We start from the raw sequence: 61,250 nt of genomic DNA on the forward strand, positions 1-61,250 counted from the left end.
TTTGCTGTGGTGCAGTGTCTGTAGGCCATGTTATAGATAACAAATATTAAAAAGATGCCAACTTTCATTTGTCTTGATTTCTAGGTTTTTAGGGGATTTCTTTGTTGTACAACACAAGCTCATTTCTTATATCGTTATGAAACACAGAACTAGCGCTCATACAAGGTGTTTTTCTTCACAGCAACTTCAAAAAGGACTCAGATTTCACCTTTTCTGAAACACATAACTGCTTTCAGCACAATTCCACATGAATTTCTGTTCCCTTCAGGTAACGGCATAGTTCCTCCCACCCATGCAGAGCAAAAATGGTTTGCAAGTATTTGAAAGTTAATTCCTATTACAGTGATAACCATGCATGTAAAATATATAAATCAGGTTAAATACAATTTCATCAAGAGCTTTCCTAAAGGGCTCTAGTTTAGTTATAAGCAGTGCTGCAATTTCTACAAAAATATATTTCTTATAAAAAGCTCTATGAAAAATGCCCACATTTTTTCGAGAGTTAAGCCTAGAAATTAAAGCTAGACTTGATACTAAATACTTAGGTAAATTGCCTGCTCTGGGTAGTATTTTTAAATTGCTTATTACTTTATCAGACTTGACCTTTTTAGATTATGTTTTCCTGGTCTGTTCTCCATCAGTGAAGCAGTAAAGGAAAAAAACCATGTTTTTGCAGTTTGCAAAATGCAGACAGAACATAAAGACTTTACGAGGAAGAAAAATAAATGTTCACAGTGTGAAACAAGTTGTTGTCACCTCTCTGTGAACAGCCCCTGTGTCCCAGCGTTACTGGATACACTTGAAATTTGGCAAGGACAGATAATCTCAAGCCCTTTCAGACACGGAGTGAAAAATCAATGCCTGAATGATTTGCGTCCATAAAAAGGGGGACCAGTATGTGCCCACTGTTCAACATTTTAGACCACGTGAAAAAAGGAACACATTGCCTTGTACCAAAAATGTGCTGAGAGAAGACAGGCCTTTTAACTAGGAACAGGGCATTACTCTTTGTAAGACAGCAGAGAAATCTGAAACAAACAGCTTTTTGAGCTAAGCACTCAGAAAGTTCTGGACTCTGAGAAATGAACTCTTGCAAAGAGTCAAGTCCACGCTGCAAGAGCCATTCTGAGGAGCTGAACGGCTGTAAATCCATACAGGGAACACTGGCACTGCCTTGCGGTTAAAGCATGAAAGACCATTTCTGGTCATGACAGATATATACGTGAATTTCGCATGTGGCAACTACATATGTATTTGTAAAGAAAATGCCATCTAAAAGGTAAAAATATTAACTGAAGTCCACTGAGCAATTTTCTTTTAAAGTTTAGCTAATCCAGTCATAAACTAGATTGAAAATTCTGCTGACACATGATAGAGCCAGTTGCAGAAATGTGAAGTTTGCATCCTCCCCAGAGCTCTCTCTGCCTATGCATCTTTCATCCCCATTTCACCTGCCCATTTGGGTATAGAATTTGGAGAAAAAAAGGAAAATTAAGTCGTTTCCATTTTTGTTTATTTCACTATATCTGGAAAAACATATTTCAACACCAACAAAAGGAATTTCCTCAAGAGAAATTGCATTCCTTTGGGCCTGAGTACCTTTCTCCTCTTCCACCTCCCTACCCCTCCTCTTGCTTCCTACCCTCACACCACACTGCCAACCTGATATTTGGACTTCACATTTTGCGTACATGTCACTGCGCCTCTATATCTACCCATTGAATAAGAAGACATTTTAGTGAAAAATTAATTCACTTCGAAGAAAATAAATGAGAAAAAGAAGTCAGGACTAGGAAAGGGGCAATAACCTGAACAAAACATGGGAGGTCGGAAGAGCAAAGTGGTAACAGGGATCACTGCAATTAAATGGTGTCTATCAGAGCACAAGGAAAGAAAACGCTCAGTCCTATCCTGTCCATGAGTGGTGCAAAGACAAGCACAATTTTTGGTCCCAAAGGCCACTCAAGCCAGGAACATTACCAACCTGCAACAAAGAGCATGGCAGACGGACAGACTCCACCACAGAGATGCATTTGGTCTTACATAGAGCTTTAAACAGGCCTATTTGCAACAGCTAGCTCCACGGAACTAAGAAAGCACCCAGCGAGGGAGAAAGGAGGGCTGCAGACACATGGATAAATGGCCAGTATCCATTTTATTTACAACAAGTACAGTGTACAGCTTCCACAGAACATGATTTTGAATTGATACAAAACTGCATGACACATCTCAGCAAAAAGGGGACACACAAAGAGAAAAACTGAAATATAGCTTTGCAGTCAGGAAAAACAAACAAACAAACAAAACAAAACCCCTCAATTAATTATTAATTTTGATTTTTATTAATCTTAAATTAATTTTAATCTGCAGAAAAGGTATACTGTTTCCACCAAGACGGGTACCTTCATGTAAAATGAATCTTTATGAGAACGACACACTGTTACTTCTTATATCAACAAAAGTGGGCAAGATGGAACTCAGGATGCATGTGTAAACCACTGGCAACTACAGTGAAAGGCAGTTTATTGGTGCCCTGTTCCCACTAGGACTCCACCGTTGGGTATAGTTTGCAAAACGCCCACCTTTTCAGCTTGAAAATATCTCTTCCACAATGCAACGAAACAGTAAACTTGCAAAGCAGACCTGGGCTGAGCCTGGTTTTCCAGCAGATACTGGTTTATTTTGTGTGAAAGGTTGAGCCGAGCGTGGCGGGAGGCTGGGAGCCCCCCCAGGCAAGAGGCAGTGGGGACCCACCAGCTTTGCCACACTGAGGAGGTTCCCTCTGGCGCTTCTTGCACCTCATTTAAAACACCCCAGCTCGCTCTCTGCCTCTGCTCCCGGTAAGTGGGTAGATACTGATCTCAATTACAGAGGCGTAACGCCAGTGATCTCACCTGGGACATGAGAACCCTACAGCCCTGCTGCTAATGAAATCCCCTGACCAAGCACCAGCTGCTAATTTCCCTTTGTGTTCGAAGAAACCAGCCTGCAGACCGTAAGTGCTGCTTTATCACACCAAAGCCAGAAAGGCTTCTCCCAGGCTGCTGGTTCTGCCGGCATCTCAACATATTTGGAAGAAATAAGCCTGTCAGTTTTGCAAGTGGATTAAGCTAAAGAAGAAAAATAAGGCAGATTTATTCTGTAACAAATATATCCAGATATGAAGCTATTTTAAAATAATTATTGTCCTTTTAAATATATTTCTCCTTAATCTGAAATAACTTCCGTGTACAGAGACATATTCACACACAGTCAATACTGCAAAGAATTTCAGGCAATTCTGTAATTTTTAAAAATAATCATTTTCAAGGGACTCTTAAAGAGGGCTGTCAAGATATCTCTGCAACTGCCAAGACCACAGAGAAATAAATCAGACCACTTAATGACCACTTCCATTTCAATGACCAGCTCCTGCCAGCAAAAATCTCAACTCTGGAGTAAGCATGGGGGTAACTGAATTAGCCAATTAAAACACAAGCATTAAACTTTCTTCCTTGCAGAAATGTACTGTGTGAACACAAACAATGCAAATCTCTGAAGAGCTCCCCTTAAAAATTGCTTGCTTTGGTTTTCTGCAATCTTTACAATACAGCCCACTTGAAAAAAAAATTTTTAAAAAGTATTAAAAGTTTATTAAAAGCAAATTGCATCAAATTTTTACAAAGTTCCATCTACTACTCTATTAATCCAGCATCTGCATTGTGGAACATTATGAGTCATGTGGACATTAAAAAATAATATCTTCATATTAATCTCTTCAGTAAACCCTCTTTTTAAGACATTGAAGACCAAAGGCAGAATTTAGATTGTCTCCATCAGTCTCCAGTCTTTATCAGGCCAGAAAGATGAGCAATGCTGAAGGCATCTGAAGAGCTTTGCAAGAGGCTCCTGATGAGAGGTCACCCGAGAGGCGCCACGCTGGGCCCTGCCTGCACCTCCTGAACAGGGCACTCAACACAGAGACTTCAGTGGCATTTGTGTTTAAGAGGCCCATGCAGACAAATCCTAACAGTTATTTTTTTCCTTCCTCTTATAACTGAATAATTTATATGCAAATATTATGCCTGAAGGTAACTGGAAGAATCACAGATAAAATATTTCAAAAAAAAAAGAAAGAAAGAAAAAAAAAACACAATGAAAATTTAGTTTGATGACAGAATAACGAGTGCCAAGTTTGGAGCTGTTGCTGTCTAGCAACACTGAGTGAGAAAAAGAGGGCAAGCTGTAATTGTCAGTCCTCATGTAATGCCACAGGACAAGGCACAACTGAGGTTTTCTAGTCAGCTGAAGAATTCATACAGGTCAGTCTGCTACCAAATTACTGAGTAGTTTTTCCTGTTCCAAAAACCTCCAGCTCTTTTTCCCTGATTTCCACTGTGGCAGTGCTAAGATTATAGCCATTAAGGTCTTTTCCAAAGCAGATGTAGAAAAATAATTCATTTCCTACTCTGAGAGTCAATCAGCAGGCTGCTGGGGAATCTACGCAGCTTTGAGCAATAGTCTTTTGTGGGAGCCTTACAGTATCATCTCCGTAAACTTCTGGTTTGGCAGAAGATAAGTCACAGGGGTCCAGGCTCAAAAAAATCATTCCAGGACTATCGTGCCAGAAGACAATTTAAGGTGTTCAAGTCCCAAGGAATAAACCAGACAATCTTCTTTTTTTTTTCTTGTAGACACCAGCTTCCACCAGCAGAAAAGTTGTGGGTGCTAAGCCTGTCCTAAGCCTGTGAAGATGATCTTTCAAATGCAAATGGTTTTCCCAAATTTGCACACCAAAATCTCTTCTGCCTCTGCTGCTTCCTACCACTTTCCTAACGAACATCAATATGCAATCAAGATTGAAGGCTTTTAAGGCTGGAAACCAGGTAGGTGGCAACCAGCCTGACTAGTCCTTCCGTGAAAAGGTATCTTGCTGCTTTCAGCAGTTGCAAGTCATCAGACTTTCCGCTCACGAACAACTGTCATGCACACATGCAGATTCACTGGCATACAACCAACAGCTCCAATGCACCTTGAATCGATGGACAGACACATTGTGGAAGGGTGATTTATTTGTCCAGGAAGAGCATCTGTTTCCAAGCACAACTGGAATTTTGCATCAGCTGGGCGACCAGTCTCCTAGTTTTTGTCTTACTTTACTTCTGCAGAAGAAGTGAAAGGCGGGAATCACAAGGAAACGGAGGTACCAGAGACAGGCTGGCTCTGGAGTTACTCATGGGAAGGGAAAAGTGTTGAAGAACCAGAACAGCAGGAGAAACCAAACCATGGAAATGTGTTCCTTACCCTACAAATGCATAGTATCTTAAGGTGCTATTAATGGAACAACAGCAGCCAGATGGCCGTAAGACTGTCAGCAGCCAGGAGAAGACCTGTTACAATTGAAGAAGCCTCCCACACAGCCACCGATAGGGAAGATGGATTGTTAACAACCGCTCTCAGAACCACAGCAAAACCCCTGGCTTCCATAAGATCCAAGTTTCTTGTTTAACCATTACACGAGGTACACACAGGTCCTAAAACACTGCATGCCAGGTCCTAAAAGGCTGCATGTCCATGAACCAACAAACAATATCTCACACTTACCCATGCTGAAAACTCATAACAGCTCCATGTCCTGTATTTCAGGCTGGGATATCCTACATGAGCCCACATATGTAGCTCATGCCCTGTGAGGCAGACATTTCCACATTTGGCAGCGCCCCAACACACGTGCAATGTGGGCAGCTGCTGGACCAGCAGCAGCAATTTGCCTGGGCTGCCGGGAGATCTGGGAACCCAACCCATGCCATAACTCAAGCCAAGGCAGCAGGCTTCCACCAAGCTGCAGGAATGGCCCAAGTGAAGCAAGGCAGCAAATGACACAAAAGCAGGGGGAGTCAGCAGCTACACCAAAGCAGTATGGTCACCCAGCTGATGAGCTAATGTGTATCTTCATCCTTTCCCAACCATGTCAACACGAGAACAAGCAATATCTCTTCAGAGTTAGCAGCAAACATCTGCTGGGCCAGACTAATGAAATTTTTTTTAATTGCCAAAGAAAACAACCAAAAAATAGAAAATTTTAAGCCTGCTGTAAGGTTAGAGAATTTGGTTAGCTTTTTGACAAGCATGTCAGCTTTCTTATAGGGACAAAGTGATAACATTCGCAGGCAAGATGACAAGCCCTTCACAGAAGCTGGAGATACAAGTTCCCCAAATCAATTCCAGTACTCATCCCCAGATATCTCATTTAACACATGGGAAAGCTGTACTACAAAGGATTAATAAGCAGAATAGCTCCTCCTCCCTCTTATTTTTCATCTCATTAACACATTGAGGAGCCTTGGGAGGTATTATATAGCAACAAGTATTACTGCAGTTCAGTATCTCAAGATCGGAGCACCAGTATCCACAGTAAGACCTAACTATAGTAAAAGAAATCCATGTATTAGAAATATGTAAGATCAGTTGGTGCAGTAGTAAGAAAAGAGTTATGGCATCAGCATTACAGGACTGAAATAAATATATATATATATATTTTTTGCTAGAGAAAAGTAGCAATACCCTAAATAAGGCAGCTTTTCAGAGCAACAGCTTTTGGTGCTCAAAAATCCAAGCCCTGAGATACAGGATCTCTCTAGCAACAGCTGGAAGGGGGATGAAGAGCTGCACTAAAGATTTCATTTGCATGACACACCTATCTACATTTCTTCTAGTGATTCTTGGAAAGACAGGATAAATGCAGATAAAGGGAAAAGTGTGCATGGAAGGCAGGGTGTGGAAAGGGGAGGAGGAGGAAGTATTAGACTCTCAAAGACACAAGAAAAAGGGGTTTTTTTGTCAAGAAGAGGTCATTTTCCAGTGCTCCAACACCCTTTCCCCTCTCTTCACCTTCCCCTCTACTTCCAAGTCTTTAGCTGAAAGGGATGCATCTCTAAGCTAATTAATATGCCCCAATGATAAATCTCTCTATCCTCAAGGCAAAAAAAGGCCCAGCAAGGAGACCTGCACAGACCACTTGGCCTATGGCTCCTTACGGACGCAAATCAACCATGGTTTGGTCCAGGGAAGATGGTGTAAGTCAAGGCACTATAACCACGGATGGATAGAAAGGTAAGCTACGACTATTGCCAAAGTCATCTGAAAAGTATTTCCTCTGCACTTGAACATGTATTTCCAGTGCCCTGTTTTCTAGAGATGTGACTAGTGTCTGCAACTGAAGAAGTCCTGCTGAGTTACAAGAGCCACGGGAGGCGGCATTTTCACACATCATCTGACTACAGTCTGAGTGCTTTTGGTTTATTTGTCAAACAGGACCCTCACTAACATTGATCCTGGACTTTGTGATGCTGCTAGATTTGCCAGAAGGCCTGCACAGAGAAAAAGAAAATTGCAGTTTTCAAAAACAATATAGACGGTAATTTTCCAAACTGATATAAGCTGTCTTTTCTCTGACTCTGAAGAACATTTTCCTCCAATCAATCCTGTACAGACCTTCTGCATTAGGCTCATTGATCACATGAATGTTGCCTCCTCCAGAAGGAAGAGGCTGAGAATGGAGAAAACTAAAGAGGATGGTTAATCTTGGAAGTTTTCTTGCAGTTTCTAAATTGAGTTTCTCTAAGACAATGGGAAACAAAGCTGCATTGAAAAACGGTTTGATGAAGCACATATATGATCTTTTTACAATACAAGTTCAGGCTGATTTTTACAGGGAGATATTATGAAATTTGATCCCAATGAATATGGAAGTGCCCTAAGGTAAAAAAAAAGCAAAAGTAGAAGGGAGGGTGCAGTTCCCGAGTCCTAAATCTGGCCACGTTTGCCGTTCTCAGGTACTTTGTTCCTTTAGCCAAAACTCTTCTAAAGATAAGAGATTTGAATCTAATTTTTATGACTGCCAAATGGATAAATTGAACACACCATTATACAAATCAAACAGTTGGAAAATACCACAGTGCACTATTAAAATCTGCTAAAAATTCATCAGGAATCCAGGTTTGCCCACAACCCGCTCTGGAAGCAAAGTTCCCAACTGAATGTGTAGGAATGGGAGAACACTCGATCCCTGGGAAGGCACAGAGGAAGACAAAGAAGAGATAGAGAAAGAAATGAGAGATGGAGAAGTTGCCTTAGATCTACAGATATAAATTATACTAGTGAAATCACGACTCTGCAAGTTCCAGGTTGGCATCAAGCAACTTCTGCCATCACAAGCTAGTCCTTATCTCAAACATCCTTGTTATTCCTGGCTTGAGCCAGGTTTTTGCTGGAGAAACACTGGTCTCAAGTAACAAGGATATTTCAGATAAAGGCTGATAGCACATATTGACAAACTTGTGCAATAATATTTGGCACAGGACTACCCACTGGTGTTACACCACACATGGTGTATTTTGCTCCACTGTGCAATCATTTTGTCTTGGGGACAGACGCCAACTAGGGATTCGGATGAGGCCACAAAATGCCACCATTCCCTGGAAGAGAAGAGAGAGAGAGCTTTGCTGCTCTCTGTTGCTGTACAGTCAGATACAAGAGGCATGTGGGACATCACCACACTCCGACAGGACCAGCAGCTGAAGGGCAGTGTTAATTTGGCTCAGCCGAGGCCATCAATAGGTGAGCAGCCCCGGCTTTGCTCACAAAAGGTACATCACAAAAATCTAATGTGGGGTTTTGTGAAACAAGGGCAAGATGGTTGTTGCAATCATGTGAAGAAATCCCAATAATTCCTTACAGTATACTGCACAGCCACACCCTACATGTGAAAGACTAATGGATTTGTTAAAAATACCAGCAGAAGAAATGTGAAACTAGCTCCAAGAAGAAAGTAACCATTCCCTACATATGCATATATTTAAAGGATCCATTTATCCATACATATCATTTCTTACATGGGAAAATACTATCACAAGAATAGAAAAGGACAGATTTCCATTTGCCATGTATTCTCTGCCCCGCTTATCTTTCATTCCTCTTATATATTTACCTATTAAATCTTTCTCTTTGGCTTTCTTCTCTTTCATTGCAGTCACAGTAAAGACAGGGAAGTTATATACAGGTGTATCTTTAAATCAAGAAAAAGTATCTGGTTATCTTTTGAACAGATTTACTGATACTTACTCCCATACTCCCTCCCTCTGGGCAAATGTAACTGTGCAATACCTCAGGCAATGTCATTTTATGTAAAACTCCCCGGTGCTCTTCAAGTCATGTCATCTTGTAATTATCTTTTTTTCCTGTTGTGAAATAAGAGATGAAAAAGAGGAGCTCATCTCAGGAGATTTAAATAGGGGTAATGGAAATAGCTCTGCATAGTCTTGTACCTCCAGAAAGAATTTTCCCATACTGCAAAAGTTAAGAGACATTAGAAATCTTTTTCATTCTGCATCAGGAGAACTGAAGACTGTCCAGGCTTCAGCCTTTTACAAAAAGCTAACAAGTAGATGCAGCTCCATCTCAGAATGGTTTGTATCCCTTGAGATGTAAGAAACCATCTCAAGTCCTTGCTCTCAGTCATACGCCAACCATTAAAAGTCTTCACGATCTAACAGTGTAAAGATCCAGCTTCACCAAACATCTGCCATTTGAAGACACTCTTCCTTCCTCAAAAAGTCCCCAGTAAATGTAACATTTCTCCATACCATTCTCAAAGATCCAGTGATCAGTTTTAAGAAGCCATAAATAGAAAACAAAGCAAAATGTATGTAATGCCAGAAAATGCCTTCTCTTGGAAAGACCATGTCCCAGCTATCTCAAAAAACTTGACAAACACAGTTCTCTCCAGGAAATGTGGCACAGAATTCCTAAGGGTTTTTGAAATTTCATGTCTAACTGTGAAAAATTAGCATTTAGGTTATAGTTTTTACCTAAAATACAGGGTGATGACAGTGATTTTGAAATGCTAAAGAAAAAAAATTGGCTAAGAGTGACATGTCTGTTACTCCATTATGAACTGAGAAAATGTCACAACTGGCTGCAATGTAGAAACCTCATTTTAGAAAACTGTAAATGCTGGGCTGGTTGTTTCACAACAGAGACATCTGGGAGAAGGGGAGGAACAAACCAACCAAACAAACAAACACCCCCAAACAAACAAACAAAAAAACAATGCCACCAACATGTACCAACCAAAACAGCTGCTACTCTTGATTTAATTGCAAATAATGCAGAAATTGACCCAAGCAGGCAAGCCCCCACACCTTGCATGGAAGAAAGGTTCTGCTATAAACCTTCAAGTCCAGAGAATATTTACAGTACCCAAAGTTCAGAAAATGCTGAAACTCAGATATTCATGAGCATTTTCATATGCAGAAACTGAAGCAAAGAGTAATAGTTTTACTTGTGGTCAGACTGGAAAGATTGATCTACCTACTTATGGTCAAACTGGAAATCCAAACCAAAAGTGAAATATTGGTAGCTGCTTTTTAGCATCTCACCACGGAAATCAAAAAGCTAACAGTAAACGATTTATACTTTGCAATATGACCTATACTTTTCAAAAGACCAAGTATTTCATTTTTAATTTTCAAGACTGTATTGATAGTAATATCATATTCCTAGACCGTACATGATACTGTATCACAACCCCCGATATCATTTTTAGTGAATTCCAACACCTCTTATTCTGACTACATGCTATTAAAAGATTGAATTAATCATTCCATCACTTCTTGCTCAGAGTGCAGACGGAGAGATACAGCTGGGCAACTAACACATCAGAAAAGTAGATTGTCTAAACATTCCCTTTCTACATTAGATTCAGGGTTGGGGGGGCGGGAGGAAAGTGGCAAGATCATTAAGAGTAGTTTAAACTGCATCTCCTCTCTTCCCAGAGAAAGAGAATGTAATTTCCATATCCCAATCAAGCTTAAGAGCATCCAGCTGAAGGTCACATTCAGATCTGCCTGTTCCAGCTGACAAAATGCTCTGCTGCCACTTAAACAGTCCCCTTTGCTTCCCATGGCTTCAGCGTGACAGTATTTCCATCACACGTAAATAAGTAAGCAGAAGTCATGAGTTGGTATACAGAACTTAAAAGGTAATTGAAAGTTGCTGGAGTATTTCACTTCAGAAAACTGTGCAATCACTTATGAACTCAAGTGCTTGTTATCATATACAAAACTTGAGTAATTAGAATCAGGAAGTAGAAGGCAATGAGAGATTATTGGGAAAAATCTAGTTAAATGAAAGTGTAGCACATAAACCAATCGGTACTTAAAGCTATCATGAGATACCTTCAATTAATTAAAATACAAAATGTTAAAAAGCATATTTCCATATTATTAAAATCTTCAGAAGCAACTAATGATCAGAAGCCATTACAACATTGACATTAGTGTGAGATAACCCTCAGGTGTTACTGGCTTAATAAAAAAGATGGAAAACAGCCTCAGCATCCCTTCCTCTCCCTCTCCACTCTACTTCCACATCCTTCAAACAAGGTCATGGCTAATAAATCCATTTCCTCAGCCAGCCAGTGCCTGGGCAAGAGTCCGGATGGTGGCAAAGGTTGCCTGCAGACCACCGCTGTCCACAGATCATCGCTTACATGGGTGCCCATTTGCCCCTCAGTGTAGGCACCTAAAGCCTTGGCTCACCTGGCGTGCGTGGGACAAGATCATGTTGATGGATGCAGATACTCATGGGGCTGCACAGCCCTGGAGGGAGCTCCCCACTGTGGGGTGGTGCCTGAGCCTGATGCCCCGGCTGCCCAGGGCTCTGAGCTGCCACATGTCACCTCCCAGGGCCACCACCTGGCCTCCAGAAGCACAAATTCATCATGGAATATAACCTTCTGGTTTTATTTTTATTTTATTTTATTTAAGAGACCTCTTATTTTAGATGGTAGTTTTAGTGAAGCCCCCTGAGCCTCTGGATAGAGCTTCTTTGTGTACACAAAACCGCTTAAAAATCAGTTCTAACTTGGAATGAAGAAGTACAAAGGGCATGCAAAAGTATTGTCTTCAAGACAGCTACATATGTTTTCCAAAGATGGAATTGTATTCATTTTTCTCCCCTATGATAACAGGAGCAGGTCAGGGGTTTCAAATGGAGTATGAAAGTCCACGTACAGAAAGGTCTCAACTGTACTATGTATAATTTCCTAACTATCTCACGACAGTCCTTTTCTAGGAAAAGACTGATTTCTTTTCAGATTGGTCTTTCTTAACACATACTGAAGTGATCCCATACTCACACACAATCTTTTAATTTCATCTTGCTTGTTCCTCATGAAATATGTACCAAAGTTTTCACGAGGAAGGTAGCTGCTTTGAAATACCGAGAGCTAGTTGTTTTGAAATATTGTTTTTAAAAACTAGATGTTTTTATTCCTCAGTGAAAAACTTATTTTTGCATGAAATTTTATAGGCCATTAATCTAAGGCAGAGTCACGGGACTCAGGGAATCAGTTAACTTAAAAGAGAAGCTACTGTGCATGCACTATAATTGCTCTTCATCAAAATCATTAAAGATTTTTAATATGCAGAGTTACCACACAGATTGAAAGCTCTCGAAGTTTGCCTTCGTATAAGAGACAATCATTCCACAGTAGCTTTATCTGCTATTAATATTTCAATTAGAGCAGGGGTGTCAAATTCATTTTCACCAGGGGCCACATCAGCCTGGCGGTTGCCTTCAAAGGGCTGAATTTAATTTTAGGACTGTATAAATGTAACTACTCCTACATCTATACATTCCTAAAATTACATTTGGCCCTTTGAAGGCAACTCCGAGGCTGATGTGGCCCCCAGTGAAAATGAGTTCAACACCCCTGAAACAGAGTATCACCACACTCCTCTGAAGAAACACAACTGCTCACAAAACAAGTCAGGAGTACAGGAATATGATAAAAATGTCCTATTTTTATTCTTACATTTAACTACCTCCCATATATAGCTGTTCATTTTTTTAAAGGAAAAGCTCATTTTATACAGAGAGGAGTGTCTTTGTTGACCAACACCTCCCAAGCATGCTACCTCCAAGAAAGGAGGTGAAGGCTGCAGGGACTACACCAGCCAATCTGCATGGTCAGGCAAGACCTTGTTCCCCAACTATTTCATCTCACCAGCTGTTCAAACAGGCCCATATGTGCACCCTGACAGTCCTTCTAAGGACATTAGACAGAAATACCAGCGACTTTCAGGCACCAGCATTGGCAAGAGCAGATTTCACTCCACTTTCTGTTCCACCTGACCAGCAGATCTAGTTCAAATCATGTGGCCATGCAACAGCCCATTTGGTGTGAAATACTTTCAAGGCAAGATTCCTTATTCTTTTTTTTTTTTTTTGAGGAAAAGATGCTTTCTTTATTATGAGAGGTCTCATAGTCTCATTTTCATCACACCAAGCTGATAATCAACTTCCAGGGCAGCTGACATACCTGGAGTCACGTCTTAAAGGATGGACCTCACCAAGCTGATGGATGGCAGTTACCTGTCTACAGCCCTTATATTCCACCTCACATTAAACAGCAAAAAGTTACACCTACTTTTAACTTCTGTTTGATGCTAAGTAATGAAAATCATTTGAATAAAGCTTTTCTCTTCTTTTTTTTTGAGAAGCATAAAGGAATTTTGTATTTAAACATATCAAGTGGGGGCAGGGGAAAGAGCTCGAGGAATAAAAAGCCTGACAGCTTGCACTGGCTTGCTCAGCAGCTCTCTGCTGTTTCCAGTATTTCTCTCTTTAGGGCTTTTTCCACACACATGCAAGCCCTGCATTTCAAACACACACCTTACACTGTACGCTGACTTCTTGGTGATTTGAAATACGTGACCCTAAAATGCAGTTGCTATTCCAGACTGCAGCCTTACACCTCCATCAGCCCCCCGTAACACACAGTCCAAACAGGCAGCCCACTCACCCCTGGTCTCCAAGGGGTCTTTGCGAGGACTTAGGATCTCCCTCAGAAGAAACTGCTGGTGATACAGAAGGCAAAAGGCATGCAGCTCTTTGCAGGGAGAGCAAAGCAAGCCTCGCCCCTCTCTGCAAGCAATACTAGCAGCTGCTAGAGTCCTCATATCAACTTTTATTTTATTTTATTTGAAGCTTTGCAGCTTTTCATACAGAAAATCTGGCAGCGCAGAGCATTACACCACCTTCATTTCGGCAACAGTACCACCCCCCTCCCAAGGCACGCTACAGCATCTGGCTAACGTGTCTGTGTCCTGGTGCAGCTCGTGGCCAGCACCGCTGTACCAGCAAAAGCCCACGCTCTGCTTCAGACGCGGTTGCTGGCATTCCCTGTTTTGCCTGGAGAAAGACATTGTTTTACTGAATAAGCTGTTCTCCTGCGAGCATTTCTCTACTAATGGATGTAGTACCTTTAAAAGAGAGTGCTCTGCCAAGCACAGCAGTACACCAGTATCTATCCCGTGCTGGCAAAGACAAGTGTTCAGGTGAAAAAGCAGTAGGTACAGCTAAACTGGAGGCAGACAGGAGCAATATTAATCTGAAGAGGGGCACCCAGAACAACTCGCCAGGATCTCATCACCTACACTCTTGTGACGGCACAGACGTTTCTCCAGGGAGCACAGGTATTTTGCCAGCCTTATGTTTTCCCAGTCCTTTTGCTTTTGCACAAGCTGGGGACAAGTAGGAAGAGGTCTCAACATCTCCCCTCCAAAGAGCCATGGGCCAAGGCAGAGGAGCACACTGCAAACCCATTTTGACACAGACCCTGATACATTTGCAAGCAACGGGTCATGCAACAGAGATGCTGTTGGCAGAAGGGCCACGCTGGCCACATGCTGCCTGGTGAGCAACCATGGTGGCTCCCACAGGTCCCGGCCTCAGTCCCTGTCACCACAGCCCTCAGTGAAACCAGGCAGCGGCTGTCAGCTGGAATGCACTTGTAAACATGACTTTGTCCTTTACAGCAGAGGGTAGCAGCTTGGAAGAATTAGAACTGAATAAACTGGACCTCATAGCTGAATTACAATCATTTTCTGTATATGTAAGTAGACGTGTCTATACTTCAAAGGAAGAACAAGTATTCTTTGAAAATTTGATTAGAAGACTGAAAAAAAAAGCTGGTTTTCACCCATGTCTCACTAGAACACTTTATAACTGGTTTTACTATGTACATATTGAGGAGATAAGACTTTTGTAATAACTTTAAAAATTGAGATGGAAGAGATAGATAGATAGATAGATAGGTAGATAGATAGATAGACAGATAGATAGATGACATGCTACACTTAATAGGAAAAAAAATCCCAATAAAGCTCATTAAATTTGTTCATAAACAAGTAAAAACATATGTCACCGTAGCACAACCCTAATGGCCATGCTCAAACTGAAATCCAGGCTACAACGCTGCCCACCTATTTTGTTGTTTTACACTCGTCTGTATCTTCCAACATCCCTTTCCTCCCTGAAAGGCTGGATGATTACACATGACTTTGAAAGATCAATTGCAAAAATGAATCCATGAGAAACTATAGGAGGAATAAAGTTATGTGCCTACAACCAAGTGCAAAGAACTCTGCTAGCACCTACCAGGCATTACTGATGGCAGTGTCTGCAGCTCTTCAAACTTGCTTGAGCTAGTTGCTCTTTAAATATCTGTACCATATAATTAGAAAGTACAACGTCATCAACAGAACATGGATTTTGCATTTTTTGACCTTTTTCCTACTAAATTTCAGCAGACTATTTAATGTTAAAATCATACATCGTGCAAAGCAGCGACTCCAGTTGTGAATGCGCAAGTGAGACTGGCATATAGGTGGTATTAATTAGCACATAAGCACTCTAGCAGGCAAAAGATTAGATGATCTCTGTACTCAGGCCAGATGGCTTTATTCATTAACATGATGCTATTTTGCAAAATTACGTCCAAGAAGCCCTTTTAATATCTGCTGTAAGAAGTATTTCATAGCACAATAGCTTAATTTTCAGTTATCCAGGTTATAACCAACTGCCAAAAAGCCAGGACTTGTTGCTCTGGAGACACTCTACTCACTAGGATACACTCAGTAAAAAAATTACAAACTCATTTCTTCACTGTGTCAGTCCTGGCTTGTAAAAATGTAGTGCCAGTAATGTTTTAATTATATTTAGAAAGTCTCTTTCATTCTGTGTAATATGAAGACTGTTGCACCCTTCATAAGCCATTTGCAATGGCACCACTGAACTTTTTTTAAAGAACGAGGTCCCACACCAAAGTCATTCATAATTTCCTTAGCCAGGACAGGTTGACATGTTTGTCAAAATACTGTTATACAAAACTACCTGTTTCAGTTTTACAAATAACCTATTTGGGGCAGAGAGCATCTTCTGTGTTGACTTTTTAAAACATTTGATGTATGGGCTCCAATATCAGTTGTTTCGATACAAATTGCTAAAATGGAGCACCACGCATCTCCTGCTGCAGCACACTATGCCTGGGCAACTGGAGGTGGCAATCAAACCCTTGCCCACGGCGTTCGATTTAGACAAAATATGGCAGATTAAAAACTTAATCCCAAATTTATTGAACACCCATAAGGCTCATTAACTTCAATCCCTCTTTTGCGCATGTGAGAAACACCAGCATGAGGTCCCAGGTCAGGAGGTGATGGAGCTTTGCTTTCATGTGGCGTGACTTCATGTTCTCACGCCAGTGAAGCCAACATCATAGAAGATACCTCAGCACAGAGTTTATAGGAGATGAGTATTTCCTCATAGACTTGAACGGTGTTAGTTATATCACCATGTTACCAACGTGTCAACAAGAAAAAAAGAAAAAAAAAATTAACTGTTCCTTTTCTGGTTTTTGTTGTTTTTATTTGTTTGTTTGTTTTTTGGGTTTTGGTTTTTCGTTGTTTTTTTTTCTCCAGCCTCATATAAAATATTGAGCAATGTTAGCAATCATAGTTAGACATTCCCTCAGACAGTGAAACGTTTGTGTCTCAGAAAGTACACTCTGGCAGAAAATAGTCACGCTACAAAAAGCAGAAGAGTATTAGAGCCAAGTGCTCTTATCAACCTTACACAACTCAGAGCGCGACTGGGGTAGGATGGGGGATGTAGTTTTCTTGCCCAATGAATTTTCTACGAAGCATCAAACCTCTCCTAGCAGAGCACAAATACCATGAAAGGAATGCAAATGTCATAATTTTATTACAATACCATGGCACTTTCTTTTTTCTTAAAAGCAATCTTGACGTGAAGCAAAATATCACTGGTTTTTTTGCTATTTGCTTTAGGAATAGTAGCTGTCAAATATTTTATTTCCTTGCTGACAATAACTTCATTTAAACCTTGGAAATTCTGCCACATCTGCAGCTTTAATGCAGTAATTCATAAACTATGATAAAGCCATGAACCCAAAATCACTGTGTCTATAATGACATCTGTAGTTTAGAAACTGCGAGGATGGGAAGCTTTAAACTGGTAGGCAACAGTTTCTGAAAACACCAAGAGGGGGCTGCGTGTGTGTACATATAACAATGATATTTCTACTCCATAACTTCCCATATCTTCAATCTTGCCCTGTCTGCAAGACAGTGCAAAAAACACACAATCTTAGTGACACAGATATCGAAATATTTCATAAGACTCTATTTGTTCAATGCACTAAAAGCTTTACCAGAACTAAGTTGAATCGAGAATTACAGGACAGTGCCCATGTAACTCCAGCACTGAGGGAGCCTCAATTAAAGCATTTGTGGTGGGACAATGGCTGCATGGTTTAAGCAAACTGACGTATTACAACTCTGCCACAAAAATATCTCTAAAATAGCATCACGGGGTCTGTGGCTACTTCCTCCTGCCTTCCGGCCTTGCAAAACTTCACAAGGCTGCTTCAGAGCTCACATCTAAGTCAAATAAGATTCCTGGTTGTGCAACTTGTCCCACGTAGGTAGCCCCATGGTGCTGTCTGGGCAAGGTCCTGCGTGACCGAAGACCTTCAGCTGCACAACTGCCTGGCAGTAAAGCTTTACATTCCTCAGCTGCATTTCTACAACCTCTGGTGCCTTGAGCTGAAGCGTGACTGAGTAGAATTTTGTTGAACAACTCTTTTTATGATGTAAAGGAACAATTACATTTTATAGCTCATTTTCCTGAGTTGCAGCATCTCTAATGTGAACAGATTTTGCTCTATCGCCTAAACGAGCAGATCCTACTTCAAACAACTCCAAAAGAGCAGAGACACTGAGTGACTGCAGAAGTTCCTAATTGCACAACCAACTAATGCTCAGGGTGAAGTATCACATTTATTGGCATAGTGTGGACCTAAAAGCAAAGGCCACATATTCTCTGCAAGATACCATCTGCCCATGTTTAGACCAAAATGCTCTAATTGGCACAAACACAATCCATCGCCCAGCCCTGAAATCCACTGGTGCTTCAGTTGCATGAACACTAAGCAAACACCTAACCTTCCCCTTATGACATTAGACCCCCATTTGCTTTCTGTCCTTTGTTTTACGGTAACAAGGAGCAAAAGTTCCTGTTCATCAAGGAAGGAAGGACCAAACAATAGAAATGATAATTCATATTTGCTAAAACAGTTGATTTCATGCTGGTTTAGACCAAATCATCAAAACTGAAACATCAAAGCAAACAGAGTAGTGACTACATAAAAGAAGGTTGTTCTTGTATGCTCACTGAAATACCATGGGTCCTGTTCCATATTGCTACCATGTAGGTAACAGGGCAAAAAAGGGGGTGCTTAAACTTAGTCCATATACTCTCAGATTTTTACCTTAAAAAATGTACTTACTTAGATTTCATGTTCTCTCATTTTTGGTACAATAGAGGTGCAATTGTCTCCCTCAACAACAGAATAATGAAGACTTCCAGCTTACAAGTCATGGGGGGAAAATATTTCTCTTACTTCTAAAGTCTGCCTATACCTAGTACCTTAAGTATTTGAGCAACTCACTTAGACAGAATGATCTTCTGGATATGAACATCTGAAGCACACCTGAAGACAAAATGGATACACAGGAAATTAAAACTTGTGGTTTGTATCTAAAAAAGCAGCCCACCTCAAAATACCACTATTTAAAATACATTTAAAGAGATGCACGTTCAATGCTGGCACTTCTAGTGTTTCTGAAGGCAAAGCACGCAAAATGGAACTATTTTAGGGATAAAGTCCCTAAATCTATATTTGGAAACCTAACTCAAGTCGTTGGCGCAGAGGGTCTGAAGGGTCCTTTTTAGGCCACATCTTGTATCACTTTAATCTTAGCCTAAAAATAAATATCAAATGAATTAACAACGTTGTAGTCTTGGCGTTTGCAAACTTACCACCCAGAAGTACCACTGTGTGTGTTACCCTCTTCCCAGGATGGTCAACCAGCCCAGGAAAAGAGCAGGATCAGGGGAAAAGCCCTGGCCTGTTCCCTTTCTTCAGGCATGTGCAGACCAGAAAGAACCCCAGCAACACAAAAACACAGGGAAGACACTCCAGAGGAATCCGTTTTCCCTCTGCAGAACACAGCACCTTTCCTAAAGAGCCCATAGACAAGTCGGAAGCACAGCCAACAGCCCCACGGTGCAGACCGAGCTGAACCCCTCACTGCAGGAAGAGGTTACCAGTCTTCATGTACAACCTGCTTTAGTCATTTGCAGATCCCATCTCTGGGTAAAAAAAGAATTTTATCTTCCATCAGCTCTAGTGTGCATTGCCAAAAAAGGCACAAAAAGCATATGCAATGTGCTTAACGACTGACAAATGGCTTCTTATATTAGCTATGAATTTATCTCTCCAAAAAGAACTGTGAAATCTCTGCGGACATCAGCCAAAGTAATGACAGGGAGGTGGGGTGGAGTGGGCAGGGCATGAACAAGGTGGTTAGTCTGTTTGCAAGACTACAAAAGAACAAGTTCATGTGAGCACTTTAGGCTCACCTGGGGATTGCATCATACTTTCAGATACAACACGCACAAGGTTGCTCGTTTCCCACCTCAATTCTCTGACCAGGCATGGAGAAATCTCCTAGCAGCAAGGCCAGCCTCGCATTTGCAGCACTATGGAGTAAACTAAATATCATCCTCAACCTGCTGTTGATGCAAACCAGTCAGCAAACCACACACAGCACAGGTGAACTTCTGCCTGCTTTCACCATGTCTTGAAAGCGTGCAGGTTACATTCTCCTGCTCTCACACCTTGACCAGAACAGACAGACAGCAAATAACAGCAAAGACCAGCAGTAATGCACATGCTACCTGCACAGGAAAGCAAACCAGGCTTAAAATTAGGGACAAGAAAAGACACATACCACACACAGAAAGCTCCCCTCACCCACAAGACTGGCTCTTTCTCACCCACCACAGCACTCACTCCCTCAGGACCTGCCAGATTTATGATCCGTGGCAAATTCTTGGATTGCACGTGAATGTGTTTCTGTGGTAAATGAGAGAGGCTGTGTCAAAATATCATTCAGAAACAGGCATTTCAGCCTGGGCTTCCCATGCTAGAGGGCAGGATCCCACAAGAGCTTGTTCTTCCCTTCTTCTCTGCTACCTTATTACTGGAAATTCCTGCCTGGCCATTTGGGAGCCCAGGGTTTTGAATCTAACAGAGCTCACTGCCGGCAGCATGGAAACACCACGAAGCATGTAAAACACTTGTTTTACACAGTTCTGAAATGTCAGATTATGGGAAGGTTAGTAATTTCGTACTTTTAAATGCTGTCAGGATTTCAGACAGAATTGCAGATTCCTGTTACAATCGTAGAATTTTTCCTAGATGGACCTACTTCCCATTTATTCTCATCAATGAAGCAATTGAGGTTTTCAGATTTAATTGTTATCAAATTCATACTGTTCATATAAGTTATGCTGTGTGCTCAAGACCCCTAAATCTGGGGCGAGACCCCCGAGTGCGTCCCAGCATGCGAAATCACAGTAAACTGCACTGATCACCCAGAAAACAGAACTGTGCGTTGTTTGGAAAAGCACTTTATTTTTCTCTCTCTCACACACACATCAGAAAACCACATTTGAGAAGATGGAGGTTTCCCCTGGAGCACAGCGTTCATAACATGGGATGGGATGTTTCTGGCACAAGCTTTCCTGATGCTGACTTGACATCTTCCTTGTTATGACTCTAAATTCCTGCCACTGTAAACCTCACTGCTGACTCATGAGAAAAAAAAAGCACATTAATAAAGAAAAACAAGAGAATGAAACACTTTCAATTGCAGTTGTCTATAAAGAAAGGGTGATACAGACACAAAATGTCTAAACTTTAAAAGTGAGGTGGCATCTGTCAGAGAGACAAAAGATGAATTTCTCATTCCTGACCGCAAGTATCTGGGGACAATGACATTCACAACATTGTATGTAATCAAATAAATTGCCTTTTTAAAAATAACCTTTTCTGCATTTTTTGGGGAATCACTGTTGAACATGATATCATGCACACGCAGGTATGGACAAATACAGTCATGCTTTCAGTGTACTAAGTAAACCAAAGGAATTAATTCTCTGCAGACGTATCTAGATAAATTACTATACTATCACAAACATTTACAGATGCATTTTAATTAGTCTTCTACCTGAAAGCACTTAAAATAAAGACAACTTTCTTACTTAATTTACTTCAAATGAAAGTATTCCCTCCTGTCTCTGGCATACTGAAAACCAAGACTGCCCTACTGCTTCTGAGAGCTGAATGTACATGTTCTTCTGGCCACAGTATTTGGAACAGTAAAACCATTATAAATGTTATGCCCAAAATATCTATCAAATAGGAACTATAGCTCTATGTAAACCTCTATGTAAAATCTTTATTTGAATGCCACGGAACACTTTTCTATGTCAGCTTTAAATACAGAAGTATTTGAATAATCACAAAATTTCCCAAGCACAACTTCAGCCAAGAGCACAAACTAGTTTCATTTTAAGACATTTACACCTTAAAAATCCAAACAACCAGAGCAGCACGCATCCTGTTTCTACCATAACGTGCAATAAGGACTTCTGTACTATTGCTTATTGTGCCTTTGACCGCGACCATGTTTCCCTGCCTGCGTGGAGTCAGGTTCAGTTTACGCCGTCAGATTTGGTGCAACTGAGCAACACGTTCAAGAATTGCTGGCTCTGCCTTTTCGCAGCACAGCACAGGCGCTGTAGCCCCAGTGGGCTGGAAAAAGGACCTCGTTTAAAGTCATTTTCAATGGAGTTAACCTGCTCTTAATGAACAACCTCTCTCTAAGAGAAGAAAATCACACCGGGAAGCGGGACTTCTCGTCCCCGCTGCTCCCATCCGGCGCTCTGCTCTGCCCAAGCAGGGACAAGGAGAGGAGACAGGACAGAGGATGGCAAGACAGATAAAAGTAGGATTTTGCAAATTAAAGTCACTGGAAATAATTGTAACACATGGAAAACAGCACACACGTGCAGCAGGTAACAGTCGTTCCAACATCTCTGAAATAAAAAAAGAACCATCTGATCACCACTTCAAAGCATTGCAGATGGCAGCATCACTTCTGTGAACACTGACCTTTTCTTCTGGCAGCAAGGGAAATCAATACTACCCTGTGTGGAAATGTCAGTATAAATGTTTAAAAATCATAATATTAACATTTCAGAGTCTGAGGGACTCTCATTCGAAAACAGTTTCTGCACAAGCCCTTGCATTTTTAAAAAGACATAAATCAAATTTGATCACTAAAAGAGTCTTTTAAAACACAAGGTAAGCTGAAAGACAGTGTTTTGGGTTTTTTTTCATAGTAAACTCAATTCCCTTGTGGCATTTCAACCCACCTGCAGGAGCACTGAAAATGACTGTAGAAGCCGTAAAAATCTATTTAATTGATTTTTATTGTTCAACCTAAAGGAAATGTTTTTGTATGTAAAAATAACAGCATTATAGAGCAACTGTAGGGATGTTTTGAAATTCTGGGTCAAATGTCAAGTCATTAGACATGCTTTACTGATGTGCTTTTAAGGCATACGTAAAATTACGCTGTATCTTTGCGCTCTCTCTACACCACCAAATAATGTTATTTAAACAGCAAAACCAATTTCTGTCATTTCCCTACATCCTCTAAAAATAAAACACATCTTGAATTTAGCAGGAGACTAGTAATTTGGAAGAAATATGGTGAGATAGACCATACAGTGTTTGTCTAGGGGAAGAAAAAAAAAAACACACAAAACAAAACACCACCCACCACACAAACACAAAACCTAAGAGACCAGGAGCCGAAGTCAGAGAGTTTTCTCAGCAGAGCCAAAAAAGACAGCCCAGAGTAGATGGCACTGCACCACCAGAACCAGGATCACCAGACCTTCAGAAAGACGTCATCCTCAGAGCAGGACACTCAGAAATGGAGACCACCCAAAAGAGTATGGTGTGCAGAGACTAAAATGCAATATTTCAAGCATCAAATTTCCTTTACCCTCCTTCAGAAATTATGTCCCCAGGCAGCCCCTTCTTTTTAAGCTATCACACGAAAAGGACAAAACTGTAAACTAAATATGACTTCTCAAGTTTTAAGAACTTCTATAAAATATTACAGATAACCAAATAGTGTTTCTTTTGCTTTTAATACTCTTGACTGCATAGAAACGCTCCTGTAAGGCTAATTGGACCACAATGACATTAAGGGAAACCCTGCAAATTAATCTAATACACTGCTGTGACAGAAACTCTAAATGCCTTTTCCACAAATAATGCAGAACTTTATTCTCTTCATTTAAACCAAAGCACCTTGGAGATGGTTTGCTGGAAAAATTCACCTTTTCAACTTCAGCTTGGTTTGGGATTTTCCTTTTGTCTTCACAGTAATCCCTGACAGCAAAGGGAGGTGAAATATGTGCAAAGGTTGGTCAGTCATTTAAAACTCCCTTTCGTTATGTTGCTAAATCTAAGAAACCTTGTCTAGCCCGCTGAATGTTAATCCTGATTTGGAAATACTTAGCTGGTGGCAAAGGGCAATTCTTCTTCTTCTGACATCAAGTATGCACCTTGAAAGCATGTTTAAAAACTCAAAAATGTTCAAAAGCTGAAGTTCCTGTGTCGCCCCTCCAAAAAGATGTCTCAGCTGTATGAGGAAGGAAACATTAGGCTGTGGACTCAAATCAGCTGTCAAGAAACATGAATATAAATCTGACTTTAGAGCCTAATTTGGAAATGTGTTCTGGGCCCATCCTTGGCAATAACACCACGGTTTACCTCACGTTGTAGCAATATTTAAAACAGCTCTGCAACTTTGGTTCTCCACCCAACTAAACAGTAAATTATGTCGTCAAATGAAAAACACCACACGTATTTAAGTGAGAGAAACTGTCTATAAACTTCTGATATTTTTCATCTTCATAATTTTTTTTAATCCAAAAGATTTGTACAGCATTTTTTTTTTAAATAACTTACAGGATCAAAAGGAAAATAAATGCATAGCTTCGAAACCTTAGAATATAACCTCCCACAGTTGTAGAAGAGTTCCAAGTCATAAAGTGCTGCAGATACGAACACACATCAGACAAATAATCTAGTAACTAACTTATTTTTCTGGTTTATTTAACAATATTCCAGGCTTAGAACATTAAATAAAAATCTCACAGACAATGGGTAGGACTAACAATGGCTTTGTGTTGTTTTTTTGTTTTTCTTCTCCTTTTTTTAAAAGAACGCTGAGACACATCAATTGAACCGACTACAGTTTTATTTTGGATACCAAAAAAATAAAAAGAAGCTGGAAGGAAGTGAGTAGTGCATTGCACTGATTTCAGTAAAACTGCTTGTAAGCATCGCTGTGAATGTTTCGCTCTAGAAGGATGGAGATGGAGATGGAAACAGGAGGTGGACACTGCCAGGAGGGGTGGGCTGAACAGGGAGCAGGGCTCTGGGCTCTGTCTTGGCTGGGAGGGCACAGCTTTGAATGAGACTCCCGTAGGAGAGGATCCATGTGCCTTACGCCAGCATGTGTGCAGCTCCTTGAGGGCTGGCGCTGGTGGGAGCAGGCCAAGGTGGTGCAAACTGGCACTCGATGGACTTAAAAAGGAAGAGATCTTCCTGACGGGTTTTCACAGGAGCTCAGGTAACATCAAAAATGGACCTGCTGTATCTCACTCCCTTCCATAATTTTCCTTTGCTGCCCTCACAGATAGCCTACATACCTGCGGGAGTTTAGGGCAAGCCTGTGTTTTGCACCTCAAGCAATCACACACACCTCTAAAGTGGACATGGAGAGTAGCAACATTCAACGGGATGCACTGTGTGTGTACTTTGTAAAAGTGCAAATTAATTTTCAGGGGGCTGGAGGGTAAAAACCCAGGCTTGCTGACAACCAAACATTAGCCACGCCAGCTGTTAAATGCATTTTTCCCAACCTTAAATGTGCCAGGTAGTTCACTACTAATTACTCCACTGCTCCTTTAACCTGTGTCCTTCCTCCCCATCCACCCTCCCTATCCTGCCACCTACAAAGAACAGAGAGGACTCAAACTTGCAAAAACTATTAAACCAAAATATAAACAAGCAGTCATCTGCCAATAAATTCAATTCCACCACAATTCTTATTTTTGTATATTACTCCTGGCTCGGCCCTTCCTACAACCAAGGGTACCACCATGATAAAAAGACACAACTTCCTTCCTCCAGAACAGTAACAGCCAGTCTCCAACAGACCTCTCTCCAGAAAGGTTGTGCTAGATACAGTCACGGACTAAAGCCGGGGTAGAGGGCAAGACACCAGTAACAAAAATAAAACCCCAAGCAAACCTTGACTATAACTGGACATTGCCAAGAGTCCTTCTCTGCACCTCAGGGAAAAACCCTGGCTGCCATCCCACTCCATGCCAAGCGTGAACTCTGATCTTGTTTATGACCTGCAGTATTTCCTAAGAGATGGGGGGGTTTGGGTTGGTTTTCTTTCTTTGTTTCTTGTTTTCCAAGTTCTCAAAAGGGCTTACAACACTGAGGCGCAGATACACAAAGGGAGCAATTACAATACACAACAACTAATCAGAAACAGTACTCAAACATTAGACCGGACCAGACTAAAGTCCATGCTACAAAATCAATCAGAAAGAGACAGGAGAAAAAAAAAAAAAAGATATTTTAAGTGCTAACATAATAAGAAACAATCTTAAAGACTCACTAAATACATGTGGGGAAATGAAGGGGTCCCCTTCTTTTAAATATATTTACATAATACTAAAGCTTTTTATTTTGCTTTTCTTGCCAACAAAATTTTCTAGCTACCCCTGGGCAAAGTCCCCATTTAAATTAAGAGGTTAAGGATTTTATATCACAGACAGACTGTTAGACCATACACATCTCCCCACCCTCTCTTCCCCTCCCTCCCTCTGCCGCCGAGGGGCCCAATGCTTTGCCAGCTTCACACCACACGGCATCGGCACAAAGTCAAGGTGACCCAACGCCACCCTGACCCCAAGCGCTTCCTCAGCACCTTGTAAAAGCACAAGAAACCACAATCAGGCCTTGCCTAGACACACACATATAAAATAAAGATGAAAAAAAAAAAAAAAAGAAAAGGTTTTGCCATTTAGCTGCTGCAGTTAAATGGTAAAACCGGACTAATGTGGACACAGCAATACCAGTTTAGAAGTGTTTATACCATTTATACCACACTGGAAAGAAAAAATAACTTATCCCAGTATAAGTGCATCCATACTACAGCCTATGCCAGCACAGTATCAGTTAAAATAACAATAGATCAGTCCCCTAATTGAGAGTTTTATACGAGCTGAACTTCTCTACCATAGACCAGGGCTAAGACATGAGGTAGTGAAAAAGAAAAATCAGGCTCAAGATCTTTTTGCATTCCATAGTATCAATATACTCTAGAAATATTCACTGCTCAGATTTATGGATTTTAAAAATAATGTTTTAAAATCCAAAATTTAAAGCTAACATCCTGAGTCACAGATGATTTACAAATGAAGGCATAAATCTTAAAACATCCTTGTTCAGGGTCCTAAATTAGGAAAAATTTTTTATGATAGAAAGCACATAAGCATGTGTTTGCTTCCCACTGAAGCAAGTGGAAAGGAAACTCATGGATAAGTGCTTTCTGAAATCTGGGCCACAGTCAGAAATGACGGTCTTTGTAGAATTTATTTCCTCATTCATTTCAGTGCTGTTTAATCACAAGTCATTCATGATTTAAGACAGTGGGAAAAACATAGACAATGGAAGCTAAATCAAGTTTGTTACAACTGTTCAATATTTACAGCATTCATAGCATAAACCAGAAGTATTTTTGGTAACTTAAGACAAATACTTTTTTTTTTTTTTGTTATTAAATGTACCGCAGTAGTCCTGTTAAACAAACCCACTGTCTCGGATATTAAAGAAATTGTTGTTTACATTTACTGAGTCATTTAAATTAAAAATCTGTTCCTGTTCCAAACCCCACTCCCCTTCGTCTTCATCCTCCGGTTCTGCCTCAGACCCATTCCGACTGTTTTCGTACAAAAAGATCTGCTCGTCCACATGAGCCGGGGCTAACCGGTTTCTCTTTGCACTTATAACATTAGCAGAAGAACCGAAAAGGCGTTCAGGAAAGACCCTTGTGGCCAAAATACACCAGTATTTTTGAAGAACCTTTGGTAAAACTGGAAACAGCGCTAGTCTGTCCGACCACCACTTCAGCGGGTCTTCGTTCAAACCAAGGACCTTTTGTGATTTGAAATTGCTCAACTCCTCAACAATCTGAGCATGCCATTCCTCCTGGTCTTCCACGCCTCCCGTCTGGCAAAAGATCTCTGCAAGCATGTTGTTGATGACACTGGTAGGGGGAGGAGTAGAGGAGATGATGATTTTTTTCACAGGGGGCTCTTCTGAAACAGCAAAGAATTTCTCTTCAGTCCTAAAGGTATTTTCTTTTACTTTTTCGAGCAGGCTTTTTGCTTCTTCCACCACCCTGTTTTCAACCTGCTGCCGCTCAAAGGCTGAAAGAAAAGGCAGTTTTTTGTAGCGGGGATCCAAGAAAGTAGCAACGTTGAGAAACATGTCTATCTCAGGCGTGTGCTGGTAGGTGGTTGACAACTCTTTAGCAATCACCTCCTTTGCCATGCTGATTTCTTTCAAATCATTCTCTTTGATGTTCAGAGTAGTATTCAGAAGCATGTGGAGAAGCGGCTTCACCATACTTATTGTCGGGTACTTTGAAGCAGACATCATCTCCGCAACCTGCTTGAAAGGCTGCAGCAGCTCCACCAGCCCTTCGATTGTATTCCACTCACTGGCTTCCAGCATGAGGTGGTGGTTGTTGCTGTCCTCCACGAGAACAGCCGCGATGACGAACTGCTGCTCCTTGAGGCGCTGCAGCATGGCGAGCGTGCTGCCCCACCAGGACACGCGGTCACTTACCAGCATGCAGTGGAGAATGTTCTGCTGCTTCTGCTTCTCACTCAGCATGTACATCGCAACCGTAGACTGCTGAAAATACTCCACTAGTTTACGGCACCTGGCAAGAAGGCTGCAGAGTTTGGGGAGCTGAAAAGCTTGTTGTATTCCTGCATTAAAAGTGTGCCCCAAACAAGGCATCTGCACGGGAATATCTAAGAGAGAGCAAGCTTTAACAATGTCTTTACTGTAATCTGTCGTAGCACCAAAGACTTTTGTATTGATCCCCCACTCAATGAACGTCTCATAAAGGACTCGCGTAATGGTCTCTGCCGTATTATCCTCCGGTACTTCAAATGTTTTTAAGCACCGCGAGTTCACCGCCAGACAGTTGGCAGGGCTGCTGCTGAGAAAGTGAACCGCCACGGTGACGTATGACCTGTTCTGGTTTTCACTCCTCCACATGTCTGTGGATATGCCACACCACAGAACCTCGGTGAGCTCTTTCAGCACAATTTCTCTAATGGCATTGTACTTTTCAGGAATAGCTTTTGTACAAAAGTATTTCCGGCTCGGAAGTTCATACCTGGGGTCTGCTGTTCTCAAGAGGGCCTTGAAGGTGGGTTCATCAACAATAGAGGCCGGATACATGCCCTCGCAAATTAAGCTGATGACAGCAGATGTCAGCTCCTGATGCTTTTTGTTTTCGTAGTTCTGGTAGGTCTTCATGATGAGGCTATCCTGAACGACCTGCTGCGACGACTCCGGCTTGATTTTTGAAAATGCGGTGGCAAAGGCTTCCCTCATTTGCTCAGTGTTGCTTTTCACAAATTCGCAGAATTCGTCAGGGTGGTTTTTCTCAAGGTGGTAGGAAAGGTTGGACGTGTTTCCTGAATAGGCAATCTGTGCCATGCAAATACGGCAGTAGATCTTCTTCCACTGTAAAATGCATCCTTCTGCATTGGTATCAAACCCAAAGTACTTCCACACTTTACTCTTTGCTCTCGGGTGAGCCACTAACTTTAGGTCTGATGGGGAACCTTCTAAACTTTTATTCTCCATCGCTTCTTGGCCACCGTCCCACCTCTTGATCCTTCACTCATTAATGAGTACCTGATAAAGGCAGCAAGATAAAGATACAATGAGAAAGCACAAGTTTGACCACACTTAACTATGTGAAATCATCGTTTCTGCGAACGTATCAAGAAACCTACCTTACTAATTACATTTGCAAATTTAAAGATGAGATTTGCAGGAAGTGTGACCTACAAGAAGCCCATTGGAAAGTGAAAAATTAAAAAGGGTTTTAAAATATCACATTCTGCTGTGAAACTGAGCTAGAAGACCTAAGTAAATCTTGTTTCTGGAATTACATAATTCTGGGTAGAGAAAGTGTAACCACCACCCCAGAGTTGATACATTACAGTCATACAAACCGGTCATCCCGCCTCTTAAGTTATAGTTAGGGCTAGACCAACATTCTCTTGCCTAAGAGTTACTGAACTTCACTATTAACATTTATTTCAATCAAAACCTGATACTGAAGGAGCAAAGGTTTTGTTGTTTGTTTATTTTGAAAGAAGTTTTGTTAGCTCGATCTGACTGTTCCAGCCTTTGCTTTGAAAAAGAAAACATAATAAAAAAAAAAAAATCTGTGATGCAAATTAATCTGCTCCTCTGAAATGTAAAGATGTTTTCTGACTGAAATAAAAGGAAAAGTAGTTTGAACCTACATGCAGATCAACAATACATGTCTGACACCTTTCCTGTCCTTTTTCTGAAATCAAAGCCATCTCTTGAACTACTAGTTCACAATCGTGGTTCCTGGAATAACAGTGCATTATAATTACAGGAAAAGCAGACAGGGAAGCACTAATAAATGTTATTATCCACATCAGCTGGAAAATAATTTTGCTGTATTTTCTTCAAAAGGCTACAAAAGTCAGGAGGCGGTGACACTGTAGAGATGAGCATGGCAATAAAGCGAGCAATCTCTACCGCCATACCTACACAGGAAAATGCTTCTTGTACAAATGGTCACACGCAAGTAATACCGGAGGCCAACAGCGTCTTTGTGCACAGTGCCAGAAGCTGGCACCCACCAGAGCTGATGTCGCTACACCAGAAAGCCAAGCTACAGCACAGCTGCACGCTGATGCTTCTCTGTTTCTTCCATGTCATCAGCCCAGCCACTGTGGCAGCAACAAGCCCTTCATCGGGGCCTGGCTAGGATCGGGAAGAAGGAACCCATCAGTTCAGCATGGATGGAACTTCCTCCACAAAAATCCAGACAGAAAGAGCAAAAGAAACATCAGGAGCAGCCCTGCAGCCAGCCTGGAAGCAATGGCATTGCTCCTTCCCTGCTTGGCAGGAGCTGCACCTGTGCCTGAGCCCAGAAATCCCCAGCTGGTAAGACGGGCTGGCTGGGGGAGAAAGAAACAATCTGAGTTTTTCATATTGCTGCAAGAGAATATGCCAAAAAAAAAAAAAAAAAAAAAAAAAAGTATGTTTGCAAGCTTCTCCGGTGTGCTTTCTGCTGTTGATGAACATTCCCAAGAAAAGACACCTCCTCTCTGAACTACAGCTGGTATTTTGCAGCACTTTCTGAATGTCTTGAATGAAAAACCAAAGACAGGTTTACCAAGACTAAACATATTTATTTGGACACGGCTGTTGGTTTAGAAGCAGACTGAGAGATGCAAGGCAAGCATTTTATTGGATTTGTTCTGAAGATTTACTTCTGGGTGTAGACTTTTTTTTTTTTTTTCCTGGGGGGGACAATGTTCTGATTACTAGCATGCCCACTACTGTGATTCATTCAGTACCTTTTAAGCTGCCGGGATAAACTATTGATTTAACATGGTAACGCTGCCTAATTCGAAAGATGTGCATACCAACAGCACCAAGGTATGCAATCCCACAAAAACTGATGATTTTGAAAGACAAAGTGGTGTAATGTATAATGATGTAATCCTGCCATAGCATCAGGCTGCAATGACAAGATATGCCATATCAGTATGTATTATCATTGCTTTTAGATCCCTCAATTTCAATCTATGACATGGTGTCTCCAAGAAGCATAGAGGCTCCCAAGATTTCATTAAATCTGATAGTTTCTTTTGCAGTTCCTGAAAACATGGAAGAAGGCACTGCAATAAAAGACCTGATGCATTTTTAATATTTATAATTAGTAAGACACACCTTGGACCATAAAAAGTTCATCACAGACTGATAAAATACAAGTTATTTTAGTGCATGAGAGTGTTAGACTTACCCCACCCTTCATTCTCGTGTACGTTACAGCTTTGCCATTGTTTTGTGATGAGTTTGGCACTTGGTGCTAGTGGCACAGAGTAGCATTGCCACAGTTTAGGTTATGTCACTATAATACAGACTGTATTATAATGCTGTAAATCACACTTCAGCTGTCATATAAACGGCTAATCATCCCTGCAGCTCTTCAAGTGTTATACAGCATAACTAGCACTATGGGGCTAAAAGAAAACAAAACAAAAAAAACCCACAATCATACCTCTCATTTTTCTGTAAGAAGAGCAAAATTTTTTCCTATTTCAGTGAAATAAAGTGTTCATAGCCCAGGCTTGGCAAAAACCAGAGCAGCTTCAATTCTGAGCCAAACTGAAGACGCACCTCGCAGAATGAAATTCATTGGGCACGAAGCACAAGGGCAGCCGATGGAGATGCTCTCTTTTAGCTTGCCTAACTCTCCACGATAAAAAAAACTAGCACCGCTTTGATTTGCTGAAAACCCTTCCATTCACAGAAGCCTTCAGGCTACAAACCTGCCTTTTCCCTTCTCCCTTGAATTCCCTCCCACCCACACTGAAACAGAGTGCACCTTCCGAGAAGCTGCTGTTTTCCTCACCGCCTCCGTGCAGCTGGGCACCAATACCAGCCAGTACCAGGACCAAGGCCTTTTAAGAGCCTGCAGACAGGATCCCCTGCGGCCTTGCAGCCCACTCAGCTGCCACAGGAGGAGGAGCAGGAGGAAGGGCCCAGCTTTCCTGCCCCCTAGCTCCTCTTCCCTGCTCTCCCTGGGACAGGCTGTGCTGCCTCCTCAGACCCCGCTCACTCTCCTAACACAAACCCACAGCTCCCATCTCCAGGATAGGGCTTGGGTCAAAATAGTGAAACGTCAGTGATGACGCACATTGCGGAGGGCAGTGGTGCCACCCTTGCACCACTGCAGGGCTCGGCTTCCCCAGTGGCAAAGAAAATAGGTTCAAAACCCATATGAGAGTCACTCGGGTTGTGAAACCAAGCACGGGGATGGTGAGGAAACACGGGGTGTGCAGCCACCCCGCAAAGTCAGCTCTGCCCCCCCCGTGTGCACACAGCGATGGCGCCTCTCCAACTACACAGTGGGCATCACCACACAGCCCTTGACTCATTCAACACTGGGGCAACCATAAAACGAGTGTCTCCTTGCTTCTAAAACTAGCTATATAACTCTCTCAGGTGCATGCATCGGGAGAGGGATTAACTGCCTGCTTTTGTCTGCTGACAATGCTTCCTACCTGGTCACTTTTCTACCCACCTCTGGATGTTTTACAACCTGGAGCTCGTACCGCTTGGAGCAGGATGTGCTCGGTCTATCATTATGCTTTACTCATACGAAGTAAAAGCCCTCAATACATGAAACTGAAATTAAGAGATGTATGTTCCTAAATTAATACTTCACGATTAATTTTAAAGAAACTTGGTACAAATGGTGACACTGACTATCTAGAAATCGAAGCAAATTATATCTCAAGCATTTTTAGGAAGAACATCAGTCAGCTTTAAGGTCTTCTGAACCTCAGCCACTACCACTTTCTTCAGAGCCAGTTTTCTACACATGACTACTGAGGACTTCAAAACTACAAACTGCATTTAAGTCTTCCCCTACAAAATTTCAATGAAACACGCAGTAAAAGAGAAAATGCAAGAGGAAGATGCCAAGTAAGTTCCTTAAGATGCTTTTAAAATACCAAAAAATATTATTAAATTAACCATTTTTGTTATCAGTAGGATGACTTTCAGTGACCGCATTCCCAGTGTTATTATCCTGGTGTCACAATTAACATTAGTTTGCCTTTTATCAATCCACTAATAAGATTTCTGTTTTTAAAAAGCTGGTTATGTCAAGATCTTTAGTCACGCAGGGTGTTTTTTTTTTCCTTCCATTAATTAAGCACTGTAAAAAAACAAAATCCAAGGTAATTTCTAATGAAACTATTAATTGTTTAGACCACTGATCACTAACATAGTTTACAATACCGATCGGCAGTACCATTTATGCAATTAGTACCTGGAAAAATGTTTTAAGTCAAAACACAAGTTCCCCTTTACTGCTCCACACTGATTCGAGTTAGAGGAGCAATCACTGACTACACTCCATTTATTCTCCCAACTCTACATTTCCCTTCTCTGAACTTCACAACGAGAATTTCAGACCAACTTCCCTAGTGTGTACTGGGGGGACAGGTAGGCTCACTGCTAGCAAATATTAGTAACTTTTCGGACTGCAACTCAAAACAATGACCAAGTTGTTGCACTGAATCTAAATTTCAGAGCTCAAACTACCCTCTTTCTTCAAAAAGTTGTCTTGAATCCCACCTACAAAAATTAGATGAACCCTAGCAGGATGTGACAGAACAGATCGTCACTTTCAAAAGCCATGTAGAAGCACATCTGCCAACATCATGCAACTCTAGGGTAAAGGAAAATAAAAATGAAACTAATTCGGTTTACTTGGATTGAAATCCTGAACTCTTCTTCCCAGCAAGTGCAAGAAAGCAAGCTCTTCTTGGAAAATTTGGAAGCAGAAGGGTTGCACTGACAACAGAGCACTTTGCTTACCCACAGAGCTCAAGGACAAGCCATTGGGCATCCCCCTGTTTTAAACCTTCCAGGAGAGAGCTGCACCGCTGCCACATGAAGAGAACCCTCCCGGGGGAACTGTGATGAAGGAGACGGGATCGGACACACAGCTGACTCTGCCGTTCTGCCCTTCCCAGCCCTCTTCCCACCTCCAGGCTCTCCTCGGGAAGACATCCTGACAATAAAACACCTGTATCGATGAGAATTTTGGACACCCCCTCAAAAAAATACAGAAAATTTTAAATATACGCACCTTTCTAGGTTACTGCCTGGAAAAGTTACTTGGCGTTTTCTTACAGCAACTGTAGTTTACTGATCCAAGCTTTAATTCTGAATGTTCTAACCAACACTTTCGCTTTTTGTTGCACTGCAGTCACTATTTTGAAATTATTATGGAAACGAGGTTAATCTGAGTAAAAAAGGTCCCGTTGACAAGCTGATTCACTTTTTTAAGCAGCGTCTGGACACAGTGAGTCGAAGCAAGGCAGCAGGTAACTGCCAAGAAGGAACTGCGCACAAACAACTATCTGAAGAGGAAACTTCTTGTCCTTGGAAGAAACCACCCCAAGTTAGGGCTGAAAGAAAACTTTCCACATCTGTCAAATCTGCCCTGGTCCTACTCAGGCAGCTTCACTGCCTTCCTCCGGCATCTCCAAATTCAATATTTTTTAAAATTTTATTTTTTTTAAATAGCAGCTAAGATCAGACAGCAACAAAACACTTGGGTCACATTTTCGTCATGCTGTTTCTCTCTGGTTCGAAAAAAGATTTGGAAAGTGTTACACACCCTAGGCACAATACCCAGCTTCACTCTGCCAAGAAAAACTAATGCTAGAAAAATGCTCAGATGACTTCAAACTGTACGCGCATCTGCCCTTTTTGTCACCGGACTTCTCTCATTTGTTTGGGGGTTTTATCTCTGTCTTTCAAGGAGAAAGCAGAATCTCAGCCTATCGCAGAAGTATCAAGAATGAATTAAATGTAGAAAAAATGCTACTCGAGGAAGCCACGTGTGATGAAACGCACAAATACACTCTGTGTGGTGTATGTGTCCCATCTCCTCCACAGCGCTTCAGGTATTCTCTAAAACAATGTCCTCACCTGCCTCATCTCCCTACCGAAACACTATGCCCTCTCAGCGTTGTTTGTTTGGGGTTTTATTACCGTTCCTCTGATTAAAACTAGAGTCACAAAAGTCCACTTGCTGTTAAGGAGAGAAAGTTAAAGGCACTGACTTGCATGAAGCTGTACACTCAGCTCTGATGGTATCATACGCATCCATCCGGACTCATAGTTTGCTGTAAGTTTATAAACTCAGAAGCATTTTAAAGTCTTTATGAGTAATGTAAGGAAAGAAGAAACTCAGATCCTTGTTTTCTGGCAAACTCAAAAAGTTTCCCCTAGTCAGGATTAAACTTGCTATTGACTCAAATTGGGAAAAGCTCAAAAGCGTAACTTCTCCAACAAGTAACTGATCTAAAGTCCCTTGGAGAAAACTACAAGTGTCACTCACTCGTCAGCTTAAAGCCTGGCAGCGAGTGACAGCCGCTATCAAAGTTTTCAGAGCATGGGTACGTTCCCCTCTCGGAGTGTCCGGGGCACGGAGACCCGGCCGGAGGTCCCAGCGGCCCGGGCGGGCGGGGGCAGCGGCCGGCGGGGCCGGTAGCGGGGCGGGGGCACGACGGGCGGCGGCGGCAGGAGCGCCGGGCGCCGCGGCCGGGCCAGCGGGAGACTGCCCACCTTGCAAGCACCTACCTGGGCGGAGGGAAGCTGCGCCCGCGCGGCTCTGAGCCGAGGTCTGAGGCGAACCCGTCGGGAAGCAGGAAAGAGGGAGACAAGAAGCGGGGTCCCCCGGCCCGCGGAGCCCCCACGCCGCCTCAGTCAGGCCGCCGTGCAGCCAGGCGCCCGTCACGGGCCCGGCCCCCCGCCCCGCCCCGCGTCCGGGGCGGCCGCGGCCCGGGGGGCCGGACGGGGCGGTAGGGGCCGGGGCGCAACACCCGCCGGCGGCAGCGAGGGCGGGGTCCGGCGGGGAGGGCGTCCCGCCAGCCGCAGCCCCGGAGGGCCGCTGCCCTCGGGCGGCGCGGTGGGCCCTGCCCGCGGAGGGGGGCGGGAGAGGAGCCGGCGGCGGCAGCCTGGCCGGGCCGGAGCCGCCGCGGTGCTTCAGCCCCTGCCCTGCTGCGGGGGAAGCGGCGCGGCCGGGGCGACCCACTGCTGCGGCGAAGGTCGCGGCTGCCCTGCCCTGGCCGGGCCGGGCCAGGCCAGGCCAGGCCGCCCGCTCACCCCGCGGCCGGACCGCGAGGTCTTGGCCCCGCTCTCCCTACAGCCCCGGCGCTGCCGCCCCCGCTCTCCACCGGGGTGGGTGGGGGAACCGCGGCAAACTTTTCTCCCTTCCGCGGCGGGGGCCGCCACCCCCAGCCCGCAGCCGCCCCGCCCCGCGGCGCCGGCTGAGGTGCTCACCTGGGGCCGGGGGGCAGCGCGGGCGGAGGTGGCGGCGCAGCTGGTGCAGCATGACGAAGAGGCCGATGCGGTACACCCGGAGCAAGGGCACCAGCGCAGACAATAGCGACATGGCCGCCTCCCGCCCCACGGCGGCTGGCTCGGGCCGAGGCGGGGAAGCAGCTCGGCGGGCGGCCTGTGCGTGGCACGGTGTCTGTCCGCCGCCGCCGGCGGGCCGGGCCGGGGGGGGGCGCGGCGCGGCGCAGCCCCCACCCAGCGGAAGGGAAAGCGCCGCCGCTGTCACAGCAGCAGCGCCCGGGCGCGCCGCGGCTCCCGCCCTTCTGGGCATGTGCGGCGGGGGAAGGGCCGCGTCGCGGCCGGCGCGGGGAGGGACGGGGCGGCGGTGGGGTGACCGGTCGCCGGTAGCGACGGGGCGGCGGCTCGGCCCCCGCCAGGCCGCCCGGCGAGCTGGGGAGGGGGCGAGGGGAGCGGCGCTGCGCAGCGGCGTGACTCAGCAGCGGGAGGCGGCGGCGCGGTGACAGGCCGCCCGGGGAGGCCGTCCCGTCGGGTTTTGGGTGCAGCGACTCTGGCTGCCAGGTCTGTCACAGCCACAAGCAGTGATAAGTGCCTGGGCGGGGGTGAGGCAGCCGGGGCTGTCTCAAAACCCCGTGGCTGAAACCGCTCATTGAGTTGTTTGAGGGTTTCCCTTCTCTCTGGCACTGGTGAGGGGCGGCTGCTGCTGCTGAATCCCACGGGCATCGCTCGGTCTGAGCGCGACTCCGTCACCTCGGGCATCCGTCAGGCTTAGTCCTCTCCTGGCTGCAGTCCTGGCAGTCGCAGGTACTGATTTCTCCAAGTGCAGCTTTATGTACAACGGCTTCGTACACCAAGGCGTCTAGATTTTCTACAAGCCTGATGCAAGCTTTCTGTACAGTGATACCCAGCGTATCATGGGGTTTACCTCGAAAGTTTTGTCAGTTTTAAATCCTCAGCCTTACTTTTTAATACGCCCAGTACGTTGGGCCGAAGAGCACGTCCTGCCTACCAGTTCTTTGGGTAGATGGCTGGTTTCGGCTCCAGGAAATGCAGCACCCAGCCCTGACGTCGTGGCTTTCATTCAGAGAACTGGCAGCGCTTCATAAAGACAGATGAGCCTCAATATCGATACAAAACAAAAAATACGAACAGTCGCTTCACAAGAGGAGACGTTGACCTATATATTAAATTTCAAATCCTTAGGTAACTAACAAAGTTCTGGGAGTGCATTTGAAATGTAATCTTCCCCCCCACCCCCCTTAAAAAAATAAACATACTTTCTAAAAAAAAAAAAAAATACAGTTAATAATAAACTTTTTCAATGTCAGATCAGATCACTCAGCAGAACTGACTTTCTGTCTGCTCTCAGAAATATGCATAAAGTAAAAGCACAGTGTGCTGTTGCTCCAGGACAAAACCAACCATTTAATTTTATGTATCTTGGGTGAATTATTTATTTTTTATTAACACATGGAATTATGCAAACATAAATAATAAACAGAACATCATGAAGTCACATCTGTGAAGGATTCGTTCCTAATGTACATTGTTCTCAACCATGCATGGAGTGATAGCAAGAGCATCACATAAAGACACGAAAGAAGAAATGCTGACATTTAGTAAAGATGAATTACTCCTTCAACTTATCTCAGTAAAAATCAAATCTCAACTCCTTTATGTTGCTTTACATCCTTCTCTCAGAACTACAGCATTAATGAAAGCCCTTTGCAACATTAAAATATGAATCTTCTCCACATTGTATTTACATGACCTGTATATAAATATACCATGCTTTCTCAGAGTTTCTAGTATAGTAATCTCAATCAATGCACACTCAAGCTATGAGAATAAATTCTCCTGTGTCTTTTTTTCAGAAAACGCTATGCAAAGAACTAGACTAAGTGGGGAACAACCGATGGGTTAACATCATGGTCTTATTGATCCCACTACTTTTTCTTAGAGTGTTAAAATTATTTTAAAACACCCATGGTTCATGACTATGGCTTCATAGAAAGAATGTGAAAAATTTCTTTCAACACTATAATACATTATTTTTTCTAAAGGCTGATGGGACATGAAGTGAAGGAGAAATGAAAAGATTAACAAAAGGCTGTAGGTCTTAGATTGTTTTCAAATGGTGTCTTAGATGCAAATTTTAACTGATACTTCCTCTACTTCAGTTTTCAGTAGTCACCATCTTTACTTACTGATATTTTGGGTTTTTTTTCTTGCAATCATCAACAGCAAAGTCTCAAGTATTCAGGCTGGAATCTCATCCATCTACTTTAGATACCTCACTGAGGTATCTATTACCTCAATGAAATTTTAGGTGTCTAAGTCCTGGAAGGGACGAAAGGAGCAATCTAATCGCCTCAGCTTTGCTGCATGGCCAGCAGACAGAGAGAGGCACTTGTGAAGACCTGCAGAAGATGACTGCTTCCTTTGAGGTGCTTCCTTCTTTCCACCAACAAGTAAGTGACTTCACAGCACCTGTGGGCAAAGCCAACCTGCGGTTAGAGCACAGATATCCTCTTGGAAGGTCACGGGAAACACCAGTAACGCTCCATCCACACAAGTTCTAGCTTATCTGTCCCTCCTGCAGGACTGGCACTGATGAAGCAGTGAGTGATCACGGTGCTTCCACCCACATTTTGCATAAAGATGCAGAAAGCCGTAAGAAAGGAAGTGGGTGATGTTTCTAGACTCTAATTAAGCCCTGAACTCAAACTTGCCAGAATGGCATGATCAGCAACCATCGGGTAGCGTGGATGGTAGGTGCTGCAGCTGAGAGCCTGCGCAGCCAGGAATGTGCGAGGCGTGGGGCCACATCAGAACAGACAAAAGTGAACCCAAGGTTATCCTAGTAGTTCAGATGCTCTCTGGCACGGGGTGGAGGGTTAGGAGGTTATGCCATATCTTTCTTGTCTGTTCCATGACAATCTCCCATACGATACATCTTTTACAGCTATATGGGTTTGCTCCCCTTGGTTTTCCTCCTATTGAGATAAGAAATGGAGCAAAAAACTCCTTGTATTCACCATGCGGTGGTTCAGGTTCAGTTGGAGTGATCGATGCTTTTTGCCCAGGCATGGTGTGATAGTTTGGACAGTCTTGTAAGATGTGAATGGTGTCACATCAATCCCTCTCAAATGGAAAAATGTACACTTCCACTCCTATGCTTAGCTCAAGATGTGCTCTCTGCATTTTGCACGTATGTCAAAGCTAATGGCCCATGCTAGAAGAAGCCAGACATAATTCTGACTGCTGCTAATTTTTCAGGCTTCTAAAAGGTATTTAAATGCCTGTCTTCCTAAGCTGAATTGCAGTGGGACTTGAGGCAAGAGATAAGTACCTATCTTCCCCAAACAGAATCTCCTTAACATGTGTGGGTGAGTAAAGTTAAATGCCTGAGGAGCTTTCAGGTTTAGCAGGGAGATGCTCATAAGATTAGGCAGTGCTGGGAAACAGTGGGTTGGGACTGCTTCTGGAATTCATGTGGAGTTTTGAGCACCTGCAGAGAACTCTGATCAGCTACATGTGCTTTTTTTTTTTTTTCTTTTTTCTTTTTTTTTTTTCTAGAATCATAGAATCATTTTGGTTGGAAAAGACCCTGAAGATCATTGAGTCCAACCATAGCCTAACTCTAGCACTAAACCATGTCCCTAAGAATCTCATCCACACATCTTTTAAACCCCTCCAGGGATGATGACTCAAACACTTTCCTGGGCAGCCTGTTCCAGTGTTTCACAACCCCTTCCATGAAGAAATTTTTCCTAATATCCAATCTAAACCTTCTCTGGCACAACCTGGCATCATTTCCTCTTGTCCTATCACTTGCTGCTTGGGAGAAGAGACCAACCCCCTCCATGCTGCAACCTCCTTTCAGGTAGTAGTAGACAGCGATAAGGTCTCCCCTCAGCCTCCTTTTCTACAGACTAAACAGCCCCAGTTCTCCCAGCTGCTCCTAATCAGACTTGTGCTCCAGACCCTTCACCAACTTTGTTGCTCTTCTGCACTTTGCACTCTCTGCAACACCTCAATGTCCGTCTTGTAGTGAGGGGCCCAAAACTGAACACAGTATTCAAGGTGGGGCCTCACAGCACTGAGTACAGTGACACAATCACTTCTTTAGTCCTGCTGACCACACTATTCCTGATACAAGCCAGGATGCTGTTGGCCTTTTTGGCCACCTGGAAACATTGCTGGCTCATGTTCAGCCAGCTGTCAACCATCACCTCCAGGTCCTTTTCTGCTGGGTAGCTTTCCAGCCACTTTTCCCCAAGCCTGTAGGGTTGCATGGGGTCATTGTCACCCAAGGGCAGGACCCGGCACTTGACCTTGTCGAGCCTCATACAATTGGCCTTGGCCCAATGATCCAATTGGTCCAGATCCCTCTGTAGAACCTTCCTACCCTCCAGCAGATCAACACTCCCACCCAACTTGTTTTCATCTCCAAACTTACTGATGGTGCACTTAATCCACTCGTCCCAATCATTGATGAAGAGATTAAACAGAACTGACCTCAATACTGAGCCCTGGGGAACACCACTCATGACTATCTACTAACTCCATGCCAAAGAAGAGTCAATTTATGTATCCCCAAACTAGGCATCATCCTATCTAATGTTGGGCACTTGAGCATAGCAGGACTATATGGAGCAGTAAGCTCTTGGGCACCCTCTGTATTAGCTTGGGGAGGCTTGATTACCTGGAAGGGGAAAGAAACTTTGTCAAGGGGAGAGGTGTCTGCAAGCTATGCAGTAGGAAGTGCTGGGGACTGAGAGCAGGCTTCTCTTCTGTGGGCAATCATCTGATGGGACATATTTATTTCTCTTTAGTAATGCTGGGACAGATAGTAGATGGGTGTAAGACTGACCTTCTGCATAACAGAACCAGGGCTACAACATTTACCCTTGAGTGGGGATGTCTTGTGATTCTTCTCTGTCTTTTTCAAATACCTCACTTTTCAATACAATAGTTCAACTGGCAAAAACTGACCCTTGCTGGTATAACTATAGTGACAAACACGTGAAGCCCAGGAACACAGTAAAGAAATCTTAGTCTTTTCAGCCTACCATTTAAGTTCATGGGAACAACGGGATAAAGCTGCAGTCCATATCCCCTGAAGAGCCTAAGCTTTTTAGACTAGAGAAGAATTAGAAAAAATATGGACTAATAAGTGCAAATAGAGTCCTGGAACAGGGTCAACTTCCCCTCTTCAACCAAATTCTCTAACTACTCAGCTATTATGCAAGAAGCACAATGTGCTTATTACAGCTGCTCAGGTTTTTTAAAGCAGCTGCCCCTGCAGCAACTATTGTATTTGTACATCTGAGTATTCAGGACATGTCGCACTTTCAGGAGGTATCTGTTCTGGAAAGCCTGGAGCATGAGTAATTGGAGCTGGGTTTGTGTCCTCTCCAGTACCCTTACTCCATATTACGTAAGATCTGAGTGTCCCCCTGCAGTTCAGCCAAGACTTGGGAGACTAAAGAGTCAGAAGATGGCATGCAGAAAACAGCAGTAACAAAAGTAAAAAATAAAATTAAATTTAAATCAATTCTAAAACATCCCCAAACACACGTGTTTGCATACAAAACTTCTGCAGAAACCTAAGTATGAAGCAGGTAAGCTGCTAGCAAAAATACACAAGCTATTGTTAGAAACAACTTCTGTCTTAAAAAACTTAAAAATTGTAAATCTATTTAGAATTGAGTAGTGGTATTAGCAGCCTACAAACTGTACTTGGCAACTTGATTTGGTGAATCGGCAGTGGGAAATTAGTTCTCACCTAGTTCCGGGACTTTATTGGAAAAAGTCCATAAGAAGATAAACTGATTGACTAACATACACAAAGTTTCAAAAGCTCTTTGATAAGATCCTGCGCACAAAGCATGCTAAGCAATCGAGGGATAAGATCCAGCATATTTACAAAAAAAAAAGAAGAAAAGAAACAAAAACCTACAGAAAAACAAAAGTGAAACAAAGTAAGTGACTTACATGGACAAATGAGAACAAAATAACAGCAAGGTGTCAAGTTTCTATACCACATCCAACCCTGGCTAATACACTCCTTCATGTATTGGGTGGGGTAAGGGAAAAGCTGTTGCAGCAAAATGGCACAGTGTTATTTCTGCTAGTTGAGGTGAGAGAGGAGCGGGGGAAGTTCAGACATTTAAACAAGCGAGATGGACTGGCAATATTCCAACACTGATAAAATAATGCTATTAAAATGATTAATTATGTCCACTAGAAAAATTGATTTGTTGACAGTTAGTTCATCTGTGTTAAAAATATCTAGTGTCAATAATTGCAGTGTGGTTATTTCAATGTTTGTATAGTGATGTCTGCAAGCACCTGTGGCGTACCCTGTGCAACACTGTCCAACCATAGGTAAGAGTATTTTGTCAGAGTTCAGCAAACAGCCAAGGAGATGATTATGGTCCAAAGCAAGAGTTTTCCATGACACCAAGTCCTCCACGTGTCTATGATCTCTGCCTTAGCAATACAGTAGGATAAACATGTCTTTCAACAGAAACTTGGTTAGCACTGTTCTAATATGAAGGAAATAAAAAAGCAGAATCAACCATCACAAACTGGATATCACAAGTTGATCTGCACCTGTATTTTTGTTGCCTCTGCTTGCAAGAATACTTGAGTACCACGTAAACAATATTACACAAGGCAAGGTCTGTGGGAGAATACAGCAGACAAGCTTTCAGGTGCACGTAACCCTGTCCGTCCCCTTGGCCAAACGGGGCTATGACAACACTGCTACTATTAGTATTCAAGGTTCAGTAGCAGAGTTCACTGGTCTCATCCATGCTGTCTATGGGCACTTCCCTGAAGACAGCACCTACCACTGTAACAACTCTCACAGCCAGGCTCAGGAAATGGTGAGACCGAACCCCACAAATATGTGGGAACCTTAGTTTTGAGCATGCAGGATGCACTAGGTCTCACCCATTACAGACAAGGAAGCAACTCCACATAACAAGTAGGGAGCCCTCACACTGATGATGGATGCGTGGCCAGGTCAAGGAAGCTGAGAGATGACATTTGGGTGTCAAGATCTTCAGAGCGGTGCAGAAATGGACAAAGGGGCAAAGACTGTGCCACACAGAAATGCTCATGTGGTCATGGCTGTGGATGATGTTTGTGACAATCAGGGGAGACATCTGCTGCTGCCCAAAGAGAGCTATTCTTACCTGTTTGAAACTTGTCATACTGGTTGAAGTGACCTGGCTTTGTGCCCTGGTCTGTTGTGTGTGCCTCACACTGGCCTTAAGATACTTTTCCTCATGTATTCCTGTTTCACCAAATGACTTCTTGAATTTGAGCTAATGCATGTTGTCTTTAGGACTCACACTGCTTTTGTACTTAACTGCACAGATGGCCTCAAGTTACACCAGGGGATGTTCAGATTGGATATAAGGAAAAATTTCTTCATGGAAAGGGTTGTCAGGCATTGGAACAAGCTGCACAAGGAAGTGTTTGAGTCACCATCCCTGGAGGAGTTTAAAAGATGTGTGGATGAGGTTCTTAGGGACATGTTTTAGTGCTAGAGTTAGGTTATGGTTGGACTCAATGATCTTCAGGGTCTTTTCCAACCAAAATGATTCTATGATTCTATGATTATTTTCTGGGCTCCTTAGTGGCAGGTCCTGTCTGCAGTGCTCTGCAAATGCAACATGGGAAGAGCATCTCCTATTTTTGTTGTTGCTGTTGTCAAAGACTGGCTGGGGTGTTTCTGACTGCTTGTCTCTAGGCTGTGGCATATGAGAGAGCAAATGTGGTGAAGAGAGGGGTAAAGAGATGCATAGAACAAGCTGGAGGGAAGAAGATCAGGCCAAAACATGATGCAAATGCTGAGCAAAGGAAGACATGCCGATAACAGAAGAGAGGAGTTATGAGAAATGCTAGACATGGGTTGGCTTTGGTTTAGCTTTGCCAGAAAATGGTTCATCTCTCTGCTAACCCAGATCACGGCATGCAATTTTCAGTAACAGTGATGTTGCATGAGCTGATCTGGTTTGTAGGGTCAGGATCCCTGAAAGCAAGTGGAGCTGGAAAGCCCTGGTGCAGTAAAACCTTCCTTCCTGTGACAGGGCTGGGGCCAGCTGTTCCCCCACCCCGGGCAGAGGTGTCCTCATGGGGTGTACAGAGAGGTGGACCATGAATAGGAGTGATGCACAGAGTGACCTGAGCTGGAGATGCCCAAAGCCCTGTGTTACCTTTCTCCTTTCTATATAAAGTATACTGGGGGGGAGGGGGATTACGGAGAATCAGAGAGCATCCAGCAGTTCTTTAAGCTTGCTCTGTGCTTCTTGTTATCACTTTTCTGGCACAGCTGCTTTGCACTCCTGTTTGTGAATGGGTCCTGGCTCCTGAATCTCCTGAGACATTTATTACTGTGGCAGCTGGTTCCTTTAAACTCCCCCGGCTGTTTCTGCACTGTTACTTCTCCTTGTCCTGGGACAGCCAATGACCTCTCGCATTTTTCCCAATTGCATCTCACTTTACTTTCTAATCACCCAGACAAACCTGTCTCTCTATCTGCCTACAATCAGTGGATTCCCAGTTTTCTTGATCACACCTGCCTGTCAGTTGTCCAAAAAGATTACGTGGGCCTTGAATTTTCCACTTACTTTAATAAATTAATTATTGCAGCATTATATAACTTGTTTATGTTTGGCTTGCGCAGTAATGGTTTGGATTTTGGATATTCTATAGCATTATATTAATTTAGTAAGCACAAAACAACTGTGTAAAAACCTAGCAAGGCCAAGAAAACAACAGACTCAACATTTTAAATTTAAAGCAAAAAGTTAAAAAAAATAAAATAAAATAAAGAGTTCTTGCTATTCTTGAGGGCAAATTCACATGTGACATAGATGAGGTAAGAGGAGACATCTGAAAAAAACATTTCTCATTCCTTGTCCTTGGGGTGATCCAAATCTCTTTAAACACCAAGCTTTATTTTTTGTTCTTCATCTCCTTTTTGTCAGTGTAAAATGAAATTATGGTGCGATCAGCGCCAAATTGCCTTAAAAACAACTACAGAGAAGATTTAGCCAGGCTCAGACCTTAAACTCTCTTCTCTAACACTTGTCTGTTAGGAAGCATAAAATGTTCCAGAATTGTATTTTGACCCCCTAGAATACATGCACTACAAATTATCACAGACAATTCATTCTGCTGATAAAAATAATTTAAAGGCTGGAGAAAGCCAAGGGCTCACCCTGACAGTTGTTAAGGATATGCTTTCAGAATAATCTAAAGATGTCTGCTTCCAATTATACATATGATATTAGCCTTCATATTTTTCAAAAGTAATAAACTATTCTGATTATATATAATACGTAATATGATAGTTTAATTTCCAAGTCTATTAAGACAGCAGTTTAATTCAACAGCACCATCACATCCCAGCCTGCTGAGACAGTACAGAATGAAAGATCAGCCATTTTTAAAAAGCTTTCACTAGAGGCTCACAAATATGTAACAAAGTGGATATTTCTCAGTCTGGTGCCTGCCCTGAGAGCTGAGATTGCTCAAGCCTGATGGATAATGTTCGGATTCCCAAGAGGTGCAGTGGTTAGAAACAGTGCATTTCAGATTCTAGGTTAGTCTTGGGTTTGTATTGTTTTCTAATCTGCTGCTGCTGTTTCAGCAGTATCAGCCATTTACATTCAGTACTTAATGACGATAAGCGTAACATGAAGGACTTGCATATCACTGCTTGTATATATGTTAGATATATTTTCAGATTCTGGATTGTTGGTGGTGGGGTTTTATTTGGTTGGTTGGTTTGTATTTTTTGGCTTTGTGTGTGCTTAAAGAGTACTCTTTTAAGTAGCAGAATGACATTAGAAAGTGACATAAGTAGTTCATAGGCATAAGAAGCTTTTAAAACTAAGATTTAAGCCTGTTTTATAACAAGTATTTTTCATCTAGTAAAAGGCCTTAATCCAAACCAACCAATAATTCAAGTGAAAAGTTACAATCTTTAAAGCTACTTCTTAAAAGCAGGCTATTTTTGTTTTGTTTTGTTTTCCTAGGAACTTGCAAAAGACCATCACCCAGTGATCCACTACATGGCACTTTGACTGTTAATTGACAAGTTTAGGATAAGCTGCTTTAGCATTGCAGAGCTTTTATTCCACAATCCCAGCTAGAAGATGTTTTCCTCGTATCTGACTTCACTTCAAAGCAGATTTATCTAAGGTCTAGATTCCTAAAGTGAGTTTAGACAACTTCTTGTAATAAAAAACAGAATACACATATATATTTTAAATGTATATGCACATTTATGTGTATAGAGAGGTAAAATTACATTTTGAAATTTCATTAAGCATGTGAAAGCGGAATAGCATTTCCTGCACCCAGGACTTAAAAGTGTTTAAAGAAGCTGGTTTATGCTGTTACTTCCTTCCTCTAAAGGGTAGGGATCTTTTTTCTATATAAATCACATTAGAGCATCATTACTACTTTCAATAAAAGAGTTAAATTGGCTATAACATGCACTTGTTACACAAAAATTATAGGTGGGGAGCAAATTCCCTGGTAACCACATTCAAGTTGCAAGCCTTAGCAAACAGGTTTTTATCTGTCAGAAGCATAAACTCAGGAGCCTTTGCTACTGTTCCAGATTAAAGAAAAGTGAGTAACCAAATCATACATTGCATACAGGATGAGTGGCTTTCTGCTCGTGATTTTGCTGGCTGGGTTTCTAATTGCAAAATACGGGGGTTTCCTGCAACTTGCATGTTGGGTCTTGCACCTATCTCACTCGTGGCCAGCTTGTCTTTTATTGGGTTTTTGCTTACTAATAATGAGATTATTAACAGCCAATTCACTATGTTTAAATATTTTTTTTCAAGGAGGAATCAAGGTAAAAAAAAGAATTCTGCATCTAGCTTTCCTTGTTTTTGTGTTCATCACAATATCAATCATGTCCTTGTTTTGCATTGTCTTGCAACCAACTGTTTACAATAAGCCATCAGTAGCGATCAAAGATCTGATTCTATCTCTCTTGCTGTTGTTGATTAAATAGGGAGAGTACAAACCGAAAGAGAACTTGACTGCTTTATCAAAATACAGTTTATTTACACAAAAGGACATTAATTTCCCTGTAGTCAGGCCCCAAAACATAGGGGATTTTACATACGGGGTTAGTTTTCCCTCTATTTAATTATTAACTGTTCCTGCTCTAATAAAAAGTTTAATTTAAATCATGAAGTTATGAAAGAAAATTTCACTCAACTTCAGAAATGCATGCGGACAAATGTGCAATCTGTAGTTCAGGGACAGGACCAAACACTGAACAGCCACATTGGATGAGATGGAAGATCAGCACAGATTTGGATTATCTGTTAAAATGACCAGGACTGAATATCTCAGGGGGAAGTTTAAAATCTTCTTAGCAGACAGCCTTCTACACAGTATTCTCCACTTACTTTCTCAACTCCACCTATCATACTGGTAATTCGTAATGGTGGTTAGACCAAAATTCTGAAGATTATCAATCTTTTTTTTTTTTTTTTTTCTTCCTGCCACTGTTAACTGTCTCTTTCGATATATTTTATATATGGATGACTCCAAATTATTTTTGAATTTTATAAGTCTGTTCTACTTGTGCTGGGTTTCATGGTCTGATCATATAAATTGTGTAACAAAATATTTTAGTGTTTTATAATTTACTACCTTCTAATTTCATTGCACAGTCCTTTATTTCTGTATGATGAGCCAGAAAAGCAAAATGCCCAGTCTATCTTTAAATGACTTATTATTTTATATACTTTCTTGTTTTACTCATTTCCTGTTTACTGTAAAAGATCTTTTATGTCTCTTCAGAGGGTGTTCGCAATGCAATACAATCTGTTAACTTTTATATAGACGCCTCCTGTTCAAAGTGCACTATGGAGTGTCTATTAATGTAACTGATACTGATATACAGAAAGAGGTGTCAGTATAAAGAGTATTTAATATGTTTACACTGTGAAACTGCAAGAGTAAATTAGGAACAGATCGAAGTATGAGCATTAAGTGAACTACGGACAGGAGATGTTCTTGTTACGGCCTGCACAGAATTGGCTAGTCATACTGTGCAGCTCTCTTCCTTATTTTTAACTGTGAGATCATAGGAAAATACAAATGGCAACTGTGCAAGATGTTTTCCTAAAATTCTGCTCCCAGGCTCACTTGGCTGTCTCCAGCATTGGTGCACCTCATTACAGCCATCGAACCCTGCAGTTGGAAGGTGAAATCTCTTTACGTGCTGAGGGTAACGAGATCGGTTCTGCCAATGGAGATGAGACAGAACCTCATCTAATGCCACAAAATGCCTTCAACAGCATCTGCTCTCTCATCAGCACACAACAGTTCTCCCTCTCTGCCGTTGTCCATCAGTAATCCAGGACCACATCGCCCCTTCTCCAATTGGCTCACTACTCTGCCAAGGACTATTTGTAAGTAATATTTTTTCTGCACTTTTCTTTTTCTCTTTATTATTTGCTGCCACTTGAGAGAGGGAATGAGAGAGGGAAGAAAAAAAAAAAAGAAAGAAAACAAAGGTATTCACAATGAGTTCTTGAAACATTTTAAATGTAAGGCTTGGTCTCAACTTTTCCTCTTTAATTATCTACTGCTGCTACTTGGAATTTTCAGGGCTGTTTGAGCCCTATAATAACTTGTTTGATTTATAGTTATAACGATTCATTCCTGCTGGGTGGGGTAACCATGCTGATTGCTTCTCTCTTACTTTAGCTGTGTCATTCTCTATGCTCGTAGTAAGTATTGCAATGCTTTTTCTAAAAAAGATTTTTTAAAAAATCAATATAATTTTCTAAAAGTAAACACTTGATGTACACATTGATATACAAGCTGCAAACTATGTAATATGTGAAAATGAACACAACTGTTGAGTGTACAGATGCTTCGGGTTTTCTTCCGGAAAAATACGATTTTCCATATACCAAGAATCAAACATATTCTCTATTACTTTCTTGCTTACATAGAGTAATCTATTGCAATCTATTATCTTGTTTGGGTTTTTTTGCTATGCACTAGGCTGATAGTTTCAATGATTTTCCCTTAATAACCTCAAGCCATTTTTCTGATCATTGCACTGGATGATGATCCTATTAAGTACATATACTTTAGCTTGTTGTTTTGGTTTTGTTTTTTTTTTTTTTTTTTTTTCTCCCAGACCAACCAGTTTCCATTCATAAAAACTACAATGAATCTGGTACAAAATCCAACCAACTGGAAGTTTTTGTATTTGGTTGTTTTGTGTCCTTTGAATGAAATTCATTCACCCCTCTAGAGATGGTCAGGAAGTACATCATTTTGAGTGCTCGGAAGGTTATTTTTTGCTGCATTCAGGCCTCTTGCACAAAGGGGAACTTTGCTCTTCTTTCAGTATTAGCATTGTGCATGCAAATAGAAATCATTTTACCTTCAATTAAGCTTGCTACGCATCAGTGGCACACTACTGACTTCAAGTTTATTCCACATTTAAAAGACAGAGAATAGGTTTCACTACCCTGAAGATACATTTATTGGTAACTTGCAGCCACTGATCAAAAACTAATCCAAATTATTAGTGACTCAAAGCCACATGCATCTGAAGTGTTCAGCACCTCCAGAAATTATCTTTAATGATGGACAGGAAACATTGGTTTCAAAGGAAAATGAGCCAGCAGGTAGTGATGGCGCGCACAGCCTCCTTCCATCAGCCCCACTCTCTGCTGTGCATGAACTCATTTTCTCATCTAGGAATCATTCCACGGATTGACTGGTTTTGTTTACCAGCCTTCCTAGGCAGAGCGTGGCATTTCATCTACCTAGTCATTTATTTATTATATTGTTTCCTTGCTTCAATCAACTCTCTGTAAAGCTTCTGTTTATCTTTCTTCTTTGTCTTGTACCTGCACTTCGTGCACAAAGCTGCTGCCTCTGACACCTCTACAGAGAAACCTGAACCCGTGCTCTCCTGTCTCTGTGCCAGGACTCTTCCAAGGGGCTGGGTGGGAAGGGAGGAGGGTTGCTACGAGAATTCCAAGCACTCCCGATTGCCAGCCAGTGCTGCCAGTATTGCTGGCAGTCTGAAAAGCAGAATAAATCCTCCCATAGTAATTGTGTGATAATTATTTGATTTGCAAAAGTTTTGGCTTTGCCTGCTTGTCAGTGTGCTTATTAATTCGCTTATAGAAGAAACTCATTGAAAATATTCAAATCTAAGAAAGAAGCCCTAGTATGCATCTAGAAAGTAATGTATCTGTTAAGATCCATGACAATTACATGATAAAACCCCTGTGGAATAATTAGTAGAGTCAGCACACAAACATTGGTTTCCTAACAGAGATTTTTTTTTTTGTTTTTTTTCCTGCTTCCCCCTCCCCTACAACAATCTGCCTGTTCCTCAAGCATATTTCTTCTCCTCGTAATGTTCCAAAAGACACCGTTACTGTCTCCTTCATCTTTGGCACCCACCATTCCAATCAAAACAGCAACAATTAAGATGGATACTCCCTGATAGGTATTTTAGAGCAACAAGGGCAAAGCTGGTACCATAAATCTCTTTCCTTAGAGGGTATAGTCAAGTGACATGAGAAGTTAAAAGCTTAAAATGAAGTTTCAACTTCACCTGCCATTTTCTGTGTCACAGGGTGTAACACCCAAGCAGCGGGTATGGTCCAGTTCAAGGAAGGAGAAAGGGGCTGCACAGTCTTGTGGCCAATACTGCCAACTGTCTCCATGAAAGTCCTGATGCTATGGCCAGGCTGAAAATCCTCTGTCAAAAGCTAACTGGCAGCTGTTAATTAATATCTTCTACAAGAAGTATACAAAATGCCTGGGTTGAGTATTTTCTCTGGTAGCTTGTTAAATGCAAGACTTGAAGCCCAGCAAGTCTTTGTAACACAACTTGGTAGGCTTTGGTTCTCTTTGGACATGACATCCAACTGCAAAATGAACAGAAAAGGCAGAGCTGGACAGAATATTTGAGAATATTGAAGAAGGGAGGATGGGGAGGGAAGACTGGATGGAAACACCCAGCAACCTCTCGTGTCTGTTACAATAGAAGACAAACAGAAAATAAAAGAGCAGCTGAAATCACCCTCCAACATAAAAATGTTTCTCTACATTGATCACAACAAAAAGGCCTCATTTCTCTCCAGGAGCCTCTTTGAGCAACCTAGGAGCTGATCCTCCATCTTCTAAATCCTCAGGGGACCTTTCTAGCCCTCAGAGTGGCTAGCCTGCTTTTGGGACATGTTTCCCAAGGATGAAAAAAAAGCAGCCCTACTGAAATGTAAATGCTGTAGAGGATCTATCCTCCAAACTGGGATTGTTCCGCTTTAGCCCCAATCTCTGCAACAAGGCCTTTGAGTCTCAAATTTATTTACTGACCACAGTCCCCCTGTAATCAAGCTGTGGTTTCGCTGCAGAAAGTGACCCTGAGAAAAAATAAAATAAAATAAAAGCACCACATGATTCTACATAACTGCAGACCAAATTACATCCTCAATTACTCCCATACCCCCATCCTCAAATACCCCCATTAACAACTGGGGTTGCAAAGGTGTGACTGGAAGATGGATTTGGCCTGCAGAACCGTAAATCCTCTGGGACAACAACTAGAAAAATGCCAGTTGACTTCAGTGACGAGGTGCAGAACTGGCGGGTATGGCTAAATCACATACATGTATAAACTGAAAAAAATGTTTCAGATGGTGTGTTCTTCCCCTTCAGTCCTCTCGGCTTTCATCTGGGGCTGTGAATATCTTTAGACATACTCATACAAAGGCAGGCAATACTGAAGGAAAAAAAGTCTTGTATACAAAAAAAATATTTGAGCTCATAGTTGAATGGTTTACTGGAAAACTCTTAACTTTCCATATGTATTTTTCCTTGAATACCAATGATCTGTTTTTCTCTACTCTCATAACCTAATCAAGAAGGAAACAGGTCAAACAATTGTAATCTTATAAAATTGGAGACATTTTATGCTTTACTGAGATCCCAATGCTGAAATGTCTGATGTTAGAAACAATAGAGCAAAAGATTTAAATGACTGAAAGCTATTTTACAATAAATGTGTCTTACATAAGTTGCATACACAAGAAGAAAATAAAAATTAAGGAAAATTGCTCAAATGAAATGCATAAGCTGGGAATATAAATAGACTACAATGTGTAGACTTGCATATTCTAGCTGCCATTGCTCTATTTGGCTTCAGAAACAAAATTATTTAGGATAATTATAATTACAGCTGGTAAGAATTTTCACGCTCAGGGAAATGCTAACATTTCAACATTTGTTTTCATGCTGAATCAGAATTAAAAAATTCAAATTCCTCTCAGAAACAAATTCTGAAAAATTATGATTCTTAGGTATTAAATCTAGATACTGCTAAAACATTGTCCTACATATATCAATAACTGCAGTATCTAGTAGGAACATATTGTAATATTTCATTTGGTATTCCAGTATGATTACAAAGTCAACATGAATGGAATATGAAAATTAAACACTTCCAGTTAACAAAGCAGAATATTTTGGTGTTGAACAAGGATGTTGGGATGAGATTTTCAGCACTGTGGAAATGTTTGCATTTTGAAAAAAAAAAAAAAAAAATTGCTGACAGTAATTTTTTTCATCCACTATTGTTTTACTAGTTAAGTTTTGACACCTCTTAGCACTTCTTCTCTTTAACAACATCCTGATTAAGTGGTTTTTCTTTTCTTCTCACTTCCTTCCTTTTACTTCCTTTCCAGTAGTATGATGATTAAGAAGATTTATTACTATATTTGTACAGTGCCTAGTTATATAGACACCTTTACACTGAGGTCCTCAAAATTGACTCCTCATAAAATCCAAGCAAGATTAAATTATGAACAAAGAGAGGTGTGCGTTTAAGGGGAGAGCTTGGATTAGAAGCAGCATAGCCCCGGATCTTGCGCTGTATTTCAGACTGTAATGCCTCTTGAAAAATGGCTCAACGCATCATCTCACAGAAGAGATCAGCCAGGTGAAGCACCATGCATAAAACCAGATTTTCAGTGTATTTCTGACAACACAATTCACACTCATGGGAGCACAGATAGCGGGTGCACCTTCACCAGTCTTCTAGTTGAGACCAAGGAGCGCCTTGTGTGAGGGCCCAGCAGCCTGCCTGGCCTGCACCGCTGAGCCACCTGGGATATGCCAGAAAGAGACCCCCCTTGAGACATTCCTGGCGTGTGCAGGCATTCAGGCCATGCCATCAAACCAGACATAGTCTGAAGTAAAACCCCCTGGAGTTTACCCCCTCTACTCTGCCCTGGTGAGACCGCATCTGGAATATTGTGTCCAGTCCTGGGCCCCTCAGTTCAGAAAGGACAGGGAACTGCTGGAGAGGGTCCAACGCAGGGCAACAAAGATGATTAAGGGAGTGGAGCATCTCCCTTATGAGGAAAGGCTGAGGGAGCTGGGGCTCTTTAGTTTGGAGAAGAGGAGACTGAGGTGTGACCTCATTAGTGTTTATAAATATATAAAAGGTGAGTGTCAGGAGAATGGAGCCAGGCTCCTTTCTGTGACAACCAATGATAGGACAAGGGGCAATGGATACAAACTGGAACACAGGAGGTTCCACTTAAATATGAGAAGAAACTTCACAGTGAGGGTGCCAGAGCACTGGAACAGGCTGCCCAGGGGGGTTGTGGAGTCTTCTTCTCTGGAGACATTCAAAACCCGCCTGGACACATTCCTGTGTAACCTCATCTAGGTGTTCCTGCTCTGTCAGGGGGATTGGACTAGATGATCTTTTGAGGTCCCTTTCAATCCCAAACATACTGTGATTCTATGAGTACCCATGCTGGGGTACCAGATCCTTTTTCCTCTGGTCTGCTTCTGCTGAGCTGTGCTGCTGCTGGTGCAGAAGTAGCCATAAAAAAACCTACATCTCATCCACGGTATTTGGAATATCTCTGCAACTACTAGTTATGATTGGACCTTTTGAAAGTATTTGCGAAGTGTAGACCTTAAGAAATGCAGTTAAGGTGCTATGGAAACATACAAGCCCTATGGTAGAGCATAGCAGAGGGTAACATAGATGTACCCACGTTATCTACCTGTAAAGGAAATGGTTACACTGGGAGGTGAAGTGCTCCTGCACGCCCTGACCCATCTCTGTAACACCTTCATCTGCTTCTCCACGGATGGAAACTGCGTCCTCGGGCAGGATGCCTTCCATGGTGCCCTCACGGGAGATGTCTCAGCTGGACATGGAGGCAACCAGCCCTCCTGAACACACTCATGAACACCTAGCTCATTGAAAACTCAAGCTGCAGTGCAGAATATCCCTCTGTTCTCCTTCTGACAGTGAACTGCACCAAAAGCTTCACCAGGAGGGAGAAATAATGTTTGACAATGTCATGTATCTTACCCAACAGCGAGAGCCAAGGTTCCACAGCCGGGTGCTCACCCTATCCCACACGTGAGCAGTCTGGGCTCACCGGCTCCAACCTCCAGGGTCCCTAGAGGGAAAGCTGCAGTGTCCCCTTGCACAAAACTCAGGCACCTCTGTCACCTGCAGTGACCTGTTTGCACGTTGGCCAAGAAAGAACTCAGCAGAGCAGCCTCCACATCCAGGCACCTGCCCTTGGTGCCGAAATACAAGCACTGCAGGAATTTGCTCTTTTCAGTAAACTGTCTCAAATAATTGCCTCGGCTTTAAAGTTGAAGGCCTCTAGAGTAATGAACAACTGTTATTTCTAGCACAATGGGATCATTGTCTATAATGTTATCCCTTAATTGCTACTGCAGTGCAAATTATGAAAAGCAAGAATATCCAAATATAGAGACACTCGGCCCTTGTGACAGGAAATTAAGGTCTGTTCCCTAACACTGCTGCTTACCCTGAACTCCAGCTCAAGTCAAAATGAATTACATACATTCTGTACTTTGAAAAGCAAGCTCTTAACCTTTACAAACAAGAGTTTATTGAGTTCACATCATATGTGCTCTGGCTATCTCTATAAACATCTAACACTTTTTTTGATCCCACTTAATCTCCTGGCCATCCTGGTCCCATCAGAGCTAATGACAAAACTTGTCTAAAAAAAGTTGAAATACATTTTTTTAAAATAATGAATAAAGCTGCAAGTGTATTGTCTTTTGAACTTTTAGTGGGTTTGATTGTTTAATTGGTTGTTATTTTGAACTGCAAGAAAAAGCAAGTGAATGTTGCTATATCATCCACAATATAAAATATTTCATATTCCATCCTGTTTTTCATACCTTGAGATTCTATAATTTTCAGCCTCTTGGATAAAATCTTTTTCATACCTGTTCATGCCTTGCTTTGGTGTCGTACTCCTTGGAAGCAATAACGACCAGAACAAACTCAGGCTTCTAAGAAAGAGCCTGCTGTCTTTATGTTGTCATTTTAATATTCCAATAATTAAGAGTCTAAATATTTAATCTCCACTGTCTACTGTCTGAAAAGCTTGGTATTGTCAAACAATAGTGGTAAACTTCTGAGGAAAGGTCTGATCATTCTCTTACTGATGTCAGTGGGAATTTTGCCAGGAAGCTCAGCATGAGCAGGGTATAGCCCAAAGTAATCAGTTCTACAGATGATTACATGAAAAGCCCTTAATTATAGCATGATGATTGAGTATTATTACAGTCATGAGACAGAGGCATCTTCTGGAACCAAAACCAAGAAAAATAATGTATTGAGGCTATTCCTCCTCCAAGTTGTGCCTCTTTGGCAGCAGCATTTTATCAGATGACATTTCACATGTTAGCACAGCTACTCAGGTTTTGGCGGCCGCCTGGCACGCACAGCAAAATGAGCCCAGATTTCCTCTTCCTCAGTTCCTCTCTGCTAAAGGTCTCTCAGCCTGCCAAGGTTGTGCTGTTTGGTAAGCAAGATGTTTTTGGCAAAACCAGGAACTGTCTGCGCTTCTTTGTCAGTTCTCACTTCGGTTCAATGGCACTTCTTGCTCCGTAGATGACTTTTCCAAGCTGGGAAAGGGCAAGTAGCTAATGACATTGCTTGATGGCTGCTGTTTTAATTAAGACAGGGAAGAGAGAGCACAGAGCCCCCAAATCCAGACTCCTGCTTCTGCAGCCTTGGCTAACCTGCCCAATGCTCCAGCTGAGAGCGGGAGGGAGCAGGTTCTGGCCGTGAATTTGGCACTGAGGGCACAGACGAGGCGTGTGAGCTAAGAGGATGCCCATGCAAACACAGTCAGCATCTTCACGGTTCTTCAGGGAGCGTTTGCTGTTAGGCAGATGGACAGATGCAGTTTTGCACAGTTCATCTGAGAATGGGAAGCTGGCATAGTACCCTGCAAAAGCAAAGTCTGTATGAAGATGGGAATATGATTAGACTTCATATGAACTTTGGATTAAAATGTTGTATTATAACTTATAGGTAAGGAAATTAATTTTCTTACTGTTACTTGAGGGTCAAACAGAAACGTGCTTGTCACTCCGCCCCCCTCCCCTCCAGAAACAATGATTCTGGTGGTTTAGCAAAATCCGTCTTAATAAAGGTAAAAGGCAAATATTAATAAAACATGCATAGTCACTTAATTCACTGTTACTAAATCATTAATAGGGTTTAGTTCTCTTTTTTTTTTTTTTTTTGGTCAAAGCCACAGAAAGCTGAGAGATGACAGTGGGAAAACACACATCCACAGCAAGTTTTAGGTAAATTTTGAGGGGATTTTCTTCACTACTTTACTTAGGAGATATGTTTTTATGTTACATTTTCATTTATTTTCCACATTTCTATATTGCTTATGTTTCTTTATCTGAAAGGAACTGGGAAACTCTCCCTCTGCTTCCTGCCTGAAGTTTCTCTCTCTGGAAGCAGCTTTTTTCCCTGTCATGATACATGTTGTCAGGCTTTGTCTCCTCTTGAAATTATCATAAAAATGGTACACTGGCAAGCAGTCCCATTTGTAACAGCGGGGGATTCTGAAATATTTTCAGTTATTTTCCTAATAGCAGCTGGTGATTTCCTGAAGCTATGCATTCTGATTGAATATCTTTCCTTTCTGCAGTTCTCTGAAGCAGTCGTTAAAAAATCACTGCTATTTCATTTTAACCTCTCAAGAGATGAGCAAAAATCTGTTGCCTAGCAAGCAGAAGTACTATTGCCTGTGTTAAAAGGTCAAGGCAAAAACATGCTGAAAACTTTTTGGATACCTATATGAAGAGATGATCTATGACTTGGGAGTTGTTCATTGCACAAAGGAGTCTTCATCTGTGCATGCTGCTCTCACATACTTTATGCCACTTAAAGGAGAGGAGTATCTGTATTCCTCAGAGAAGCATTCTGACATTTCAAAAAGATAACAGCTACCTCTCAGTTTAAATAAACTCAGAAATGTGCCTGGAAAATAATTTATCATTGGCTATAGAAATGTCAGAGTTCCAGACTAAGTGATAGAGGTGTTGAATTCTTTTCACTCTTTGACCATGTGCTAAAATAAGGAGCAAATTAAAAGCTATTGTGCTTATTTTCTGAGAGCAGCCACTACATTTGGTAATAGCTTCCACGGAAATCCATCACACAATATACATATTACAGTCCTGAATATTCTACCTACTATACCCTATACTATACTTCAGTTCTCAAGATCTTTGTACAGAGCAGCTCATGTGTCACACACAGCAAACATGCTGCACCTCTCAGTTGGGCGGATGTATTTCTGGGGTGCTATAAGCTCAACTTATTAGAGTGCAACATTAACTCCATACAGAAACTTCTGAAAATGAGAGCTTGGTCTGGCTTTAGGCGTTGTGCAGACCTAAGTGGGAGGGAGTACACGGAATGTATGTGTTTTACACAAAGAGGCTTGGCACACCTATAGCCCCTACACTCTTTCAGCACAACAGCTGCCTGGCTCCCAGTGTTGTTGAGGAATGAGGAGGAGATGGAACCATGGCTACCCTTCTGTGATTTGTAAGAAACAGGAAAAATCACCAGGAAGAGCAAGAGAGTGCACCTCTATCACATACAGTGAAAAGCTGTTCTGTCAGCTACACAGTACAACCAGAAGGCATCATTGCATACTATATAGAATCAAAGAATCATGGAATCATAGAATAGTTTGGGTTGGAAGGGACTTTCAAAGGTCATCTAGTCCAATCCTCTGCAATTAGCAGGGACATCTTCAACTAGATCAGGTTGCTCAGAGTCCCATCCAGCCTGGCCTGGAATGTCTCCAGGGATGGGGCATCTACCACCTTTCTGGGCAACCTGTGCCAGTATTTCACCACCCTCATTGTAAAAAATGTCTTCCTTATATCTGGCCTGAATCTCCTCTCCTTTAGATTAAAACCATCACCCCTTGTCCTACTGCAACAGGCCCTGCTAAAAAGTCTGTCATCTTCTACAGTATAACCAGAAAGTCTGATAGACAAAGCTTTCAATTTACTGCTCACATCCAGTAAGATATCTGTCTGGACTAGTCAATCAGGGTGAAACAAAATGCCTCCTCCTTCCTTATCTGCTGCTATGGAGGCGTGAAAAGTGGATCAGACATCAAAATGGGATGAAGGAGAAGAAGTTTATTATAATAACTCCATCAAACTCTCAACCTCTGCCATTAAGTTTCCAAATTCAAAATACACCCTTTCCATCGTGATGCATTGGTATAAGAGCTTCCTAATGACTTGATCCAGCGAGCATGTGAGCTGCTTCTGTCTCATCTCTCTCAACTCAGACTGCCAGTTAATTCAGGCCGGAGTGCTGTGGTGAGCTCAGTTGGGCTGGTCCAGCCTCTGACAGCAGCTGGGTCCCCAGGCAGGTTCAGCATCCCACCTGCACAGACTCTGCAGCAGGGTCAGGACTCTGGCAACTGATCCAGAAATCAAAGTGGTTAAGAAAACTTTGTCAGAAGTGTTAAAATAACATTTCCTTTGTGTCATTTATCATTCTTCCCTTCCAAACTTATCAGTTTTATCAACTGTTTGTTAAATTCGTGTTCTGGAAGCAAATGCACTTGTGTTCTCCCAGACTTTTCTTTGAACTGATTATCTGTTTGAAAATACCCTTCAGCTTGTTAAAAAAGAAAAAGAAAAAAGGAAGAAGAGAGGGTTATGAGCTAATATCCTTTCTAATAACCACAGAAACCAGAATCTTCTGAAGAAAATTAGCATTTCTCTCTTCCCTGGCATAAAATCACTCTAACCCACCTTCCCAATTTGCCTGATGGTGAAGGATTGCTAGGCAACACCACACTTGCAGGTCAGCTGCCACCTCGTGACTATGCCAATGTCCATTTTATGAGGCCTACACTGGTTTGTTTTTTTTTCAATTATTATATTGCCATGTAAGATTAAGAGCATTTAAATATACTTAGCTAATCTTCCTACCGTAATACTAGCTCTTGCTTAGTCTAAAACTGTGTTACTACAGCTGAATATTGCTTGGAATATCGAAATATTTGCAAGTAAAACCTACCATTTTCTTCAGTAGTATAATGAAATAAGATATAAGATTAGGCTTGATTTAAATTAGAAGGTATCCTTTCTCATACTCTGCCTGCCTTCCTGTTTTTCACGGCAATGGCAACTGTTTGATTTGACTTGAAGGAAAACTGAATAGCTAGCCTGAAGTAGCAGATGAATCATTCTAATATCTGATGACTTTCCCAAATAAAGGCAGCGCTCTCCAGGAGCAAATGTCAGTCTGCATCACTTAACAAGCTTATCTGAGCCAACATCGTCAGCAGGGACACGCTCACACTGAAAAGCCGATGGCCGATGGTGGGATTTTCAGTACATTGCCAAACTGCCTAGTAGGATAGTGATATTCCTAATTTCCCAATGAACTTCAGCACCCAGCCTGTGCCTGAGCAAGCACTGAAGAGTAACATATGACTTATTGCAAAAGTTCCCAACCATGAAATCCTGAAAAATATGAGATGTTCCTCAGCATGCCTCCACTGGTGCTGGGGCATCTCCTGCTCTTGTTCTGCTCAGGTGCTTTCGCAGTGCCCGTCCTTCTGGTAGCCTGGGCATTACCCTTAGAGTCTCACCAGACACTCAGCTACTTCAAAGAAGTGCCAACTAAAGATGGGTTTTCATAAAAGTAAGCACCTGAATACAGCGCAGAAACCTTTTTAATGCTGAGTACCTCATGAAGTTGTCAACCTCCTTGCAAATGGCTCTTGGAGCACTGGGAATGCAAGTGCTGGGGATAAAATTCAGTAGCAGCATATGCTGGTAAACCAGCACTGCTGGAACCAAGTGCTCAGGACTGTGAAATAAAGCAGCACTTGGCTTCCACCTGAGCCCCAGGAGCCCGGTGAAGCCCAAGGAGAGCTGGGGCTGAGGGGCCTCCAGGGAGTCGGGCTCCCCTCTGTCAAGGCGGGGAGTTCATTGGGTAGCATCTCCCTCTGGGGACTCCCCCAGCTCCTGCCTCTTGCCACCAGGAGAGGTCATCCCAAACCATCATCTGAATGTCTGGCTTGGGCAAGCCATATTTATTTCAGCACATTCTAGCAGGCATCTAGTTCAAAATAGCTTGATTAGCCTAAAAACCAATAGCAGGTTTTCGTTCCTTTTTGTTTGTTTGTCTTTTGTTTTTGTTTTGTTGTGTTGGTTCATCTGAAAATGAGTTCATTTTCTTCTTGCAGTT

General features: G+C 42.3%; 1 protein-coding gene across 2 annotated transcripts; it reads right to left on the reverse strand.

Annotated features, from left to right (window-relative positions):
- Positions 1 to 26,825: 26,825 nt before the first annotated feature.
- ZBED1 (zinc finger BED-type containing 1) lies at positions 26,826 to 36,608 on the reverse strand. Of its 2 annotated transcripts, none has more exons than XM_080342637.1 (2): positions 36,587 to 36,608; positions 26,826 to 29,359 (listed from the first exon to the last, which is right to left on the reverse strand). In XM_080342637.1, exon 2 carries the CDS (start codon positions 29,306 to 29,308, stop codon positions 27,221 to 27,223), a length of 2,088 nt encoding a protein of 695 aa, XP_080198763.1. In that variant the 5' UTR covers positions 29,309 to 29,359; positions 36,587 to 36,608; the 3' UTR covers positions 26,826 to 27,220. The 2 variants fall into 2 exon arrangements, with proteins under 2 accessions (XP_080198763.1, XP_080198764.1); XM_080342638.1 differs by lacking the exon at positions 36,587 to 36,608 and adding an exon at positions 29,461 to 29,511.
- Between the last annotated feature and the right edge of the window lie 24,642 nt (positions 36,609 to 61,250).

This window comes from Nesoenas mayeri (assembly GCF_963082525.1).
Source record: "Nesoenas mayeri genome assembly, chromosome: 1".
Taxonomy (NCBI): domain Eukaryota; kingdom Metazoa; phylum Chordata; class Aves; order Columbiformes; family Columbidae; genus Nesoenas; species Nesoenas mayeri.

Excerpts from the sequence above, each read along its gene's own strand:
- ZBED1 (XM_080342637.1), bottom strand. The coding sequence starts at position 29,308 with ATGGAGAATAAAAGTTTAGAAGGTTCCCCATCAGACCTAAAGTTAGTG.